This window comes from Oryzias latipes, chromosome 21 (assembly GCF_053564925.1).
Source record: "Oryzias latipes strain Hd-rR chromosome 21, Olatipes_Hd-rR_3.1".
Lineage (NCBI taxonomy): Eukaryota > Metazoa > Chordata > Actinopteri > Beloniformes > Adrianichthyidae > Oryzias > Oryzias latipes.
In genome coordinates this window covers 4,344,339-4,416,427 of record NC_136257.1, presented here as the reverse complement: position 1 = coordinate 4,416,427, position 72,089 = coordinate 4,344,339, and the positions used below count along the sequence as shown (strand labels likewise).

The window sequence follows — 72,089 nt, the reverse complement described above, 5'->3', positions numbered from 1 at the left end:
ATGTGCCTGACTCCACCTGCAGGTGGATCACAGACTTCCTGACGGACAGACAGCAGTATGTGAGGCTGGGGAAGCTCGTCTCAGATACTCAGACCACAAGCACCGGATCCCCCCAGGGCTGTGTCCTTTCACCCCTGTTACTCTCCCTGTACACAAACAGCTGCACAGCTGGTCACCTGTCTGTCAAACTCCTGAAGTTTGCTGACGACACCACACTCATCGGCCTCATCTCTGACGGAGATGAGTCGGCCTACAGGAGTGAAATAGCCAGGCTGGTGTCATAGTGCAGCGCTAACAACCTGGAGCTTAATGCTCTGAAGACAGTGGAGATGACAGTGGACTTCAGGAAGGCCCCAGCCCCCCTCCCCCCTGTCATCCTCTGTGACTCCCCGGTGACCTCTGTGGAGTCCTTCTGCTTCCTGGGAACCATCATCAGCCAGGACCTCAAGTGGGAGCAGAACATCAGCTCCATCACTAAGAAGGTCCAGCAGAGGATGTACTTCCTGAGGCAGCTGAAGAAGTTTCACCTCCCTGAAAAGATGCTGGTAGACTTTTACACCGCCATCATCGAATCCACCCTCACGTCCTCCATCACAGTCTGGTTCGCTGCGGCCACGGCCAGAGACAAGGCCAAGCTGCAACGCGTCATCCACTCAGCAGAGAAGGTGATCGGCTGCCACCTCCCGTCTCTCCAGGAGCTGCACATCTCCAGGACCTGGAGGCGGGCAGCCAGGATTGTAGCCAACCCCTCTCATCCAGGACATAATCTCTTTCGGCCCCTCCCTTCTGGCAAGAGGCTCCGGTCCATCAGGACCAGGACCTCGCGCCACAAGAACAGCTTCTTCCTCACTGCAGCCAGCCTGCTGAACAGAACCCCAACTCCCCCAGGTGACCCCCGTCCCCCCCCCCGCCCACCAAAGGACTGTCGGTGCCACTTACAGGCCCCACCATCCCAGCCCATCTGTGCTCCCACTTTAATTCACCTTACTCTACTGTATATAGTGTGTTGTTGTTGTTAGCTTAATTTTTAACTTATTCTTAATTGCACTATACACCAAGTCAAATTCCTCGTTTTGTAAAGTGCGCTCTACTGAACCTGGCAATAAAACTTTTTCTGATTCCTGATTCTGATTCTGATTCTATTAATCATTGTTTTTTATTCATTCAAAATGCAATTAAATCAATATTTTATTTTTTTTCTTTTCCTTTTTCTTTTTTTTTATCTCTTATATCCTTTTTTATAATCAATGTTTGAACTTCTTTTCCTTTCTATTGTCATGGTTTCAGTTTGTTGTCTTTTTTTTCGCTTTAGTTCTTGTTCTGCCTTGTTTGGTTCTGTTTCCTGTTTTATTTTGAAAGGTTTCCTGTCTTGTCATATTTCTTGAGTTTTACTTCCTTTGGTCCCCATCTGCCCTAATCGTGTTCACCTGTGTCTTGTCTGCCCTGTCTGTATATAAGTCTTGTCTCTGCCTTCCTCCTGTGCTGGTCCATTAACTTCTGCTCATGTTGATCACGTCTTCTTGTCTGGCGTCCATGTCCCTTGCCATGCCACAGTAAGTTTTTGTTTTTAGTTTTGTCATCCTGCTCTGCAGCGCTTTTTGTTAGTTAAATAAACCCACTTGCCCTGAACCCGTTTGCCTCCCGTCTCTGCGCCTGGGTCCTACCTGCTCTCGAGCCTCCCCCCCACACGACATCTATACATCCAATGAAATTAAACTACAAATCAACAAACACAACTGATAACAAATGTCTCTAAAAAATGATGTGTATATTTGCAGAACCTTAAAAACACCAAACAAATAACAAATGCTTCCCAATTAAAGCACAAAAAATGGAACACAAAATGTAAAACCCAAGTTAGAAATTGCAATTTGAAAAAGATACTTTTTTCAGCAGCTTTTCAAAATCAATCACCAATTCTACTCTTCTGTGGATGAAACAAAGAACTCCAGAACAATGAAGCCATTTCTCTAAGTCTCTCTCACCTTCAGTTTTAAACAAGGTTTGTGAAAATCCACCATACATTGGTCACATGAACTCAGAGACCTGCTAAAAGTGTACAATTGTAAAAGCTCTTTTATATAGACAACTGTTTGTTTGCTTAGAGCTCTAAATATAAAAAAAAATGCTTTTCTATCACCTAGACACAGATGGAGAACCATATCAACTGGATTAATAACAGGGTGGCATGTTTAGACAACATGAAGCTGTCCATCACATTTTTGACCTAAACATGTAAACACATCCTTGGCTCTGCGGTTAGGAAATGGTACTTGGGAATCTCTTCATACCAGGAGCCAGCCTGAACATTGGAACATCGCCACAGTGCCCATCCAGACTGGGACAGCAACGGGGTCCACTTCAGAGCCGTGAGCTGCTGTGTTTAACTCCAGCTGTCCCAGCAAGGGAGACAACTGCAGCAACATCCACTGACCAAGCTGACAAGCCCTGGCAGAAAAGATCCCCACAAGAAAAACACTGGCTCAGGCAGGCTGGTCAAAAAAAAATAGTTTTGCCATTGTCTTGCAGCTCGCAGATCAAGTGGTTTAGTTTTCCAGTAATGTCAGTCAAGAATGCAAGTTCAGATTCACAATGTTCATATTCACCATATTCAACAGACATCTCCTCCAATAGCACCTTAAAAATCCTGTGCTGTTTTGCTTTGCAGCTGAGGTTGTTTACGATTTTCAGAATAAGAGTCATTATATGTCCAGAGCCAATCACTTCTGCACATAAGGCCTGCTGGTGAATGACGCAGCAGTAATGCAGACATTTTGGAAAGTCTGGGTCAGCTTTACAGTGAGTGATGAAACCTGTTTGTCTATTGATCATAGCAGGAGCCCCATCTGCAGTCACTGCTACCAGCTTTTCTAATTGTACCTTTTTCTGCACAAAAACTCCTTCACCGTGTTATACATTTCAACCCCTCTTGTAGTTGTCTGTTAGTGCAGATGTGTCAGGAGTTCTTCTCTTGTGGAAACCAAAAGCTATGCTGTACTGTTGCCGTTCACAGACTCATCACACTGGACGTTAACCACCTGCACTTTGCAAGATCCCGGTCCAGCTAATTGGCCAAGTTATCAGACATAGCTGACACTCATCTAGACATTGTAGTGGAAATTGAATGAGTTCTATTGTTCTCATCCTTAGGGACAGTGATAGCAATTATCATCATTGCTTGAATTTTTTTCATGCTATATGCAAAAGTCTTTGTCCCTTAAGGCAACAGATTACAGCCCCCCCCCCCCCCCCCCCCCCCCCCCCAGGCTGCTGTCGTATTAACATTAGCTTGGAGCTCCAGAATGGACAAGAAAAAACGACGAGAATGGCTCGAGCAGGGCGTTGCTCACGGGGCGGTCGCTCGTGCCAGGCGGTCGTACGTGCTCGGGCCCGCTAAATGCTACTTGTAGCTTTAATTATTATTATTATTATTATTCTACCGGAAGAGTCGCCTTTTTGAGGCCTTTAACATACCCCAAAACTCACCAAATTTGGCACACACATCAGGAGTCGCGAAAAATTTCGTATTTTATAGGAGATTGGCATGGGCGCAGAAAAACGGCTCGATAGCGCCACCTACAGTGACTTTTGTCCCGACGCCCCGCATACGCTTTAACGTACAAGCTTGATTTTTACAGGGCATGTTCTTCAGATGGAGACCTACAAAAAAGTCTGAAAGGACCCACCTGTCACTCGCACAGGAAGTCTGATATATTGAGGTCAATATGTCATTTTTGCTTCATTTTGGACATTTGCAGGCCTCACTCTAGAGCGAACTCCTCCTAGAGATTTGTGAATAATGACTCCAAACTTTGGTTTTGTAAATTAAACACATGTCCGATGTTAAATTGTGAAGCTTTTAAGTTTTTACGGATGTTTGTGACCGTGGCGGCGCGTCGAAAATGGAGGTCATTTTGAAAACACGCCATGAAAAGAAAAATGGCCATTACTCAGCCATGCAAAATCCAATATGATCCAAAGTTGATATGCATGATTGTAGTCTGACTTTGAACACATCTGCAGTGGAAGAATATGGAACAAGTGTAGCGCCACCTGCTGGCAACAGGAAATGACATGTTTGAATTGGAGCATCACTGCTCCAAGTAGGATGAGCCGACACACCTCAAAATGATGTCCACCTGTTGAAAAGCCATTGATGTTTACTCTGATAAAAAGCCATAACTTTCAATGCGGGGGTGTGGTCGTGACAGAGCGGCGAATTTGGGCGTCTCGCCATGCACACAAAAGTTGCTCTCACGTGCACATTCCTTGTCCAATCTCACTGAAATTCAATAGAGGTGATGAGGCTTCCATTCTGAACCAATGGATATGACAATCTTGGACGAGCTCCATAGCGCCACCTAGATATTGACAAATACATTTTATGTCACATTCTGACCTATCTTTTCTCTGTGCTTTGTCCGACATTCATAAAATTACAACAGGAGATACTCATAAGGGTTTTCTCTCATCGTCTAAAGTTTCATGGGTGTACACCTGACGGTGCCTGCGCAAGCCACCACCAAACAGGAAGTGGTTGATTGCGTTGCAGTCAGATAATTAAAAATTCATAAAAAATCAGCCGTTTGTATCACAAGGCTGAGATTTCAGAATGAGAGGCCTCTTACATATCTCCAACTTAGATACACAGCACTTGCATGGGTGAACAAAAAACGGCTCAATAGCGCCACCTATCATGTTTGTTTTTGAGAGCCCCGCCATGTTCTTTAACATACAAGCTTGATATTTACAGTACATGTTCATCAGATGGAAACCTACAAAAAAGTCTCTTGGGACCAAGCTGTCAGTCGCACAGGAAGTCTGCTATATTGATGTCAATATGTCAGTTTTGCTCTATTTTGGTCCTTTGCAGGCCTCGTTCTAGAACGAACTCCTCCTAGAGATTTTTTAACAATGACTCCAAACTTTGGTTTTGTAAACTAAACACATGTCCGATCTTAAATTGCGAAGCTTTTAAGTTTTTACGGTTGTTTGTGACCGTGGCGGCGCGTCAAAATTTGAGGTCGTTTCGAAATCACGCCATGAAAAGAAAAATGGCCATTACTCAGCCATAAATAATCTAATCTGATCCAAATTTGTTGTACATGATTGTAGTCTGACTTTGAACACATCTGCAGTGGAAAAATCCGAAACAGGTGTAGCGCCACCTGTTGGCAACAGGAAATGACATGTTTTACTTGGAGCATCACTGCTCCAAGTAGGATGAGCAAACACACCTCAAAATGACGTCCACCTGTTGAAAAACCATTGAAGTTTACTCTGATGAAAAAAAAATCTTTCAACGCGGGGGTGTGGTCGTGACAGAGCGGCGTAGTTGGGTATCTCGCCATGCACAAATGTTGCTCTCACGTTCACATTCCTTGTCTGATCTCACTGAAATTAAATAGATTTGATGAAACTTCCATTCTGAACCCATGGATATGACAATTTTGGACGAGCTATATATGTTCATAAATGATCATGAAGCATGATCATATAATCAAGCTTCATAGGAAATCAGCCGTTTGTCTCAGGAAGCTGAGATTTCAGAATTAGATGCGTCTTACAAAGCTCCACGTTTGAAAAGCAGCACTATACGTACGAGAAACATTTAACCACCTTAATCACTCTATTGTGCTAAAAGCAAATTTTTGGACATTTTGACTCAAGCAAATATTTTTATCATAACATCTGTTTAGTTTATCAGCACCAAAATAAAAAATATTTACATTTATAAAATGAACTGGTCAACTGTAGGATTTTATTTATTCAATCTTACATCCTCAAGCTTTTCATCAGTCTCCCCTGCTGCAGGAGTGGAGTTAGCCCCCCCCCCCGGCTGTGTGCTCACATGTAAATTAGCCAGGAGTGGCAGACAGAAAGTAGAACAGTTAGAAAGCCTAGTTCAACACTAAAATACAGCAATTTCCTTTGTTTTGTTTGTCTTTTATACATCCTTAGCACTAATCATTGCTTTTTTATTCATCCAAAATACAATTAACTTTATATTTTATCTTTTTTTTTTTTTTTACAAACAAAATATATGAATGTGCTCCAAAACAAAACCCAGTCTCAGTACACTCCTACAGATGTAACATCAGACAGTAAATGTCTCTTTTATGCTTTTTTAATCAATGCTGCAACTTCTTTTCATTTCCTTTCAATACATCCAAAGAAATGAAACTACAACGACAACAAACACAACATATAGCAAATGTCTCTAAGAAGATTGTGTATATACATTATGTACCACCTTTAAACACCAAATAAATAACAAATCTTTCTAATACAATCACAAAAAATGGAACACAAAATGTAAAACCCAAATTAGAAATTGCAATTTTAAAAAGATATATTTTTCAGCAGCTTTTCAAAATCAATCACATATTTTACTCTTCTGTGGATGAAACAAAGAAGTCCAGAGCAATGTAGCCACTTCTCCAAAGTCTCTGTCACCTTCAGTTTTACACAAAGTCTGTGAAAATCCACCATACATTGGTCACATGTATTCAGAGACCTGCTAAAAGTCCACAATTGTAAAAGCTCTTATATAGACAACTGTTTGTTTGCTTGGAGCTCTAAATATAAAAAATGCTTTTCTATCACCTAGACACAGATGGAGAACCATATCAACTGGATTAGTAACAGGGAAACATGTTTAGGTTTAAACTTACATCAATAGACAACATGAAGCTGTTCATCACATTTTTGACCTAAACATGTAAACACATCCTTGGCTCTGCGGTTAGGAAATGGTACTTGGGAATCTCTTCATACCAGGAGCCAGCCTGAACATTGGAACATCACCACAGTGCCCATCCAGACTGGGACAGCAATGGGGTCCACTTCACAGCCGTGAGGCTGCTGTGTTTAACTCCAGCTGTCCCAGCAAGGGAGACAACTGCAGCAACATCCACTGACCAAGCTGGCAAGCCCTGGCAGAAAAGATCCCCACAAGAAAAACACTGGCTCAGGCAGGCTGGTCAATAAAAAAATATAGTTTTACCAATGTCTTGCAGCTCGCAGATCAAGTGGTTTAGTTTTCCAGTAATGTCAGTCAAGAATACAAGTTCAGATTCACCATATTCAGCAGATATCTCCACCAATAGCACCTTAAAAATCCTGTTCTGTTTTGCTTTGCAGCTGAGGTTTTTTATGATTTTCACAATAGGAGTCATTATATGTCCAGAGCCAATCACTTCTGCACATAAGGCCTACTGGTGAAAGAAGCAGCAGTAATGCAGACATTTTGGAAAGTCTGGGTCAGCTTTACAGTGAGTGATAAAACCTGTTTGTCGGTCAATCATACCAGGAGCCCCGTCTGCAGGTATGGCTACCAGCTTTTCTAATGGTACCTTTTTCTGCACAAAAACTCCTTCACCGTGTTATACATTTCAACTCCTCTTGTAGTTGTCTGTTAGGGCAGATGTGTCAGGAATTCTTCTCTTGTGGAAACCAAAAGCTACGCTGAACTGTTGCCGTCCACAGACTCATCACACTGGACGTTAAACCACCTGCACTTTGTAAGATCCCGGTCCAGCTAATTGGCCAAGTTATCAGACATAGCTGACACTCATCTAGACATTGTAGTGGAAATTGAATGAGTTCTATTGTTCTCATCCTTAGGGACAGTGATAGCAATTATCATCATTGCTTGTTTCTTAATATGATAAAAACCTTCTTCTACTTGATGAGAAAATGAGCAGGTCTAAACGAGGCTTAGATTTAAGAATTTTTTTCATGCTATATGCAAAAGTCTTTGTCCTTTAAGGCAACAGATTATAGTCCCCCCCGAGCAGGGCGTTGCTCACGGGGCGGTCGCTCGTGCCAGGCGGTGGCACGTGCTCGGGCCCGCTAAATGCTACTTGTAGCTTTAATTTTCATTTAGTTTTTGAAATAAAGAAAAAAAATTGTAATATCAGATATCACACAAGTCATTTTAAAGTCAGATCTGGTTCGGCTGCATAGAAGGTGACCTGAGTCCAGATTTTCACCTCTAACAAGACCGTCTTTCTGAAAAGACGTCCCCTTATTTGAAGCATCTATTTTATCAGTTGTTTTGCTTTTTTTAAAATTTCCAGTGTGATCTTTAATGTAATTTTGCTTTGAGTGATTAGTTGGTGTGATTTGCACTTCTAGACCACCGTATTCATGCTCTTTACAACAAAACTTAGAGTTTAGTCTGTTATCTTGTAACCACAAAAAAACGTGTGTGAAAGATAGACAACGAGCGCTCAAGAGAAATGATGCATTCAGGTGCAATCAGCCGTCTTCCAATGATTAGGGGTGTAAAGCTGCGGTTTTATTTTATTACATCTTTTCGCCTCCATTTTCACTCGTCACATTTATGTCATTTAGTTGAAGGAACAGCTGTTGAGACCACGTGTTTCTTTACTGTCGTGTGTGTCCATGTACACACACACGCGCGCGCATGCACACACACTGTCTTTGAAGTGTAATCAGCATAATCACCTGCAACACTTGTGTGTAATTAGATCTGGTTTGTTCCTGTTGTAGAATTCACATTTATTTAATCGTAATGCCATGAACAGATGTTTATTCACACACACACACACGCACACACAGGCGCTCAGACTCACAAAATGCACAACCCCCCCAGGAGATGTTGAATAGGTGAGCTCGTCTGAAAGCCTCTATGCACTAACACCCGCTGCTCATTTAGGATTAAACTCCTTCTTTTCCTGCCTTTGTTTTTGTTCATTTCCTCCCTTTTTTAACACTTTTATTTTTATCAGATATTCACAAGTCAAAGTACAACAGTCAACCCATTCTGTCCCCAGCTTTATATAAAAAGGAAAAAAACGCCAAAAAACAAACAAGAGAAAAAAATGTTCGCTGAATTTCTTGCAAAAATGTTCTATTGTCCAAGTAGTAAGAAGTGATCATCATTACTATAACATTGCCATCTTTATTCAGACTTTTTTTACATGGTCCAAAAAAGATTTCCAGGATTTGAAAAAGCTATGTGCTGAACCCTTTATAGCACATTGGAAATGTCCCTATTTAAGACAGGACTGCATGCCCTCCTCCTATTGGCTGTGTGAAGGGGGTCTGGATTTTTTCCATGATAGAAGGATGCCTTTCCTCCCTTTTTTAAAAATACTTTTGGTTTTCCTCTACGTTCTACTTTGACATTTTTGTCGGATTTAACCAACTTCTCTTCCATTTGCTGCATTTTCTTTACTTATAATTTAGATTTCTTTCAAAGGAGAATGTTTTACGTGTAACTGCAACACTCGGGTGGTTTTGGCAGAGATTTTTGACACCGGATGCCCTTCCTAACTCAACCCTGTTTTTTATCCGGGCTGGGGACCGGTACAGGGAGACCCAGACGTGGGCCCCCTTTGTGGCTGCATAGTTAGATAGTAGTGTGAAGTGTCTTGCCCAAGAGCCAACATTGGACGAAGCTCAAACCCTGATTTCCTGTGTGCCAGTCGTGCATTTTACCAACTGAGCCATTCAGCCACTAAAAGAATAATAACTATTAAACATAAATTACCATTAAGAATGGACATTTACCATGTTCCTTTTTTTTGTGTGTTTCTTATAGCACTTTTTTGCTAGCATTTTTGACATAAAAGTAACAAAAATGTGGCAAATGTGGGAAAAGTTGACTAAATTTAACTAAATAGGTTGTTAATCTTTAATTGCTCAATATTTTCCTTTGCTGTCTATACTCCTCTTCTCCCCTTAAATCCATATGAAGGTGTTTGTTTACCTGCACTGAGCTGCTCAGGAGCGCTCCCATAAGACACCACCTGCCCGGTGACTCCCTCAGATTATTTTTCCAATCCGTGTCAGACGGTTCAGGTCATTCATTTTTATAGAAACTCCATCTTTTTAAACTCGGTAAGGCCTTTGATGATGGCCACTCCTCTCCTCCCCTCAGCCTCATTCCTCCCCCTGGCTGCTTTGCTCAAAGTTTAGAGATGAAAAGCTGCAGAGACTTGAGGAAAACTCTGCCCCTTTGAAGCCTGCTGTTTGTGAAAACTCAAAATATGAAAAGAAATTGAATCCTCCAGGTGGAATGCTTTAATGCAACGTCCAAGTGTCCAGCACATAGATGCACCCGTTATTATCCTAAGGGAGAAGCTTGCATGCGTGCACGTGTGTGCCTGGCCGTGCATGCCCCGTGCCTACATGAATGTTTGCTTTTGTGGTTGGAAAGCTACACGCTAGAACATCCCTCCTATCTGAGCTTCAAACTCTGCTCTTCTGCTTTCAGCAGAGGAGAAAGTTTAGACCTGGATCATTCCAAACCGCTTCAAAGAGATCGGCTGTCTCTGCAGGACATGTTCGGGCAGAAGCACAGGATCGCTGCTCTCTGTTCTTCTTCCGGTTAGGATAACAAACTCCATCACTGAACAAAATTCTATACAGTGAAAGTTTCATGTTGGGCCGTTCTGTCAGACAACCCCCCCCAAAAAAGAAAAAAGTCCAAAACACCTACTTCTAAGAATTTAGTTTTGCTTCCTGGTGCCTAAAAAAAAACTTCCACAGATCTTCGTCTCTGTACCCTTTCTTCCTCTGAAGCCCGTAATTTAAAACTTGACTTTCTTGGATTCTGCTTTACTCAAGTATTCTCTTTTATAAGCCCCTTTTCAGAACTTCTCTTGACATTTTCTTCTTCAGCTCCCCGGCGCTGCACGAAATCTTGTTTTGCATGCGGTGACATTTTCCACTTGTAGCCACGTTGTACATTTGTAAGATGAAATTCCCACTGTGGTCGTGAGCTCACCTTCTGTCAGAATGCAGGTGCTTTTAATTTCTATCAGATATTTCCTGTCAGGAGCAGAATTAACAAAAGCAAGACAAGCGAAAATTAGAACTAAACTCATGGGCATGTGTTCATATTCAGCCTTTAGTCGTCCATTTATTGCCTTTTTTGGTTCAGTGTAATCTGTGATTGTTTGTAATTTACTGGGGATTAAACATAACTTGGATTTTTAATCTAAAAAATCCAATCTAACTAAATAACCAGAGACAAAGATGATTGGATCATCAAGGTTAAGGCCAGGAGACAGAGGCAGGATGGCAGAATGCAAACACACATAAAAAATACAACTGCATGCAGCATTGTATGGGCCACAGGTGCTACCCGCCCTCGTCGGCCCCTGTTTGGCCCCTTTTTACCTCCCTTCACTGGCTGAGAGGCTGCTTCATATTCTTCATTCTCCCCCCTTCTCTGCCTTTCTGGTCAAGGTTTCAAGTGACAAATTCATTAGAAAAAAAAAATCATTTTTTTTCCACAATGGCAGCTTTTCTTTTGGTTTTATCTCCATTGTAACCATTTTAATTTTTGGTCATCTGGGGGTGACAAACAGGTCTCCGTAATTTTTAGAGGAATTGTCAAAAGGAAACGTTTGGGTTTCCTTGGCAACAATGGTTTTTGTCAACCACATTCATAGTCATATTGTATAAATCGTTCTGTTCCGTTGAGTCGGGCATTCACGTTTTAAATTTTCACAATATTGAAAAAAAGTGTCAGCACCACTTTTGCGAGTTCACAACGCTGACGCCGTTTAAAATCTTCAACTTCTAATCCTAACATTTTTTCCCCAAGAAGCTTCCCAAAGATATTCGAGGTTGTGAAACAGTGGACCAGCTCTACACCCTCTTCAGGGTGCTGGAGGGTTCGTGGGAGTTCGCTCATCCAGTCCATATATGTTTTGTGGATTTGGAGAAGGCGTTCGAGAGTGTCCCCCGTGGAATCCTGTGGAGGGTGCTCTGGGAGTATGGGGTCCGGGGGTTGTCCGGTCTCTGTATGACCGGATTAAGAGTTTGGTTTGCATAACTGGCAGTAAGTCAGACTTGTATCTGGTGCGCGTTGGACTCCAGCAGGGCTGCCCTTTATCACCGGTTCTGTTCATAGTTTTAATAGACAGAATTTCTAGGGGGTCTGGTCACAGGCCACAGGATTTCCTCTCTGCTCTTTGCAGATGATGTTGTCCTGTTGGCTTCATCGAGCCAGGACCTCCAGCGTGCATTGGGGCGGTTTGCAGCAGAGTGTAAAGCGGCTGGGATGAGGGTCAGCACCGCTAAATCTGAGGCCATGGTTCTCGACCGGAGAAAGGTAGTTTGCCATCTCTTTGTGTAGTGTCCCCACCCCAGGTGGAGGAGTTTAAATATGTTGTCGTCCTGTTCATGAGTGAGGGATGAATGGAGTGTGAGTTTAATAGGCGGATCGGAGAGGCGTCTGTTGTTATGCATTCGCTGTATCGGTCCGTTGTGGTTAAGAGAGCTGAATTTACCGGTCGATCTTCGTTCCAATACTCACCTATGGTCATGACCGAAAGAACGAGGTACTGAATACAAGCGGCTGAAATGAGCTTCCTCCGTAGGGTGGCTGGGCGCTCCCTTAGAGATAGGGTGAGAAGCTCGGTCAGCTGCGGAAAGCTCGGAGTAGAACCACTTCTCCTCCACATCGAAAGGAGCCAGTTGAGGTGGTTCGGGCATCTAGTCCGGATGCCACCTAGACGCCTCCCTGGAGAGGTGTTCCGGGCATGTCCCACTGGGAGGAGGCCCCGGGGAAGACCCAGGACACGCTACGTCTCTCGGCTGGCCTGGGAACGCCTCGGTGTCCCTCCAGAGGAGCTGGAGGAAGTGGCCTGGGGTGGGGGAAGTCTGGGCATCTTTGCTTAGACTGCTGCCCCCATGACCCGGTCCTGGATAAGCGGTTGAAGATGGGTGGATGGACAGGTTTGCCTGCCGTGATGTCATCATTTTTCAGTTTGTGGAAGGGAGACGTTTTTCACTCAGAGAGGTAGTAAAAAAAGAAGAATTGCATAAACAATCTGGTCCTTGCAGTCCAGGACGACTGTGGGACACGATATAATAGAAAGAAATGCAAATAAAAGTTAACACAAAAAAAACAATAGACACTAGATCAGTAGCCAATCGGAACAACTGGCAGATCAAAGGATTACAAATCAATCCAGGTGTAAAAAGACAAGGACCAGAGCAGGAACAGCTTCCATGAAACAGAAGCAGTTAGCATAAAATATGAGGAAAAAAACTAGCTGAGCAGAATTGAAGCTGCAGATCATCCAAGGGGCTGTAAAAATAAACTGTGGAGGAGTTTTCCGGGTTTGTGATTCCTGCGTAAAAATTGACCTTAAAGGTTTTTATTACCTTTCTCTCACCCCTCTCAAGCTGTCAAAGTTCTGAGTCTTAGCCTGAGGAGATGGCTTTCCTGTGTTGAGCCACTCTCGACTGTGCAGAGAAAAAACTTAATGCATTGTGGAGTAACTCTTAATGTGTGTTTGGGAACTTTTTTTGTCAAGTTATTCTAAAAATTGTCCTCTGTTTCAGCAGTTTTTTTTTTTTATCAATGTATCTATACCAGTGTTTTGGTTCTGTTTCCTTTATGAGAATTATGTGATTTTCTGCATTCATGAATTGTACTCTGAGATGATTCAATGTACATTCATACTAAATCTAAATGCAAAATGCATGTAAAGAAAAAATAGATTTTAACTGTTCTGTGTGTCCTCCTTGTGATGTTGGAAGTTTTGGATGTGTGGCCTGCTCCATGCATTTCCTTGGATTGTAGAATTTCTTTGGCAGGCTCTGGAGTTTATCTGTACTCTGACCTGGCCACACAAGTATATCTTGGTCTGTGACATTTCTAGGTAATTTGGTCTAGTAAAGGTGAAAACATACCCAGTTTTGACATTTTTGTCCATTAGGAAAAAGATTGTAGGAGTGCCGTAGTGTCAAGACACCTGATTGGAGCAGAAGTGGATTCTGTGGAAAAATCTAAAGTTGGGAGTTGTTTGCTGGCTCAAAATACATCATCTAGTGTGTTGGTGTTTGAAAAGTGAGAGGAAGTCCGATCAAAAAAGGATTTCTTTTTGTGAATCCGTCTTACATACTTTACAATCTTTACCACGCGCACGACAGTGGTATGTTCCATTTATATGAAGTGTGGGTTAAGTGACAACAAATATTTGTATAAAATATGTTCATTTATTCATCGTTCATTTATTCGTTCGTTAATGTAAATGGCCATTCCTCTCAGTGCACTCGAGTCAACTATGGAGTCCCACAGGGCTCAGTCTTGGGACCGATCCTGTTTACGCTTTATATGTTACCCCTAGGAAACATAATCAGGAAACACAGCATTAATTTTCATTGTTATGCCGACGATACGCAGTTGTATTTATCCATGAAGCCTGACCAGAATGACCAGATAGAGAAACTGAACGCCTGCATCAGTGACATCAAGACCTGGATGACAATTAATTACCTCCTCTTGAACCCAGAAAAAACTGAGGTCATTATACTTGGTCCTAAAAACCTCAGAGATGCTCTGTCTGCTCAGATAGTCCCCCTAGATGGCATAAGTATAGCCCCCAATTCCACAGTTAGAAACCTTGGGGTTTTATTTGACCAGGATTTATCATTTAAGGCTCATATATCTCAGGCGTGTAGAACTGCCTTTTTTCACCTGCGGAATATTGCTAAGATCAGAAATATACTTTCTAAGAGTGATGCTGAAAAACTCATCCATGCATTTGTTACGTCGAGGCTGGATTACTGTAACTCCTTGTTAGCAGCGTGTCCTAAGAGTTCCTTTAGAAGTCTCCAGCTTGTTCAGAACGCAGCAGCTAGATTGTTAGCTGGAACCAGCAGAAGAGATCACATCACTCCTGTGTTAGTTTCGCTCCATTGGCTCCCAGTTGATTCTAGAATTAAGTTCAAGATCCTCCTGTTAACCTATAAGGCCTTACATGGAATGGCCCCGTCCTATATTAAGGACCTCATAGTCCCTTACCAACCAATCAGAACACTTCGCTCGCAAAATGCAGGACTGCTTGTGGTTCCTAGAATTGGTAAAAGTACGGTTGGAGGTAGAGCGTTTAGCCACCAAGCCCCTGTCTTATGGAATAAACTCCCAGCTCATGTAAGAGAGGCCGACTCAGTTTCTACATTCAAAGCTAGACTGAAAACATTCTTCTTTGGACAGGCTTATTGTCAGACTAGTTAGTATTCAGAGATTATTTAACTTAATGTTAGTTTGTTTAAATTAAACTTAATAATAACTATTTCTTTTAAAAGGCTGCTAGAAGTTGAAGCTGGGGTAACTATGGTGCACTGGGGTTCTGTCCTCTTTCCTGTTTTTACTTCTACCCTTCCTCTCCTCTATTCTTGATCATCATTTATCATTTAGTTCTCCATGCCTCTGTTTGGTGCAGTGCGATTCATGTATTGTCCCTCTTTTCCTCTCCCCTCCTGGGGAGTGGGAGTGCTTCCAGACCCCAGTTGGCTCATCCGTGCTCCAGTTCCTGACCGTTTACCTCGCCTTTGCTCCCGCTCCTACACCTGGCTGTGGATCCTGCCTCCGGCTCATCTCTGGCTCGTCTCTGCTCTGTACCTGACCGAGTACCTCGTCTCTGCTCCTGCTCCTACACCTGGCTGTGGATCCTGCCTCCGGCTCATCTCTGGCTCGTCTCTGCTCTGTACCTGACCGAGTACCTCGTCTCTGCTCCTGCTCCTACACCTGGCTGTGGTTCCTGTCTCCGGCTCGACTCGCGCCTTTGACTGTCCCCACAACCACGGCTGGATGAAGCTCGTCTGCTGGACTTTTATATATGTAGTTGTAGATTTAGATAAGTTAATTATTCTCTAAGATTTCTGGTAAATCGCCTGTCCGTCCTGGGGGAGGATCCCTCCTTCATGTGGGCACCCCTGAGGTTTCTTCGTTTTTTCCGGAATCTGGTTTTTTTGGGAGTTTTTCCTTACCGCGAAGGGGGGTCTAAGGGCAGGGATGCCAGTATAGCTTAGTCAGTTTGTTAGTTCATTTTAGTATTTTTCTATTGAACTCTTTGTATTCGTGATCCTTTTGAGTTCATGTTTTACTTCGAAGCCCATCGAGACGACTGTTGTTGTGATTTTGGGCTATACAAATAAAATTGAATTGAATTGAAAATTGAATTCATTCAAACTAAGAGGATTTGAGTTCTGAAATGACTGATCTGCATTTTGAATTCCACCAGTTTCACATCAGGTTAAACAACACATGTTTACAGATTCTTTCCAACCTTTTTTTTCTTTTTAGATCCTCAGCTGTTGGGACGAAAGTCTTGTTCAGCTGACAGCTTCTCTACACCCGATCGCTGATGTTCCTCAGCGGCTCCCTTTTCTGCTCCCAGTGTAAATTGTTGCATCCTCAGAGAGCAGAGGGAGCTTCTCTTCTTGACACATTGGCTTTGCTGAGCCTGCCGATATGCAAACACAAACTGAAGATGCATGAAAAGTTTCCATTGCTGCTGTTGTGTTTTTTAGAACTGAACCCAAGTGCTTAAATTGTGGAAAAGAAATAAAAAGTCACACATTTTTGAAGCAAACTTGGAACGGATGTGTTATTTTTTTTCTATTCTTTTGCATTTTTAAACAAGGTTGCAGCTTTTGACAAAAATTAAAAACACATTGGAGCAAAAACGATTTTAAGAAACATTTGAAAAAATGTAGAGAACCATAAAACACAGACTTCTGCATCAAAAATGCCAATTTTTTTAGAGAATTTTATGATATAGTTTACCCCTAAACCTCTTTTCTTTGTGAAATCCGGAGTTATCTGGAGTTCAAATATGCCTAACAAGTCACAGCAGGGGGAGGCCTGATGTTTTTGTTAACACAAGTGCAATCTATGGAGTGCCCTGTTTTATTTAGCGTTTGGTTCTCCAGTACTTCGCCCCCTGCCAACCGCATCTTTTATTCATGAAGTCACATTTTCATATTCATTACAAGTAAATGTCAGCAATCTTTTAGAAAGGAGTGGCTTTTTTTTCCCTTCTATAACTTTGATCACACAAGATCTTGCTTTTTAAGTCTAAAAAAAAGTTTTTTCCTGATAAAAACAACAACAAAAATACATGTATATGCATTTTTTTTGCTCCTTTTCGTCTCTTCTCTCTGACTGTGATGCAGACCCTGAACCGGATTTTAAAAAAAAGCTTAATAAATCAAAAGTGTCAAAAAAGAGTTAACGTATTCCTTAATCTATTTTCTAAACTGTGTGTATTGGGGAAGCACTGCTGCTGACATTGATTGTTTCAGACACAAATAAAATATATTTTTTAGTATAAATTATTTTTTCAGCAGACTCATGGCCACTTGAAGCCCTAATATGAAGGCTTGTTGTTTACAGAGCTGTTTTTTATGAGGTACAGACAAAACCCTTATAGCTGTGTTCTCTCTTACAAACATAAAAAACAAACTGCATCCACTGCTGCCGGACACAGAAACTTTGTAGAAACTACTCTGCTGTCAGACTATTTACAAGAAAGTCAAGAAAATATGCTGTTACTTCCTTCAAACAGTACAGCTGAAGTCACCAGGTCGGTATCAAATACTCACTGTAACCTGTTTGGCATTTGCTGAAAGAGGTGATTGAGTAAATTATCATCTTTATTGAAAAAGCGATTTAACACAAGTTAAAATGTGAACAAAATGCTGTAAATTAGGTGCTTAACATAATAAAAACAGTTAAAAACAATAAGTGAAAAAAAACATAAAAACAATTTTAAAAAAAACTTGTGGCTCCGCTTCCTGGACGCCTCCCTGAGGAGGTGTTCCGGGCATGTCCCACTGGGCGGAGGCCCCGGGGAAGACCCAAGACACGCTGGAGAGACTACATCTCTTGGCTGGCCTGGGAACGCCTCGGGGTCCCCCCAGAGGAGCTGGAGGAAGTGGCTGGCACGAGGGAAGTCTGGGTATATTTGCTTAGACTGCTGTCCCCATGACCCGGTACCGGATGAGAGTAGGAAGATGGATGGATGGATAAAAAAACTTGAATGTACAGTAAAAGTAAAGTAATTTCTCATGTTGGGCCAAATTCTTGGTTAAAAATTGAATTTTGAGTCATGTCACACAGTCAACACATAGATTTTGCGCATGGATACATGAATGAAAATTGGTCATACGTGAATATATGTGTAAAATGTGAAAAAAATTGTGTTATTTATGTGAAATTTTCACAGATGTATCAGGAATGAACCACGTTAAAGCAGCGGAAAAAGTAACAAAAGTAACAAACATATAAATCTACACAGAACGTGAACCGCGTGTGATTATTGTGCTGTTTTTGTTCAATTCATCCCTCTGATTTGTGCGTCAATTACGTAATTTTAATGTGATATGTGCGCCGTATACGTGATGTGAAAGTTGTACATCAGTGGTACATGTGTGAAAAGTCCATCAGATATCCCTGGAAACCACAAATTTGCACATGTATCTTGCAAAAACCACGCAAAAATGCGTAAGATTTACATAATAATAATAGTAATAAAGAAACACAACTGCTGCTCCAATAATAATGATAAGGAACTAGCTAAAACATGTATAAACAGCACATTGTCAACCGAACACCCTTAAAACGGAATTCACGTAAAGACCCGTCAGCCAAAACCCTCGAAGGGCACCTGCGCACATCGACGATTGACGAATTCAAAAAAAAAACTTTTAAATTCCATATGTCCCGATAGACCAAAATCTCATCCGTGGAACATCCGCAAAATGTACATAGTTTGGAGAAAAAGGTTTTTTGCGATGTGGTCCCTTTTAAATTGAAAAAACTGAAGAAAAGTCCTTTGGGGGTTGGAATATGTAGAAAGTCATACTATAAGGATGGGAAAGTCTAATAAATGTAATCCTTAAAACAACATTTTTATTTAGAAAAGAAACAAAGGATGTGTCACTCTGTGGAATATTTTTTAATTATCCTGAAAGCATGAACGAACATTTCAAAAGTAGCTATTATATGTACGTATTGTAACGTAATCATTAAATGAAAAGGAACTTAGATTTTACTCATTTTGTCTGACTCACAGGGGCTCAAGATCAGCAATGTGTTTCTACATTGTTCTGAAGGGTGAGACTTTTTTTTGGGAGTTTGTCACGGATTATATCGTACAGCGTGTCGGCTCTCGTCAGTGTTTGCTGCAAATCAAACCGAGCAAATTCTACATGGAGATGTACTTAAAGATGAAAGAGCTTCTGCTAGAAAAAAAGGAAATTTGCTCGTGTGCAGATCCATCTATTTATCTTAGGACAAAGATTCTCTAACACTCATCCAAAGTCTTTAGCCGTGCTAAAAGGATGCTTGTAACTCAAGAGAGGAGAGATTGGCTGTCTCAACTCGGCGTGCACAGTGAGTGTGTGTCAAAACGGCGGCAAACAAACACGCAAGCGCGGCGAGATTTAAAGTTACAATGAGCTTCCCGAGGAGTCCGGAATTTATTCATGTAATTTTCATTCAACAAGATTAATACTGGCTTCAGTCATGTGTGTACTTCATTAGCATGTAATACGGTCTCATCAGTCTCAATGATCAATAAACAGGGAGACTCTTAAAAGGCACCGAAACAGCTATTTATCATTCCCTACTGTAACCCCCGGCGCCATTAGCCGATGATTATCCATTACCGCCGGCCAGCCACTGAAGATCATATAGGTAAATGGAGCACGTTGGACCGCGAGGAAAGCAGAAGAATCACAAATTAGAGTGAATGATTATCAGGATGAATGAGCATTAGAACAGTTGATGAGAGCGTGTCGGATGACTGTGTGGAAGGAATTTGATGGAAAAGGCTGCGAACCATTTCAGCTGCTGCATGATGATGACTTCCTGAGATGACGCGTGTGAGACATCTGTGATCAGTGATACTTGTAGCTGTGTTTAGAGAAATTTGATCAAGAATTGTACTTATTTGCACCCAATTTCGGTTGAATTTTATTTTTATTTTCGTCCACTTTAGGTGTCAAATTATTAATGACAAGTCACTTGAGTTGACCCAGTTAGACAACAGTTAGATTAAGAAAATTTAAAGTTTGTGTTTTTTTTTTAGGTGAAAACACATTGGATATACAGGTGAAAACTGGGATCTTTTCGTTTTTTAATGGGATGGCCACAATCGTTCTAATCAGAAACACATCAATGTTCTTCCTTAGCGTCATTAGACACTACAGACCAGAATGGACTGAATACAATGTCCCCTTCTAATCGGCACAGTGTACCTCTGCATTTTTGATCAGGTCCGCTCCTCAGGCGGCGATGCCAAATCCTCAAGTGACACGATCTTTGATGTGGCAGCTGACATCCTGAACAAGCTGACTGTCGATGCAGCGATGAGGAGCTTTCTCCATCAGACATGACTGAACATGACAACAGGCTGCAGACGATGAGTCGCTTCAACAGTCTGATGAGAACGATCTCAGGCTCCAGTTTCAGCCTTCAAGAGGCTGAACGGGAACAAGGATCAGGAGGGTGGAAAGAGTGCTGGTGTACTTATTAGTAAAAAAACACTTAATTCTTACACATTTTGGTCAAAAAGTCAATGTTTTTATGGACTTCATGTTGAGACGTGCCTTTTAAAGTAAGTGTGCCAAGAAAGAGAATGGAGACTGATGGAGAAGTTCAGAAAAGACTGGAAGGAGCTGCAAGTGGGGTTTTAGGTTTGGACACAGTGTAGGTAAGAAAGGTGCAGTAGTTTTGTATGAATGTTATTAAAATTGTTTAGGACATGCATGAAAGCTGTAAGACAGGGGTGAGGTGTGGCTACAGACATCACTGGTGTCTCTTTAAAGATCCAGGATGGGGAAAATGAAGCCTGAAATGGGATTTTTCTTCTTCTTCCAAGGTCTAATATGTACCAAAACTTAGTGTTTGGGAGCGGTAAAACAAGTAGAGTATTGCTGATTTTGTCTACACGTCCACCCACCTGCCAGTCATAAATATAAAATAAAATCGATTAATTCGACTAAGACATCTTACCCCAACAGTTTAATAAAAAAATAATTCTATATACTTTAAAATGTTCTATTCAGAATGAAAAATACATTTGTTTCTGGATTGGATATAACCCCCCACCTTCTTAACTATTGGTACTTTCTGTTTGCATCAGATTCTGAAGGTAGGAGCTCATGTATGAGAATTCACTGTACCAAAGAACTGGACCGAGTGAGTATGATGTCACCCATAGAAAATAACAATGAAATTAAGTCAATTGGGTTGCCATTTTTTTTCACCATATGGACTCCACTATGTTGGAGCCAGACGACATCATGAAGCACTGATTGGTTCTGTTAGCAGCTTAGCCTGTTCTCCCCCTTTTTGTTGTGTTTATTTGGTGTGACTGCGGTTGTCATGGAAGCAACGCAGCGACAAAAGGAGGCGTTGCCTTGTGCGCCTGGTGATGATGCAGGCTCAGGAGAGGAGATGCGCGGGAGAGGAAAAAAGGGCTGTTCTGTTGTCTGTTTAAGAGCAGTGGTGTCCCGTCTGATTCTGTGGGGTCCAGTAGTGTCCTGACCAGGACCGGACAGGAAATAACAGCGGTTTTCGACTACGGTCTGAAGCCTGAGGCTGACAGGTAACAGTTCGTATCGGTCTGAGTCGCTGTTTCTATGGCAACCGCTCTCTCCAATTTGTAGTGTTGTAAGGCCACATCTCTAAAATTTGAATACAGGTTCAAGAGAATCTATCAATGAACCATTTCGATTTTTGGATGAAGAGCCCAGAACCAAATACTGTTATTGAGGCATCTGATTGGTGAGTATAAAACTTGAGGAACTTACGCTACAGAAAAAAATGTCACGGAAAAAATTAGGATTTGCACGAACATGGTAAAAAGAATTGGTATCAGATCAAGAATAGTTATTCTGACCAATAGAATGACAGCTGTTTATTTCTCTTTTGAAGTAGAAGAGATTTTGGCTTCTTGAAGCAGCAGGTACTTCCTGTTTGGAATGCAATGGGGGCGGGGCCACTCAGTCCACTTCTCATGTACAGTCAATGTGTATGACGGAGGTGTTTAAGGTGGAGATCATCAAAGATCCTATCTGATCTTCTTGCTTGCTTTGCAGATGGACAAATGCAGCTTCAACAGAATCCGTCTGCCACCAACAAATTCTTCTGCTTTTCACAAGCAAATCCTTTCATGTAGTTTGGTATTTTGTTTCAGAAACATCATTCAGTCTCAAGAAAACGACACCATTGCTTCTTTGTGATTTGTAATAAAGTAATCTTACAAGAAAGACAAATGATCTCAGATTTAAATTGGTTCAGTATGTAAATGCTTGTGGATAAGCTAATGTTGGAAAATAACTTTTTGAAATGTGGCCTGTCTTTCTTCTTCCCACTATAGTAAAAGAAGCCCATTATTTTTTGCATATGTTCTCATTTGTTTATTTACTAGTTGGTGAGATATTCAGAGAAAGTCAAATCCAAACATGACCAATTTCTTAATGTCATGAATTAAATAGTCATTTCTGGAAGGTAAGTTTTGACATTTCCCTTACAGACCTTAATCAAAGTCATAAAAACGTGATGAAATGGTTATTGTGTGAATATGTGCAACCAGGTGCTTGTAATTACACTCTATTCAGAGTGAAGGAGCATGAGTGAGCACGTACAAAAAAGGAAAACATTTCCTCTCTTTCTGATAAAAGAAAAGAATCCTGGAGAGATTGAACTGACTCGAGCATGACAGGATCAGGCAGAGAATTGGGCGCATTCATGTCGCCCGGATGACATCAAAGCCCCCCCCACTGAGCAGCAGGAGTTCCCGTTATTAGGCTGTCAACAAATGTTCAAAAAGAACATTATTTAACAACAAGCCAACTGCATTTCTCACCAGAAGAGACCAGAACCCCGTTCATTCTGTTCCTGAATGTGTCGTCTCAACAGCTGGAGAGACTAAATAAGATTTATTACTTTCACTTTAAACTGCTTCAGTGCTTACAAACGACCAAATGCTCTGATTTCCTGTCAAATGTTAGACCGACATGCAAAGCGAATCACCTGGCAGTTCAGAATTGCCAAAAAATTAATAAGTAAAAGGGGAAACATGAAACTTGAAAACGTGTCTTGGTAGACCCTAAACTGGACGGAACTTGCCTTAGGATGTTTCACATGTGGATTATACAAGTGTGCTGCATTGCCCGTGGCTTATTAACTCACTTGGGGGTGGTGGTGGGGCATAAGGATGAGTTTTCTACCCCTTGGGTCAGGATAGTAAGTTGGGATTGGAAGTTCATGCCAGCGCCTGACCCATCATGTGAGTCTACTGCGTGAGCTGCTCCATCAGACAGCTCCGACGGCTTCCGGCACACAAACATTCCTGCCTCATCCGTGTTCATCCGGGTGAAAAGAATGAACTTTCTGTGTGACTGAAATCCCTGCCCTTTCCGCTTCCCACAGGCCGAGTCACGAGTTTGCTGGAGAACAAAAGCAGAACCACATTTTAGTAAGACTTTTGTCATAAAAAGAATTCTAAAAAATGGGATACTTTGACTAATAATGCAAAAGTATTACAGTATGAGTACATTACCCTTGAAAGTGGTGATTACCTCACTGTGTATAACGCTCTCTGTGTGGCGAGCAGCAAATGTTTTCCAAAAGTTCCTGTCATGAAAATTTTCGCCAATTATTTACTTTACAACAGTATAAATTTGAATTATTTAAAAAAGATAATAATAATAATTTCCCTTCTATTTAATATAATAATGATAATAATAATAATAAAGTTTTTTTATATAGCACTTTTTGAAATCCAGATTACAAAGTGCTGAACAATTAATATAAGTTTACAGTACGTAGAAATAAAACCCAGCACACACACGAAGCAGTGCTAGCGGTTAAAATCAATAAAATCAGTACAATCAATAAAATCAATGAAATCAATAAAATCATATGTTTAGATTTAAGAACCAGTAAAATCATTAAAAGCATGCCTTTAGAGGTAGTTTTTTAAAAGAGATTTAAATACTGCTAGGGACTCAGCGATCTCTTCAGGGAGTCCGTTCCAGAGTGTTGGGGCTCTTCTAGCAAAGGCTCTGTCTCCCCTGGTCTTCAATCTAAATTGTTGGATTGTTAAAAGGCCTTTTGCTGAAGATCTAAGATTGCGACCAGGTACATAAGGAACAAGGAGATCAGCTATATGTTTAGAGGCCAGACCTCAGAGTGCTTTAAAAGCAATCATTAAAATCTTAAAATCTATTCCAAAACGGACTGGGAGCCAGTGCAGAGACGCTAAAACTGGAGTGATGTAGTCTCTCATTCTGGTTTTGGTTAGGAGTCTGCCAGCAGCATTTTGGACTAACTGGAGGTGATACACACTCTGCTGTGAAAGGCATGTGTAGAGTGCGTTGAATCAAGCATGAATCACCACCTCAAGACATTTTTTTTTTGATAGGAGAGGCGTTATCCTATGGGGGTTGACTGGGTGCTCCCCCTCTTTTGTTCTATCCTCTACATTCTATTCCATCGTCTACCGCACTGGAACCAAGACAGGAGCTGTTGGCTCACCTTTGCGGGATACTTTTACCTGTGCAGGAATGACACATGCTCAGCATGTGTTTGCATGTATGCATGCATGAATGTGCCTGTGAGCTGATCTGGATCTGTACTGAGGATCGTACTCTCTGCAACACGCAGATTATGAGGTCTATTTTTGACCTTATTTCATACATAAAGTGCACTGAAAACTGAACACCGAAGGTGCGAGACAAAAGAGTCAGTCAGTCAGACGTTATGAACCCTCGTGCTATTCTGTGGGGTCCAGATGACCCCACCCTAACTTTGACGTGTCATCCCGGGGCAGGATTTCTTATCTGCCACGGATGGCAGGGAAAAAAAGGTCAGTGCGCTGTGTTGTGGGTTCCAGATGACTCTACTCCCAACGTCTTGGATAGCAAACTGTGTTCACAGTCTAAAACTTGTTTGAAAAAGAAAGAGAGGGATAGTGTGCGTTAATTCTGAAGGCCATTAACCCGCTTATACCTTGGTCATTTACAAAAGAAATAAATATTCAAACAGTTTTTAGTACTTTATTCTTGTTTTTTTGCCGGTTTAGATCGCTCTTTTCACAAAAGGCACACTATCTGTTAGGTGGTGCGGCGCATTGTCACGGTAACATGACAATGCGCTGAGCCAGCACCGAAGGAAAGCCATATCTATGCTAACTAAAGCATCAGTTCAGAGAGAAAGTTCCCCTCTTACCGCTTGTTTTTGTCCAGATGATGAAGCTAAAGTTTGTTTTATCATTTTTTTTAAGGCACACCCAGCAGCCAATCAAAATGGAGTATTCACCTGGACCATGGTATAAGCTACATGTTAACTACGTTTTCTGCTTTAGCGTGTTCACAATACCCGTGACTCCCAACCTTGTGAGTAACACGTCAAAAAAAAACAGTCTGACACCGTTACACGTTAGCCTACTTATGATAACACCCAACCATATGTTTATGTTCAATAAGGGCATTCTATTCTATTCTATTCTATTCTATTCTATTCTATTCTATTCTATTCTATTCTATTCTATGTAGTAATACATGTGTGAGGCTCTCTGGATTATAAAGCTCAATGTATTTTTTTCTTTTTTTAAATCAAGGTTTTAAATGTGCCTTATAGAGCAGAAATTATGGTATAACAGAATATTCAGGCCTTCATCACAGAAGTGTGCCTGGCCGTAAACCCTCCTATTGACCTGTTTGGCAAAAGAAACTGACCCCTGAAGGACAGCAGGATGGGAGGGGAGGACATGTAAAGAGAAACTGTGGTCGTTTACCAGTACAAAGCAAGGTTTATCTTATTTATTAAAGGTGGAAGAATCCACAGCAGATTCTTCAGAAGTGAGTTTTTAAACTTGTGTGAGACGGTTGAAGCCGAAGGATGAAATGTGGCATTAGGTTAGATTCCGACAGGAGAGGGCGACGCGCCAGGCGATAAAGGAAGTTAAAGAAAAGCCTCCCTTCCTCTGATCTAAATGCAGGCCTGCATCAGCCCCTTGCTGCGCCTGCAGCTCTGCTGTGAGATTCGCAGTCAAATCTCACATAAAGCCTCACCCTCAATCAGTCCCCAGCTGGGGCTCCATCATGCAAACTCAGCTGATACAGCCAAGTTCCTAATCCCACAGTGTGTTTGTGCATTTCGGTGTGATGCTAACAGGGCGGCAGCAGCGAGACGCCTGTGCATTCCCTTCTTTGAACCTCCACAGCTAAATGAAAGGCTCAAATTATAGTTACATTTAAGAAAGCTCCGGCACAGAGGAGGTTTTTGTTCTTTCAATAGATGACATTTGCAGATTGCATCTAGTTTCTGAGGCGCAGCGTTAGGCTTCACCTGCAGATGTTAGCGGACAAGTGAACGTGAGGATTAAAGTTTTGCTGTCTCTGGTGTAGAAAATCCCCCTCTGGAGGTCAGCAGCTATTTCTCTCCAAGTTTGCATGCATGCTCTTATGGGCGTGACTGCAAGACCAGATGATTGTTTCAGTTTGCAATAAAAAAACAGCTTTTCACAGTGAGAAAATAAAGAAGTTTTTAAGCAAACCTGGAGAAATATTGATGCATTTCTAACAGGAAGATCTTAGTTATGAGCTGAGCTCCCAGTCAGCTGTGTGGAGCTAAAGGGCTGACTGCTGCAGATTTCCAGAGATCTAGAAGAGATTTGATCGTGCTCAAAGAGAAAATCTCTGGTTGACTGTTTGGCAGTGTCCACTCTGCAGACATGCTGCATCCTTTTAAACTGACTGCAGCTAAGGAGGGTTGGAAATTGGCGCTTCTTTTATATTCCCTTTCTAGGTTTCCTTGATTTGGGACACTTGTTTCCCTGTTAAAATGTTTTTTTTTCTTTTATTTTCACTCACAGTTTTGACTTGTTGGAAACATTGTGAGTTCACCTATGGAGGTTGAACTCCTCAGGATTCTTTTGCCTTAAGGCCTGTATGAATTTTACAAATACAGGAAGAAAAAAAAAAGTTTTTTCCAAAGTGGCAAACAAAAAAACAAAGTTATTTCAGACCAGAACATTTTATATCTCCCACAAAGTGCAGCAGCTTCCCAATGGACCCTACATATAGGAATCATGGGAGAATCGGATGTTTTACTTACAAGACATGTCAGTTTGTTTGCGTTAAAAAACCCTTTTTGGTGGTGTTTTTAACATGTTCTTGTGGCCTTTTTCTGATGATGATAAAGGAAATTGATCTAAAAAATTGCATTTCTGAGTATGTCTTTATTCAAATTGTTGTGAATCTGGAGCAGACGGAAAATGCTCTTTGGAAATGATTGTATTTGTGACGTAGAAAGTATGCGTTGTGGGTCACAAGCTCCGTGCTTTGCTCCATTCTGATGCATCCGCTCGTAGACGAATCATGTACGGTTTCCTCATCCGAGATGGCAATGTTAGGTTGGGGGAATGAGGGGCTGTAGTTATGAGTGATGGGAAGTGGGGTGGGATGTCTCCATGCCAGCTGTCCTGCCCATTACTCACAGGTATCCCATGAGTGCCGCTCTGCGGAAACACAGGTTTCTTTGAGACCACTGGGAAAATCAAAAGATGATCAGACTTTAACTACATCTGTTCAGCATTAATGACCAAATCAGGGAAAAAACTTTCTTTAAAAAAATCGTGCACAGATAAGGAGGAAAACTATTTGTTGGTGGGGAGACAAATGTCTGTTTCTTGTGTGTGTTCAGAGATTTACAACAAACCTTCCAGTCCTTTGGTCCAAAATTCTCCTGGAAGTTCTATGAAGATCCCTGTTGACCGCTCACTCGATCCTTTCTCATCTATCACTGCTTGACTTTCAGGAAACTGAACGGAGAATGATTTGAGATGAGCTCGAGACGCCTCCAAAGCACCTGTGACTATTGTTTAAGTTATTTTTCAGTGGATAGATAAACTTTAAACTAAGACTGAGAAAACTGTGAGGAGTCTTTGATCCCATGAAACTAAACTGAGACTGACTGGAGACTAATAGCCAATTTCTCGTTTTGTGCAGCTTGTAATGGGACTCTGACATTTGCGGTGCAATTTTAGGTTAAAGTCCCATCTTTAGATCCATTTTCAAAGCGTCCACAGTGGTGTTTTTATTACGATAATTATGATTATTGCATTGTTAGCTACCATCAAGAAACCTCTCATTTTCTGCAGAGCAGCAGTAGATTTTCACCACTGAGCTGTGGGCGGGATGTATTTGTCTGCGCGTGGATGCATCAGAATGGAGCAGAGCAGACAGCTTTACAGGCTTTTTCCAAAAGTATTTTTCATCTGCTCCTGATTCACAACAATTAGAATTAAAATATACCCATTAATGCAATTATGAACTGAATTTTCTTTCTCCATCATGAGAGAAACGCCACAGGAGCATGGTAAAAATGATCAGTGACCAATGAACCTTTTGTTTTTGTTATGTCTGTCACTGTCGTGCTCCAAACCAGACCTGTCTGAGCTCAGCCCGTGTTTTTTGGGAGCAAAAACCTCCTGCAGGCAGCCGTGTCGGGTGTCATTCTCCATTTTCTCAGACGGAGCTTCAGGGAAGAGCCAGGAAAGAGGGCGATGCTCCGTTCTCCATGATGGATGATGAAAACAAAGCAGAAACTGAAGCTTTGTTTGTAGCTATTAAAACAGGGCTGGGGATCACGAGGAAGACACGAGGCTCTGCAGCTCCATGTGGCTCAGCGGAGTTTTTACATTTCCCCCTGCAGGACGCCCGCCTCCTTCCATTGCCATTGTGTTATTAATTAAAGCGGCTGGATCTGCTATATGAGAGCAGACCAACTGAGAGACGGAAGGGAGAGGCTGAGAGCTACGACTGTTGGAGGTTTTCTTCTTCTTCAGCCTCCTTCTTTCCGCCGTTCATTCAGTGGCGATAAATTATGCACAAGACCGACTTCTTAAATATTCAGACATTTCGGGGCAACTTATTGAAGGAATCAACTCTCAACAAGAGCAGAATTTAATTAAAATTGTGTTTATTATTTGTGGTGGAAGGCACAAAAAAAAGCAGAACACAACAGAGGCTTGCTTTGAAATGTAAATGTGCACCAAAGCTCTGGCATTGCAACCAAATGAGAACTTCTTAGGCTGCAACTCAACAAACTCTTTTTGTTATTTGCGTTAAAGATGTTATTTTTTTTGAGTGGCCCAGTTTATCTCTTTTGCACAACCCCAACTCCTTTATAGCCCATGGGGGTGCTTTCTTGTTAATCTCATTGTTCGACGCTCGTGTCCCTGCAGTTCTAATTTGTAAACGAATATTTGAAAAGCAAAGAAACCCAGTTTCCTCTGTTTCCTTCAACAGCTCAACTGTTGCAGCGTCGTGTGTTAAACTTTGCAGAAATGGCACATTTTCCAACTGCTTTCTTTTTATTTTTGAGGGTCCTCTGGGCTTCCCCGTGATGGAGAAGGCCCTGGTTCAAATCCCGTGTGGGACCTTTCCGTTTGGACTTTGCGTGTTCTCCTCGTGCATGTGCGGGTTTTACGTCTGAGCACTCCGGCTTCGTCCCAGTCTGAAAACAGGCCGCATCGGTTCATTCATGACTCTAAATTGGACTTAGGTGTGTGCATGTGAGCGTGCGGGACACCCAGCAGTAGCGGGGATAGGCTCCAGCAACTCCATGACCCCAAAAGGGATTCAGTGGGTTTGGAAAATGGATGGATGGATGGCGTTTTTTCCCTTCAACTCTGAATGTGCTTGATGTCCATCAACCTTTAAACTTAAAAAAAGACACATGAATGGCTCCAGGCTCCAAGGATGGGGCAGGATGCACCTTCTAGCCTCTCTGTGCCAAACAACAGAATTTATCACTTTTGCACAGAAAGTCACCGGATTCTATTAGTTTTATTTAGCAGGATAAATATAAACCTACAGCAATGTTTTCCAACCTTTTTTGAGCTAAGGTCAACTTTTTAATTGACAAAAACAACAAAGCCCACCAGCGTCTGGAACAGGAATCAGATATTCATATTTCCATCTACTGTCTACCATCTAATGTAAGCTTCTTGGCTAAAACGAATCGAGTGAACAAAAATTAAAGAACTTCAGTTAAACTCTGCAATAATGTCTGAAGAGCAGACGTCATAAAGAATCAGCAGACGACGGATCGCTCAATCTTTTCTGTTTATTTTCCTTCTGCGATGAAAAGAATGCACAGACAAGCAAAACAGCCAGAATGTCACACTTTACATTTAACAAACGACAAAAAACAAAACAAAAAAAACAGATTGTTGGCTTTTCTGTGATAAATAAGCAGCAGGAAGCTTTGTCTTTGGGGTATAGTGTCCAATCCTTCAGACAAAAACCATTTTTGATAAAGAGAACGGCTAACGTTTAGCGTTGTTCAAATGGGGGCGGAGAAGACGCCACCGAGGCTTCTTTTGGCGCCAACAGATGACATAATGATGACAAAAATACCAAACACACTATACCCCAGGTCATTTCCCTTCATCATCACAATACGGCTTAAAAGAAACGCTTTCCACGTCACGACTCTGAAGAGCAAAACAACACAAAGGCCGCGCCGTTTCACTCGAGCGAGCGAGCGAGGACACGGACGTCACATAGTGACAGGTTAATGAAGTGGCACGCACACATACGTGTGCTCCAGCTGGACGCGTGTGCTGCCGAGCAGCCAATGGAATGCATGTGTGTGTGGGGGGAGGGAGTGGGGGGGGGGTAAAGCCTCGCAGCAGAGGAATGCTGGGAAACGGTCGAGCGGATTCAGCTGCTGATCACAAAAAATGATTGTCAGGAAGGGACTGCGGTACCTTTTCGTCACTTATTACAGCAGACGTGAAAACTGAACCTCCCAACGACGAATCAACGGAAAGTTTGAACACTTTGGAGACGAAGCTCTAGTTTGTGGATTCACAGTTTCACACTTTTGGTTCCTACTAAATAAAATTATTATCATATTAACTAGGAGGTTTTTTATTTTGTGGCTACAAACGTTTGTACTTCGTAGGCAAAAAAACAAACAATACTGATGGCTGTAAATGCCAGTTTCTAAAGGCTTTGGCAGCTGTGCAGGTACAAGACCGACGGACTGCGAAACGGAGGGCGGGAGCGTTCTGAAACCCGCGCGGCGGCGTGTGATGGATGACGGCTGAAGAACATGCGATGAACACATGGATGATGGGACAGGCGAAGGGAGTCCCTCTTCCGCCTGCAGGACGCCCAACAGCTCATTTTTTCTGAGAGCGATCTGTTGGCCTCCATCCTGTTCTACGCCGGACACACAGGAAGTGACAGCAGACGGGTGTAGAGGGTGGGGGTAACACGATCAGTCATGGGATGTAAAAAAAACCCACAGCAGCATGTTTGAAACACAGACGAGAGGCACGCCGCATGCAGGACAGAGCCGTCGGAGGAACTAAAGCACGTTAAGGATGTCCAGACCGCTCTGCCGCTTCAAAAGCCAAAGTCAAAAACGATGCGGTCCTCGAAAATGGCGATCAGCAGCATGAGGCTGAACCCCGTCAGCAAGCCCAGGTTCTGCAGCAGGAAGTGTCCCAGGTGGGAGCGCTTGTGCTCCTCGCTGTCCCCGTGGAGCATTTCCGGCAGCTGTCGGAGACAAAAAAACAGCTTGATGACACTGTCCGGAGGTCAAAGGTCAAGGGGGGGGGGGGGGGGGGGTCATCCAGAGGCTGACGTACCATATCCACCAGCGCCACGTACAGGAACATGCCTGCCGTGACGGCGAAGATCCAGTTGGTGACGTTGTGCGTGTACTGGCCCACGGCGGCGCCGATGATCATCCCCACGTAGGCCATGAGGGCCGACAGCAGATTATAGACGATGGCCTGCTTCACCGACATCCCAGCTTTCAGCAGCACGGCAAAATCACCTGCCGGAGAGACGAGACGCTCATTACTGCCATTCCCCAGCATGCAACGCTCCCCTCCCCCCCAGCACAGATGTCAGACGTCACGCTCGGAGAAGCCTCCTTCCGTCTGACAGCAGGTGAACACCAGCTCAGATAAGGAGACACCAATTGGTGCATTCTTCTGCTGCGCTTAGGATCACACGTGCACGCCGGAGCCTCGCCACTCTCAATCTTCGCCGGGCCAAATGCGGAGAGCGGCCAGTCTCAGCGGAATCGCCCTGGATTTGGAGAAAGATGAATAGAGAGAAGCTAGGTGGCCTACATTTCCTGCGCCGTGTAACAAGAGGCCTTTTTCCCTCCTTAATTACCAAAATGAATATATTAGCGCTCTGCTCTCATCCGTCAATCAGCACAGGAGGCCGCGCACGCCTCTCTTCAACAGCACCCTCTTCAACTTTCTTCTGTCTCCGCAGCGCCGATCCATCAGGCACTCAGACACGCCTGCCGCCGCCTCATCTACCGCAATTAACACACCCATCACTGCCGATTAGCTTCACTCTGGGTGGTTAAAGAACCCTCGTAATTATCGTCTTTTTCCATCCAGATGCCGGTCGGGGGACGGCTTTTGTGTTCACGAGGAGCTGAGAGGCGCACACGTCAGACTAATGGGTTGACGGGAGCAGGCGAGCGCCGCCGCCGCTGGAGGAGACCGACAGGAATAAAGGAGATGCAGCCCTCAGCACTTCCAAACCAGAGTGCGGTGCTGCGGGACGCCATCTGGAAGCGCCAGTGAGAAGGGCAAACTTGATCAAAAAAGACCAAAAAGGTTGGAGACCAATCAAAGCTTCTTGTTTTGGGTTCAAGATCCTGCAGGCGCCGCCGGATTTGAGGCTTTTTCAACATCATCGTGAGAGAGAAAACCGGCAAACAGCAACAGTAGCTTAAATAAAACACGATTCATCTGTTTTCAGAGTTTTGGATGAAAACATTTGTATTTACTGTGCAGAGTAACACTAGAGGGAGCAGCTGCACAAACCCTCCCATTTTAGCAGGAATTCATTAGCAAACCTGTCAAACAACGTCCCGCACAGAGTCATGTTCTCAAAGAGACGGAATACTAATGGAATTCTGACAGATCCACCGGATCCACTGAACCAAAAATACGTCATCTTTGCAATTTATGTAAGGGTCAATGGCCAACGAAGTGTGCGTTATTACTTTTTAACGCACGCCGTGGAAGCCTGAACCGTCCGACGCAAAGTGGAGGACGGTTGATTCCGCGAAGTGCGTTAAAAAGTAATAACGCTCACTTCATCGGCCATTAACCCGCTTATACTATGGTCACTTACAAAAGCAATACATATTAACCAGTTTTTAGTCCTTGTTGTTCTTGTTTTTTTCCGATTTGGATCGCTTTTCTCACAAAAAGCGGACCATTTGATGTGGCGCGATAAATAATCCGAGTAGCGCAGCACCACCGCTGCAGTCAAGATTCAGCGATATATTTATGCTGATCGTCCGGATGGGTTGAATAAAGCATCATTTCAGAGAAAAAGTTCACCTCTTACCACTTGTTTTTCTCCAGATGATGAAGCAAAAGGTTGTTTTAAAGAAGCCGGTGCAGTGATACAAAACATTTAAGTTAGGTGACCGGAACTTCTTTTTTCACCGTGCGGTTATCAGGTTTTAATGCACACCCAGCAGCCAATAAGAATCGAGTATTTACCTGGACCATGGTATAAGTAAACATCCCTCCTGTTTTAATGAGGTTAATGCAGAATCGCTGTGTGAAAATGGTGATTTGACCGTGATGACGACAGCGCTTTTGAAAGAAAAAAAGAAAAGAAAAAAGAAAGCCGGCCGTCTGCAGCCTGTTTTCAGGGAACGACCTCCTTCCTGTGTACAGACCCCGGCGTCTCCTGTCTGACTTACCGAGCTCGTGAGGCAACTCGTGGCAGAAGACAGCCACAGATGTGCTGATGCCGCCCGTGATGTTGGCACTGAATGCAGCACCTGCAGAGTGGGAGCGGAGAAGAAACCACACATTAGCTGAGGACGCGCACATGCTTCCCTTAAACAATAAACGTCAACAAAACGTAACTTTTAAGAGCCACTCCAATCCAAATGGTGTGTTTGGCATGACGACATATATCAAGAAAACTAGAAGCAGCTTCATTTCCAGAAGAAAATGCAGGGTTGAAGGCTGTATTGCTGAATGAAAATAAACTTTGAAGGGTAATAAATAAAAAAAAGAGAAAGAAATGATCAAAGTTGGCCATAAATAAAGTGAAAACAGCAAAATGATAAAAAAAAAAGATATTTTTGTGAAAACCGCCAGAGCCGGGTGTCGAACCAGCAAAGTATCACGCCATGACACCACCAACCAGGTACAGTGGGCGGGACTAATAACAGGTGTTCTCATCATTTAGTGTTACAGCGACTCTCTGGCATCTAGGATGATTAAAAAGAAAAGTAAAACTAACTTCTTGACACAAAATACGTTTTGGAAACGCCAACAAAAATGCCAACGTTTTTAAATATTTTTTTTATCGGGATTGATTTGACATTCTAGACGGGAGCGAGCTTTGCTCGTAAAAGTTGAAGACTTTTTTCCCCCCGTCGACTGGCACAGCGTATGACGTCACGCCAGAGCGGAGGAGATTGTTGAAAGGTGATCAAAGTTTGGAGTCAATTTATGATAAAACTATAAATTGCATCACACAAGACTAAAAGTCCAAAGCCATGTGAGCATTTTAGCGTTTTAATGGTGTCTCTAGCTGAAAGAATGCCGAAATATGAAGCTCGGAAACATGGAGAACTTTGGTGAAAACGTCGGAAGCATCTCCCATTGAAACCCATTATAAACTGAAATTACCACAAAGTTTAAAGGTTTATATTTCAGAAACTAAAACATATTTTAAAAATCTGAAAGAATTGGAATCAGTTTAAAGTCCTGTGGTTTGAATGGTGTCTCTACGTTGAAGCTATAATGGTAGAAAGAAGCTATGTTTTTTTTAAGGATTCCCCATGTATTTCAATGGAGGCAAAAATCCTGGAAAATCATGAAAAGTTCAGGGACCAAAAGTCACAGCTGGAAAAAGCTGAAAGAGCTGAACGTTTTCATATTGAATGGTTAAAATAGCGGAAAAACTGTAAGTGGTAAGCGGCAAAAAATGGTGGAAGATACTAGAATAAAGAAAGAGAAACAGGTTGAAGTGGTTTATAGTATTCAACCTATTAAGACCAAGTCTTTGTTCAAACTGAGGCCTTTGAAAAAAACAGTGTAGTTGTGACGTAGAAAATACGCTCTGTAGGCCACAAGCTCCCTGCTCCACTCTGAAAAGAGTTTTAATGAACTCCTGCCGCTCTGCAGAAACGCCGTCCAAAGAAACAACTCAGGTTTTTTGATTTGGGCTCAAGCAGCAGATTCATCCTAAGACCACTGGGAACGCTTTGAAAACTGATCTTAAGGTGATGGGAGTGGGACGTTTGCAGTGGTCACCTATGGCGAGGCCGTCGCTGAAGTTGTGCATGCCGTCTCCCATGATGACCATCCAGGCAATGCTGGCGATCCCCGCGTCCTTCATCTCCTGGTCTGAGTGGCAGTTCCCCCCGTGGGAGTGGCCGTGGCCGTGTCTGTGCTGCTTGGACTTCCGGACTTCCTTCTTGCTGGGCGACTGCGGATCCTGTGGGGGGTTGGGGGATGCCAGTGGCGTTTTGTGGGTGGGGGAGTCGGGCGTGCGGAGCTCAGAGAGCTGCGTGTCGTTGTGGCCGTTGTCACAGGAGACGGCGGTCCCGTCGGGGTCTTGATGAGAGAGAGAGAGAGAGAGAGAGCATGTGGTAGAAGCTGTCTGGCGCACTAAGCCGCTCTGAAACCCCTCTTACCTTCAGTGAGGGGCTTCAGGTGCACCCACTCTGCATCTGAGCGCCGGTTTAGCTTGTGGTCCGACAGCTTCCTGCCAATGTGGCCCTCTTCACTCGTCTTCCCCAAACTCTGCAGCCAGAAACAGCCTTTTTAGAAACTAAAAACACGGAAGGTCAACCATGAGTGTGCTTGTTTCTGACCTTCTGGTCTTTGTGGTGCTTGAACATGGCAATGCAGTGCTCGATGATGAAGAGGAGGTAGATGCCGGCCAGTGCTGTGAGGCCTTTCCACACGCCGTCAAAGTCTGTAACGAGGTCGGTGGCTTCCTTGGCTCCGTGCTGACTGTGGTCGTGCTGGCCTTGAGACTGCAGACAGGAGGAGGAGGAGAGGAAGGCTGAGAGGAAGATCACGGACTCTGGACCGGGACCCTGTGGCTGAGGCTGCAGTCCAGACACTACTGAAGGATTTCAGTCCCAAAGATCCTTTCAGGAGGTGGAGGGTCAAGGTTCACTGCAGGTCAGCCGGGTCAACAGTAAAATGGACCCAGAAGCAGTACTGGGAAGGATTCTTTGAAAATGTATTCCAGTTACTTTAGCCATTCTGAGTATTTTTAAATTGAAAATAATAACAAATTTGGAACAAATTTTAACCCAATGTTAAAATTGAATAACAAATTGTGAGTATTTAACAAGTTCTGGGATTTTATTTTTCAGTCAAGCTTTATTTTGTAATCTTCCTTTAATTCTAATGCTGTTTGGGTTTTTAATGAGGTAATGTCTATAGTGTACTTTGACATGATGGTGTGAAAAACAAAAAAAGAACTATAATTTTGGGGGTTTTAACAGCACTGCAAAGAAATGAGGAAACCGTTTTAAATCCAAAATTTCCTCTTAGAACATGTCAGTTTATAGCAGCTCAGATACTTGAAATGACCTCAAAGCTGAAGTCCGGGTTTTGTTTCTACTTCCCCTCATCGTGCATCCCACATAAATGAAGCGGACGTGCGGCACTCACGTGAGGCAGCAGATGCAGGAGAGCGTCGCCGCTGAGCGTGCCCACTGCCAGAGCCACCAGGAAGGTGAGCAGGAACTTGAAACAGGATTGGTTCAGGATGGGGACCAGCACCACCCCGAGCAGAGACAGCAGGCTGATGACGGTGATGGAGACGAAGCCACAGACCCACACCCACACTGAGGAAGAGGAGGAGGAGGAGAAACATCATGCTTCAACTCTGGGGTACCTTTCAGAACCAAAGCAGCGTTCAGGTAGACACAAACAAAAGGCAAAGTATGAAATATTCTCAGAAGATGAAGCACTTTTTTAAGGTGTTATCAGTTAAAAGACAGTATTTTACTGGAGATCATGAGACAAAAAACCCACCTTCTCTTACAAATTTGATTGAAACGTTAAAAGTTCCACCAAAATCTACTGGAGGCAGGTTGCAATAGGAGGAATTTCCCATTAGTTGAAGTTGAAGCTGGGGTAACTATGGTGCACTGGGGTTCTGTCCTCTTTCCTTTTTTACTTCTACCCTTCCTCTCCTCTATTCTTGATCATAATTTATCATTTAGTTCTCCATGCCTCTGTTTGGTACAGTGCGATTCATGTATTGTCCCTCTTTTCCTCTCCCCTCCTGGGGAGTGGGAGTGCTTCCAGACCCCAGTTGGCTCATCCGTGCTCCAGTTCCTGACCGTTTACCTCGCCTTTGCTCCTGCTCCTACACCTGGCTGTGGATCCTGCCTCTGGCTCATCTCTGGCTCGTCTCTGCTCTGTGCCTGACCGAGTACCTCGTCTCTGCTCCTGCTCCTACACCTGGCTGTGGATCCTGTCTCCGGCTCGACTCGCGCCTTTGACTGTCCCCACAACCACGGCTGGATGAAGCTCGTCTGCTGGACTTTTATATTTGTAGTTGTAGATTTAGATAAGTTAATTCTTCTCTAATAGTTCTGGTAAATCGCCTGTCCGTCCTGGGGGAGGATCCCTCCTTCATGTGGGCACCCCTGAGGTTTCTTCGTTTTTTCCGGAATCCGGTTTTTTTGGGAGTTTTTCCTTACCGCGAAGGGGGGTCTAAGGGCAGGGATGCCAGTATAGCATAGTCGGTTTGTTAGTTCATTTTAGTATTTTTCTATTGAACTCTTTGTATTCGTGATCCTTTTGATTTCATGTTTTACTTCGAAGCCCATCGAGACAACTGTTGTTGTGATTTTGGGCTATACAAATAAAATTGAATTGAATTGAATTAAAACTTTAATTTATCACCAACCATAAATTAGACATGACACATTTGTACAGCCTGACTTTTGGGGATTTTTGCGATGAATAAAGACTTAATTCCTTTTCATGATGTTTGTGTGTGAGTGGGAGGTTATTTCTAAACATTTAACACAAGTAAAGATCGAGCATCTCTACATTTGTGGATGTTTTTCTCCGAAACGCGTTTTTTTTTTCTTTTTCCTGCAAGTTCTTCAGATTCTCGCTTTGTGAGAGTAAAATAAAAACACACCTGTGTGTCCGTGACTGACGTAAGATCACAAGTGTGCGAGTTTGGAGACTTTACTTGTGACTTTGAAATTTGGCCTTTTTGTACATGAATAAAAAATTAAGAAAGAAAAAAAGAAAGAGATTTTTTCATCATTTGTTAATTTTTTTTATTAACCTTTATCTAACAAGGTAAAAAAACCAGGACGTAAGCAGCACATGTTACAAAACACGATAACAAAATAAAAGAAAACAATAAGATTGGAAATGTTACTATTTCAAAATGAAGCAAAGTAACTTTGTGTTATAAAATGCAATAGAAAATTTTTATGTGTTATTCTAAAACTAGATTGATATATTAGACCCATCATCCAATATAGTTCAGCATCTAAATATCTGGGTTTTTTTTTTAAATACAACTTTTATTAGATTACAACAAGAAAAGGTCTTACATGAAAGACTTATTACTATCAAAAAGGGGCAAAAAATAAATAAAAACATTTAAAAGGTTTAGCAGCACCAACATCTTGGAACTATGGAGGTTTTTCTCCAAGTATTTCAGCAAAAACATTGAATATTTCTCCTATTTTACCAATAAACCAAAGATCCTTACTATAAAGCAATATTTCATTTAAATAGAAACATTATTATTACTATCATTGAGTATATATTTATACTTTATACTAAAGTTGATCAATTCATTCCGGCTTGATTTTATCTCATGAGCTGGTTGTGTGGATTCAAAGAGAACCGAGATTCTTTGAAAGAGTAAAACGAATCGGCGTGAAAACCAGACGAACGGCAGATTCTGGTTTATTGTAAGGAAAAAGGTCAGGCTGCCCTTTTCAAGTGATTCCCAGCTGCATTACAGCAAAGTATAAGGTTACAATTTCTTTTCGAGCCAAACCAGGTCAGAGGGAAAAGATTTTGGGAAGCTTAGGAAAGAGAATTTTCAAAAACATCAATAAGAATCTGCGTCAATGTCTGCAAACATCTGTTTCTCAAATGGAAAATTAAAGACTACATCCTCAACTGTTCTGAATCACACAGAGACCAGAACTGATAAAAGTGACTTTAACTAAACACAGGAGGATCTTGTGTTTATTTACCAAAGACGAGCGAAGTAAAAATCAATTACAAAAGCACACAACTGTGCATCTGGGTCGGGTGATGAGAGCCGGCACACACCTGATTGGAGGGAAGTCCCAAGAGAATCTGACCTTCTGGAAACTGCTCCAAAAACCTGGATGGAAACCCGTTGATGACCTTTAACCCCTTCATAATGTAGCATGTGCTGGTGTACCGCATCAAAATGTAAGGTACACAGGCTCTTTATAGGGTCACCAGAAGAACAACCGTCCCTCGTCCTCTCTGGAGGACATCTCCACCTTCTTTTGCTCACTAAAGGTCAGGAACCCCATCACGGACAGTTTTCATCCTGGTAATGAACTGTTTGCCCTCTTAACCCCTGGAATGCAGCACAGCGGCATAAAATGCGGAACAAATTGACTGAAAACAAAAGGTTCTTCCCTCCGGCTGTTAAAAGTGTGAAAACTGCTGATGGAAGATGTGTAAAAATAGCGGTTCTGTGAGTCTAGGAGAAATAATGGCAGCAACTGCACTAATAGCCTGAGGTTTATTTACTTATTTTTTTTATTGATAATGAACAGTTTGTCTTGGAGACATCTTTTTTTAGTTTTACACCAACTCCATTTGACTTTTTTAATCTCTCCATCTATTATATTGTAAGAAAATGAAAAAAACAAATGAGCTTCACAGAGGCGTTTCCATGTAAATCTTCAGGAAGTGGTTCATAAAATAAAACACAACTACAAAAAGCCTGTTTACAGATAACATGGAGAAATTAAATCTTTGCAAATGAATTGAAATCCTGTTTATCAGAAAAATCAACATCAATAAGCTGATGTCTTTCATAAAATTTTTAAGTACTTCAGCAGGCCGGGTCACACAACCACTCTGAATTTTGTGGAATTTCCATGTATGGAATTTTGGTCTTTTGTGATACATGTGTGATAAACGTAATTCATAAGTGTTTGTCGCCATAGTCATTCATCAACGTGCGCACATGTTCATAGAGGGTTTCAGGCCGACGGGCCTTTTTACAAATTTGGTTTTGAGCTGTTTTTGGTCGGTTAAGAACTATGCGGTTTACGTGTATGTTATGTAGTTTATACACAATTATTACGGAAATCGTAGGCAAATGTGCGTGATTTTTGCAAGACCCATACGCAAATTTGTGGCATCCCACGACCATTCCACATACGTCCATCTATGTCTAACGGACTTTTCACACATGTGTCACAGTTGTTTATCTGCACTGATAGAAATCTAAACTGATTAGTATGATTTTTCATTACCGGATACCTGCTGTGATCTAATAAAGAACACTGTATTATATGCCAAAAACTGTTAAGCCATTGCCTTAATAAGTTAAAAGGTTTTCAACTCCTGTACAAGACACTAATCATAATTGTTTTAAGTCAACTATAGGGAAACGGTATTTACTTACACAGTGCTTTTCTGCCTCCCTTAAGGACCAAAGTCCTGTAAGTTGCAGAGAAGAAGATGAAGATGATGTACCCTTTGGGAGTGCCGAAGACGAATAGGCTCAAGAATGGATACGTCAGAGGAATAGTACATGTTGGATGTTTTGGAGATAAAGCCAGAGAAACCAGATTGAGATGGCATGTTGAGAAAAGGAACATTGATAACATCGGTAAAGGACCCTGAGGTTGGAGCTACCAGGAAAGAGGCTTAGAAGAAGACCAAAGAGGACTTTCATTGATGTGGTCAAGGAGGACATGGGGTGGATGCTGTGAGGGAGGAGGAGGAGGCGGAGGAAAGATAGATGAAGGCGAATGGTTCACTGTGATGACCCCTAAAGGGAGCAGCTGAAAGGCAAAGAAGAAAAAGACGCAGTCTTGCCCACAGGCACTGCAGAAACCTGCAGTCAGAGGTCTACCGCTCAATGCTAGTGGGTGGTAGTGTGTTTTTGAGGAGACAGGTAAGTATTTTAACAACTAAATGACTTCAAACAATACTTTTGCGCATTTAAATACATTTGCTTTATAAAAAGTGGGAAAGAGACTCAAAAATCCATCATTTTCAGGTGAAGGGAAGCCTGATTATCTAAATTCATTTCATTGTACCTCAGGTACACGATAACCTTCACTTTCACGCTTCTGTCCTTACCTTTCCAGTTCCAATGTGCTCTACAAAGTAAAGTTTCACAGATGGCCGATTCCTTATTTTGTCATTATCGAGGCCTACGTCCCAGAGAGACAACTCTATAGGAGTCGGTCCATCACCGCAGGAACTTCACAATCGCACGGCACATCTACTGTGTTTCATTACCTTTATACAGAGGTGGCTTTGTGTGTATGCAGATGGGGAGGTGGGCTGGCGGTCGAATGCGGTGATAAAAGAACAGAAGAGGGAGAAATAAAAAAAAATAAAAAAAGAGACCAACTGGTCTGTGGCTTCTCTCCAATTAGGCATCTCCTGTGAGCCGTGGCTCAGAAAAATGGCCCTGCGGTGACGCTTAGGCTCCCCTAATTGGCACCGTGCAAAAAGACAGGGAGTGGAAATCAGCAAGAAACAACGGCACATTTTCGGAGCTCCCCGTGAAGTCCGGCAGGAGGTAGATGAGAAGCAGCTCGGCAGACTGCGCTGATGTCCGTGGTTGAATTTTGCTGAAGCAGTTTTGAGAATCTAATGCCTCATGTTTTTCCACTAATAAGGAGCCGCTGCTGCCCTTTTGACTTGTTGGTGCCGTCTCCCTCCTCATCATTATCTTTTTCAGGACCATTCTGAATTGTGCCACGCTGTAGCTTGAGGCTCATTAGATACAGATTTCTACAGATGGGACTGTGTGTTTAATAATTAAAGGCTCAGAGAATAGTACCCAAGTGTCTGCTGCTTCGTCCAACTGCAGAACTGTAAAGTGCCCATTTTCTCGGTGGTCAAGAGTTTCCTTTGGTAGAAAGACATTTTCTTAGAGCCTTATTTAAACAGTCAGGTGGTGCAGAGGGTATTATGACCAAAACACCAACATTAGCTTCAATATTTTTCTGTCAAACTCCATTTAAAACTGAAAAAAATGCAGTAAAAGTAAAAGAAAATTACCATAAATAAGATGATCTGATAAAAAGGTATCATTTCATAGCCCCGCTATTAATTCTTATGAGCTCTGATTGATCTATTTTAAGACCTTTTTGTCTTTCGTCTCTTTAGATAAAGACAAAATAATTATACAGTACTGTGGGGAGAAAAGTACAAACTTGTTTGACTCCAAATTAGATTTAGATGCATGTATACATGTTTTTTAGGTGTTTATTTTTGCAGGTTGCATTCATCTATGTACATCCTTGCAGAACTCCTTCAATGTTTCATATTTGTCGCATTAAGACAACTGTAGGATTCTTTTTTAAATGATTTAACTTTTGCACACATTGTCCTTTTACCCACCCTGGTATGGTACATTTATTGCTTTATGAGTTTGATTTCCCAACAAGTGTTTGGCCGCCTTTAAGGAACTGTGATATTATAAATCACAGACTAGTTACTTCCCGCCTGGACAATTGTAACTCTCTTCTACTTGGTCTCCCACAAAAAACCCTCCATAAACTTCAACTGGTTCAAAATTCAGCAGCTCGTATCATCACACACACTCCCTGCATCAACCATATCACACCTATCCTTCAGCGGCTTCACTGGCTCCCCATCCCATACCGCATTCAATACAAAATCTTGCTCTACGCATTCAAAGCCTTTCACAACCTTGCACCTCCATATCTCTCTGACCTCCTTCATATCGCCATACCTGCTCGCTCCCTCCGCTCCTCTTCCTCTATCCAGTTTTCTGTCCCTTCTGTCCGTCTTGTCACCATGGGGAGCCGGGCATGCTCCCCGGCTTTGGAACTCACTCCCCCCTGACCTCCGCAACACTGACACACTCCCACATTTCTAAGCAAATGGCCAATTCACGTTAACAGTGACCTTTTCATGTTTTTATATACATTTTATTTAATTGTGTATGTTTTTAAATTGTTGTTGTTGTTTTAACTGTTTATTGTATTTTTTATACTGTATACATGCTGTGCGGCGACCTTGAGTGCCAAGAAAGGCGCCTTATAAATAAAATGTATTATTATATTATTATTATAATACAGGCAGAAAGCCGGTCAGTCAGTTTCATCAGATGAACAACTTCAACTTTTAGACAAGGTAGCAAAGCGTCAATAAAGATTCTCATTAATCAAGATGACGTCTTAAGAATGAGGATTTATTGTCTTCTGTTTGTGAAACATTTCACCACTCCAAGTACTTTTAGACAAATCCACTTTCACTTCAAGACAAGGTGACAAGACGTTGATGTAGGTTCTGTAGTTTCCATGTTTTATGAAAGTTGTTATGACATCTGAACTTATTGTCTTTTCTTCTTGAAGACGAAACTCATCCAAGTAGCTTCATCAGACAAGGGAACTTAAACGTCAAAATAAGGTGACAAGATCTCACTCAGGCATGAAGAAAAAGTCAATTGTTTGCTATTTATCTAGCATAAATGACGACTATAAGCCTGGCAAACCCAAACCCTTTTTGACATTGGCCGCCCATGCACATTTGGAGGTTGCACAGTGGCAGTCCAGTGACAGGCGGGCTCCAAGGTCCCCAAAATCATCTGATGGTCGGGCGATTTCAGACTGCCAGCCAACCCCTGCCTCCGACCGATTGTTAGAAATCGCCCGGTAGGAGTGCGGGCAATGGACGAGTCCCTAGCATAAAACAACTCAAGTTTATTCAGAAAAACCTGCTGCCTCTTCAATCCTGCAACTGCAGATACAAAATGGATGTTTGCTTTCAAAGCTTTTCACACCATCTGATGGTACGGTTAAGTTACTACCACCATGACAACATATGAACCAAAATATGATTGACAAATTAAATTCATGAATTATGCCATACAACAGATTTGTATTCTCTCAATAACTGCCAGTGAATTCCAAAAATAGATAACCGTAAAAAAGCTCCAATATTTCCAACAAAAATGACAGACTCCCCAAAAAACCAACAGGGATGACGCAACTGTGACCGCGGTAAACTTCTTCCGTGGCTACGGACCAGAGTTCTCCACATCAGGGGTAACAGAGTTAACAGCTGAGAGTAAACTAAGCCCTGGTTATGACTCTTCTTCTCACAGTTTGTGTAATTGCAAACCTCAGAGGCCTAATTTTTTTTAATTTCCTCACAACTACAATCTTAAAACGCTGGTAAATTAGAGATTTTCTTTTCTCCTCCATGTGTAAATACAACATGATTAAGTATTGCTGTTCTAGCTGTACAAGACACTTGAGACTGGTTCAGTCTCTTGGGATGAGCTGTGAAAATACTTGAAGCTTGCACAGACTTTCAGTATCCTGATTTTCAGCTAATTTACTACCATTGTTTGATTTACTCTCTTTTATAAGTTCCATCTAAGTCTTAGGATGGAAAAAATAGGAAGAGGCGTGAACCTCATACACAGAGGGACCACCAAGTGTGGTAAATAACATAAAGCAGGAAAAAATAAATGAAATGAATATGGATAAAATAAGAAGTAAAGCCTTGTTTGTATGCGGCATACTTAGGAACTGTGACTCAGTCTCCCAAAAAAAGGATGTCACTGATCTCCATGCTCTAAAGCACAGACACAGTCTAATACTCCTGTCTGTGTTTTCTTCCTTACATCTTATTCTGCTGAGACATAAGTTGAAAGTGATGCAAGCAGCAGGTGCAACAAAGCAATAAGACGGTTGACAGGCCTGCATCCCCAGACTGTCATGTGTTTTCAAATAAATGCAGCATTTTATGGTCATATTGCTTTCAGAATATGATGACATCCACACCTTTTTTGCCTTTCCTCCAGCTGTGCACTGCTTTTTTTAATTATTTTCTTCAGAGTTGAGTGCAAAGGGTTATAGTTAGTAAAAAAAAAATGGCTTACTTGGGTATGAACCACACAGACATGTAAACAACAAAAACATCCTTGTGTAAATAATGGAACCCTTTCAAATGAGATGACTGACATGGATCTGATTCGAACAATGGCCTAAAAACCGTCATTTGATCTCCATCATTTAAGGGGGGGGGGGGTGAATGGGGTTAGAGGTTCTGTGTGGGTCGGGGGATTTATTTTTATTTTGTTTGCTTGTTTTTATATTAATTGTTTGCTCTGGTGTAAAGCACTTTGTGTTACGTTCTATATGAAAAGTGCTAAATAAATAAAGATTGACCTGATGGTGTACATCATGACATCAGTTGTTGCTTTTCTAAATTTAGTTCAACTTTTAAAAAATTTAAATGGACTTAAATCAAACAATAAACCATGAAGTCCACCAACATATCTATGAAGACTCATTCATCCAGGTTGGTTCCATTGTAGTAGTTTTAGGGGTTGTCATCTGGACTTTAAAACCAAGTCCAGATGACAACCCCTAAACCTACTACAATCCACCAACATAGTTTAAAAGAGATAAATCACTGACACCATGTGAAAAACGGACTAAATCCCTGATGTTTGCCTAGATTACATGCAGTGTTCCGGTGTTTTAATCTGGGGAGTCAATGCTGGAAACACACCGACAATGACGACTTCATCATCGGCCCATTAGCTTTAAACCACTGAACAATGATCTATTGATCAGAGAAGCAGTTGTGACAGAGATCAAGCTGGGGTGGTCAGAGGTTAAAAGGCAATGCTTTGTGGGAGCTATCTTTTTCAGATGACAAGCTGACACCAAACACTTTTGAGCTTTACAGATTATTTCAGCACTTTAGGCAAAGCCCATAGTTTTACAGAAAACAGCGAGTACCAACAAATACAAACGGTTGGTTTTGAAGCTAAATCTTTACTAGAGTTACGTTTTTACTCTTTTGTCCTTGCAGCTTAAACAGAGCAGATCCAAAATTGGCACTGACCTGAGTTCACAGGCTTCTGTTCCACCTCCATCTGATGGTAGTGTTGGATGCAGACACGGCTGTCGATCTGGTAAAGCAAGGCCGGGCACAGGTAGGTGAACTGGCTCGGGGAGATGAGCGAGTGGGGATTCAAGCCGTAGTAGGAGAGGAGTTGAGTGAGGTTTAAACACTAGAAAGAAAAGGACAAAGTGAGAACGCAAACCTGTAAGATGCAGACAAAACAAAAATGTGGGACTGTCATCACATTTCAAGTGACTCCTGTTGGATTCAAGCCTTACCTCCTCGTGCTGATGCAACGGTCCACCAGGATGTCCACTGAGCATTTGCATATTGGGAGTGGCGAGGCCTCCTGGAGCTTCTCTCTTGTCTTTATGAGAACCACTGTGGTCACGTTCCTCATCATGATCATGGATATGATGATGAGATGGAGATGTTGGAGAAGAGTTTTTGTTTTTCCTTCTTTGTCCTCTGGCCCTGTCTTGCCTACTGGTCCGTTTGGGTGCAGGAGAGGGCTCTGCATCTGGGGATGGGCCCGGGGGGATAGGGTGCGGCTGCTCGAGGGTTTTTAGAGTCAGATTTGTCTGTACAGAGTGAACGTGATGATGATCATCACTATGATTACTGTGAGGATGAGGAGGAGGCAGGTCTTTGTGGTCGACCGATGTCTGTTCCTGCTCTGAGTCATGTGTGTGATCGTGGTTGTGGTCATGATCGTCTTGATCCAGCACGTGTTCCTCAGGATGTTCATGGTTGCTATGCCTTTCTTTAGCGTGCTCATGGTTATGTCCGTGATTATGACCGTGGTCATGGTAATGTTTTGTGTCGGCAGCCGAACTGGCAGCTGTAGTCTTGCTGCAGGGTGTGGGATTATGATCGACATGTGGCTGCTGGGAATGTGGCTTGTGTGGATGGTCGTGATTAGGCTTGTGCCCATGAGCAGGACCTTCGTTGGAGGCTGAATGTGAATGCAGCCCTTTCTGCAAGTCCAGCAAGTCAAGGTGAGCTACATGATCATGACCAAGATCCCCGTGATCCACACTTACAACCTTGACCTCCCCTAAACCCAGGCTAAACAGAAGACTCTGAAATCCCTGGAAATCTAAGCGATCCTTCTGACCATAACGCCGAAAAAGCTGCTGAATGTAGAAGCGCTGCTCTTCCACTAGCGAATCCTCCTCAGAAGGCTTCGATACTGAAGACAATGTGGTAGCTTCCACATAAGGAGCCTCAGAAATCTGTAGATCCCTGTCGGCACTGTGGTGGTCTTCACCGTGATGATGGCTGCCCCCTTCTCCATGGCAACGGTTGCAGTGGTGGAAAAGGAAGGTGAGCACACATAGGAAACAGAACTTGGTGTGCACGTGGACTCGCATTGCCCCCACACTTCTGGTCCCCTGGAAAAACAGAGTTAGACTCTTAATATAAAAGAATCTATAAGAAAACTGACAGCACACCCTGAATTTCCTGCACTATAAGGTGCAATTAAAATCCTTAATTATTAAAAAAAAATCCTTTGAGGGAATTTGGTTGTCAATGAAATGTCCAGGTAAATTAAAGCAAATGAATGAAACGTTTAGGAAGTCACCAATTTAGTTTCATAATCTTGCTGTGTGTTCTGGTATTCCAAGCAAACTGATGACGCACTGATGAACAGAAAATCAAAAAAAAAGGTGACTGGGAGTCTCTGTCATGTGGAGAAAACTGACTTATTGGAATGTAGTAGCTGCCTCCAATCCAAACATTCCAGAGAAGCTGCACCTTTACCTTAAAAAATAAATAAGACTCAGATCAGATCAGGAAGTATTCTTGAGCTCCAGAAACTCTACTGAGGATTGAGTAACAAATTGCTTGTTTTCTTCCACTTTTAAAAGCCCGAAGCAGCAATATCATTCCAGTCAAATGATCCTCATAAGGTCTCTTGTGAAGCCTGTGGGTGGTTGAAGCGTGAAGGGTGGGGGCGGAGAGACAAAGGGAGGTCAGATGAGGGATGTTGCTGGTTAATGGGAACACAGCAGACAGCGCAGACCAGACAACATGCACGGACATTTTAGCCACCAGCTTGTAGGAAAAGTTGAAACTGGAAGTATATCTCACAGCACCGCTAGGGAGGTAAAGTGTGTTGAGAAGAACAAAAACTATGATAAAACGAAAAGGAGTACAGACCAGCTTCAACAACTAAAAACATCAAAATATATCCATGTTTCCTTCTAGGAATATACAAGATGGGAAGAGAACACACACTCAAAAAAAATCGCAAGTAAAAAAGAGGCACAAAAATATTTTTCATCACAAGAATCTGCAGCATCTACAACTATTTCCAATAAATATTTCAATCTGACGGAGGTTTGAGACATCCCAGTTGGTTGGCTTATGGCCTTCACACACTGATGCATGAAGCTTACGGTTCTGACTAGATTTATACCAGTAAGTCGGACAAATGTGGCTATATTTGTTGGGCAATGTGTGTGGCTGTGAACTGCCAACTGCTCTTCAGAGGTGCCAAAGAAGTGGACAAGAGGTTTCCAATCTGATCCAAGCTTGAGTTGGGTCAAACGAGTCAAACTGCCACCCAACACAAATGCCAGCACCCACACGAACAAACCATCTTAATGGCATTGACGCTACCTCAATGTTTGCTTCTTGGTGGTTTTATTGTTGCAACGGATAGATGTTCAGTACTAAAGACATTCAGAGGAAAGTATGTCCTATGTACAAGCTTAGCTTACAAAACTTCTGTGACTGGCAGTTCAAACAATCAAACAATGCCTGCATTAATTTAAAGCCTTGATCGCTGCCAAAATTACTGGAGCTTACAGTCGTGTGATAAGCAGCTCATAGGAGTTTTCTTTCTGACCACTCTAATTGTGGTCAGACATTTCTGTAAACTGAACAAAACTGTTCCAACACCAAAGCACATGCAACTTTTTCAACCAAAGATTTTCCATCCCGCACTGCAAAAGGCCGAAAACTAAACAAGAAATGAGAAAACCACACAAAGATATTGCCTACAAAGTGCTGCCTGTATCAGCATCTACTGAGGCTCTGAGCAAAGTCACTTACCTTTGATGGCTGCTTTTTCTCTCTCTGAAATAATTAGTGTGTGAAAGTCTGACCAAAACCAGAATGATGGAACTCAACCTAACAGAGCTTCTAAGACTGCTTCCCCGCCGCAGACAAGACTGTGTTTATAAACATGAGGCGGCAGTGACCTTTGAACTGAGCAGCAGATAGGTTGAGGCAGAAGGAAGACTTATTTTTAAGAGCACACCCTCGGAGCTACAAGACAGCCTCCAGACTTTTCTACTAAGAGTTGCTGTTGTATTTGACATTTTATGGGGGGAAAAAGCTTTCTTAGCTTCATTTTCCCAATGTTTCACCAACCAAGTTCATGCACAGAAAGACAACACTTGTTTGCAAAAGTCTGCTGTCTTTTTCTTAATTAAGGTTACACATTAACCCATATTACTCTACACAATTTTACAACTTAATGTGCCAATGTTTTTTAGTGTTCTGGGATGCAATCAACACCAATGCATTCGTTACAGGACTACTCAAGCCACTCATCTCGTTGTGTAAATGTAATCACTCTGCTTTTCTTTACATTTTAGTGTAACTGACAGTCCTGGGGCAGTATCAACTCCCCCTTCTGTGCACTGTGAAAGTCCTACATCAGATTGATGAATGAATTAGGAGCAAAAAGATCTATTATTTTTTATGAAACAAATGGGTTGTCATGGAGTCTATTTGATCTAAAGAAATGACCAAGAAATAATTAAATCGTACATATCTTCAGAAGAGATTGTAGCAACAAATTTCCATCATTTTCCTCCATTGGATCCAACCAGTACACAATTTTTCATGCTTGTTTTGTTTTACAAGTGTGTTTTGCATCCTGATTAGCCATAGACAGAGGCGCATAAAAAATGCAGTTGACTACTTTGCAAATTTCACCTATCGCAGCTTAATTTTAAAATGCAACTCCCGCCACAGACAAACAGCTACTGTTGATTTACACTCAAGATAAGTCTAGTTTTAGACAAAACGTGTTCCTAGTTATAGAAGGAGTAAAAACTGCCATTGCTCAACAATTTTCTCTGAAAAGATACAAAACTGCTTCTATTTTTTGCTCACCTTCCAATCAGGCAACGCATACCCCATCCCACAAGGAATTTGGAGATATAAATGGCCTAGTAATGCATATAGATCATTTTTGGTGTGCTGTGGTCAGCTATCAGTTTCACCAATAACAAGATTGTCTGATGGACAGTGAAATTACCTTGTTTTTTTGCGACAACAGCTGTACGTCAGAGTTACTGGCTTACAATTTAAATTCACTGCACTAACAAAAAGGGGTTAAAAACAGATTACAAATGAGGTATGCAATGAAAGAACTGTTCATTCTTTGAGAAAGAATGAGAAAAAAAAGACACTGGACCCCGTAAGCTGTTTCATATGATTCTCACACGACCATGAAAAAAACCCTTTCGTCTCTGTAACAAGCCAGTGTCTGTGCAGGGTAGGATGAAATTTTAAACAAATATTTTGGTTTTAAAAGAATGCAACCCAGGGAGTTACTTGTTTTCCCCTAGTAACAATTAAATATAAAGAAGTTGTGTTTTTCAAAAGCTGATTGCCTTTATATAAAACTTTTGTTTTGGCTCAAATAAATATGTTTTCTAGATACTAGAATAAAGTTAAAACCAACAAAACATTTTTATTGGTAAGTGTTGACTTCATGGGAAAATCATTGAAGGAACATTTCCAGTGAGGAGATGGTTACATCAGAACGGATAATGTTCCCAATGTATGATCACGCTGCTAAACCAGGACGATAGATGTCCTAAGGTTTACCCTAAGAAGAGTGAAAGAACAGTAAATAAGGTGAAAACTGAAATTAAAAAATATGAAAAGTTTGTTTTTTTATCTTAGTAAGGCCAGAGGCGTGTGAAAAAGGGCAGATGTCAGCTGCCACATGGAGCCAACTATCAGCAGATGGTCCATGGGAATGTTGAGGGTAAAAAAATAGAAAAGAGGGGAAAAAAATCCAATGCATGTATATATTTTCACTAAATGTAACTGGTTTATCTAACAGGGCTGCAAATATGTTTACAGACAGACAATCAGACGTCTGTATAGCGTGACATAACTGTGCAGAAGACTCCCATGGAGGCACACAACCTATGTTTACAGGCATTACCTCAGCAAAGTTCAAGGGAAAACAATGATGGGGTTTGTCATCTCATCAGGTCAAAACAGCAATTGTCTGATAGTCCTGCTATTCTGTGGAGTCTAGCAGTTTGATAAGTCTTCTGAAAATGTACTGACTTGTCATTTTTCAAAGTTTAGACGGCGTTCTTTTTATTTCACAGCAGTGTTTCCATGGATAATCCGGTGAGAATTAAAAACTGAATTCCATCAAGCAGTTTCTTGTAAGAAAACAGGTGATGAATGCAGTTCTGTTGAGTCAAATGCTGAATTTGTCCCTTAAAGCCATTCATCTTAAACGAGGAACCCACGAGCTACAACAACAAATGACGCAGGGCGTCTGTGGCCAAGACGCAGGTGCAAGGATGATGCTCTGTGGCCTGGAAACCCGCTCATCGCAGCGCATGTGCGTTTCAGACCACAACACTTTACCAGATACACACAACAAACAACAAGAAAAACACATTGCAAATGTCAAAGAAATATCAGTCGCAGAAGGACAAAAAATCCTGCTTACCTGCTCCAAAAAAATGCTAAAAAGAGACCCCAGATAGAAACAAAGCAGGATTAAAAACCTGGAAGCTTAACAAACTAACGCTCCAATGGGTTGTATGTTTTAAGGCTTTTGAGTCCAGTCACTTGAGTAATTCGTACAGAGAGGTGGGGAGGCATGAGGGAGTCAGAAAGCTGTGCAAAACTTGCACAACCTGACCAGCCAATCAGTTTCATGCAAAATATAAAACATCAATGCTTCAATTTAGTGCTTTTTTGTTTTGTTTTTAACAAGAAACGCATGTATTTAAGCCACTTTTCATCAACATATTGTTCATTTCCAGCTTTTAGTAGCTGTTTAGTGGGACCAAAAAGATGAGTGTGCATCCACTGCAGCAACAGTTCTGTTATTGATCAGTTTTCACAAGTGATTTTTAAGACTAATAATTTAGGGAATAAAACAAAAAGGGAAAAAAAACTTAGATCTGGTCTATATTTGTTCTTTTGAACAACAACAACAAAAAAAATACAAAAAGAATTTATTATACCTAGCTGGATTAAAATAATGCAAATTCTTATTACATTTTGTTGTGAAGTCACTGACGTTTAAACACTTTCACGAAAAAAATGACCTGTTTCAGGGGCCAACGTCATTATAGAGTCACACCAGAAAAAATTGGAAGCAAAAGTTCACCAAGAAATCATTAAGAAGGTGACTATTAGCATGTAACTTTCTAAGGCCAGTGTTGAACTCTCATTTTTTTGGTTGTACAATCCAGGAAAAAAGGTTAGGACTGTTAATACATGTGACCAACAACAATATTTAGCTTTGGACATGCTTAAAATACATGCGGCCAATGCAGCAAAGTGCACCTGGCTCCATTGATTACGTGTGGCCAACATGAATGTCAGTCGGTTTTTGTGCTTGGTCACGCATAAATATGTGCCAATAACATCTGCCAATCATTAAATCAAACATGGAAATGTCTCAAGACATAAAACATAGAATTTAACTGCATAAATATTACATTTGTCCCCTTCTCTTTTCTTTAAACCAAGACAATCAAGTTGTTAAAATAAAAATATATCCAAAATTCTGTTTTTTAAATATTTACTTCAATAAAAAATGAAGCTGTCTTTTTTAGTGTTCCAGTGCAAACTCAATTAAACATGGGTTAGGATTTTGGCTAATTCAAATCTTTAATTTTGTTTTTTGGGCTATTTGGAAATATGTTTGCTCATCTGTTTAGGGTTATGCGCACTGCTGCAAAGATAACTATATTACAGATTTTATCCTCATAATATTTTTGGTCAACTAAGGCACATTTACTCTATTCTTTTCTTTTAAAGAACAACAGTAATACAATGAGCATAGAAAAAAAGACGTCATCATAACATGCAAACCAGGGTAAAAATAACCTCACAATAAATCCTTAATTGAAATGACAAAGCTTTTATAAGGTTTAGTATTTTTAATGGTTTCCCTATTACTTGACATCAAATTTGTTCCTAAATCTGTCACTTTCCCACTTGGTTTTTTTTTTTTTTAGTTTGTGTCAAACGGTAAATTTAAAGTATAAGAGCTCATAGGGCATCTGTTATAAATTACCTTCCTGTTGCGATAATTGCTTTAATATAAGAAAATCAAGAAAGGATTTAAATTTAACACAGATGGAGGCCATGGCCAGTTATAAGAATTGTTCGATTGTCATTTCAAAGTTCATTAAACTGCTAATGTAATCATGCTGACACATGCAGCTTCTTCGTCTGAAGAATAATGCTTTTATTTAGGAGGAAAAAAAAAAGTAGTATTCAGGATTTGTTTGGTCGATTACTGTTAGAAAGACTGACATCAAACAGATCAAAACCCTGACAATTAGTAAAAAGCTGTAATTCAACAAAGCACAACATAAGCAAAATCTTGGCAGAAATATCCATAATGTGTAGGACTGGCACATGAGAAATCAGGGTTTGATTCCCAAGGGGGCGCAAGGAGCTTCATCCAGTGTGAGCCTTTGGCCAATACCCTTCCCGCTACAGCCTAGCTGTGTAGCCACAAGGAGAACCAAGTCTTCCTGTGTCAGTGACAGGAAGGCCATCAGGCGCCAAACTCTGCCAAAGTCACCTGTGATTCATTCCAAGTTTGTTTGCATATTTAAGACGCCAGCAACAAAACATATAGAGGGACCAACTGGTCCATCTGGTTAGGGTTTTGTTTTAATGAACAGGACAGATGACTGCATTCTGATAGAAAGTACGACTACCAGCACTGGTTTACTATGACTAATGTTTCCAGTTCCAGTTCAACTATTTAAGAAAGAACAGTCACTTTACAGGTTAACAAAATACAGCCCATCATCCAACATAAAACTGTTCCATTTAACTTTTGGAAAAAAATGACACAGGAGCTTCTTAAACATGTGATGTTTTCAGCTGGCTGGATTCCTCAAAGTGGTAACCATGAATCACCTTCATGGGAGGGTATGCTGATGCACCGTGGGCTGGGTTTGAACAGGGAGAGAAACACTGAATCAGAAGTGAGCAAACTTCTCAATGCCTCACTTTAAATCCAGGTCAAACTTTCAACAAATGTAAAAAGCTTTAAGAGTTCGTAACCCAACCAGATTACGCATATAAACGTAGTTTCAAGTTGACACGTTTTAGTTCCTACATGCAGCTTTCTTCGCGTGCTTAAGCCTGTAGAGACACTGATTTAGGCTAATCAGATAGGAACTGTTCACCATGACGAAACGCATTTTCAACTGTGTAACAGATGGGGACAGAAAAGCCGCGTGCAGCACAACGAAAAGCTAAGGTATATGAAGCGCCGCGCTCCACACACTCTACACCGCAGCGGAATACTCTACACGTTGGTCAAAGTCCATCTCGACCACGAAACTGGCGAGCCTCCGCGGTGAAGAAGCGGCGACACTGCCCATCTGTTGACCGGCAGACGCTACACGTGGTGCGCCTCCAAGACACACACTAAAGCTGACCGCGGCTCTTCTTCCGCGTCACTGGAACCAGACTTTCACAAAACGAACTACCAAACGCGCGCCAGCGTTTTCTCCCGAGCAAAGGCAATGCCCCGTTTTGGCTAATACGCTGCTTAAATATCCCACTCGATTTTTAGCCTCGCGCCCCATTCGTAAACGCGCGGATTTAAAGCAGCAACTGTTAGCTAGCAGACCACACAGGAAATTAGCCTCGTGTCTCCAAAGAGCCTCGCGCTGCTTTGATGCGTCTAACTCTGCTCTGGATGTGAACAACTAGAATATTAGAATTGTACACCGTAGCTAACGCTACCACGGTCCATGTTGTGGGAGTGAATGAAAACAAGTGGAGGTTTTTTTATACAGTTACCTCACTCGAGTGCCGTGTGCATCTCCTCTCCGCTCGGTACTAAAAAAAAAAGGAAAAGTCCGCATGAATTTACGTCACTGGACGGATGGTTGGCGAATTCAGGAAGCTGCTCTACGTCATTTCCCTCCATAACTGCAATAGGACTGCCGTAGGCTTACGCAAATGGCGCAGAGAGTCAAAGAAAGAGCCTTCTCAGGCGAAATGCAGGTGCTTATGTGCTTTGTGTCTCAAAGGTTTCATGTTAATTCAGTGCAGAAACACTTTCTACTTAACCTGCTATGTAAAATTCATGATAAAAAAACAACTTTAACAAACAGAAAATAGGAATTTAAGAGTTACATTTTTGAATTATTTGCCTTTTTTCCAGATTTTACTTTAATCTCTTTAAGAAATCTTTATTTTCTTAAGGAATATAATGTAAAATTACATTTAGTTATTTTAAATGTTAATTTTGTAGCCGGCCAGATTGTGTTTAAATATAAAAAAAAAAAATCGGTATTCCATTGTGTCCTTTTTATCCCTTAATTTGATACAAACTGGGATGTACCAAATGTTACAGTTTCTTAGAAAAACAATGGATTTTTATGTCAAAAGGAGCAATTTTTTGTGGACAAGTCTGATATTACACTAAAAATAAACACATATTTGGCATTTCCTAATTGAAGTATTTTAAAAGCTTAAGAGGGCTCTGTCTAATTATTTAAACCATAGTTAACAATTTACCTTTTGTTTTGTTTTATAAAGATAATAGTTGTAAGCTGCAGTCCATGTGCCTCTAACACTTAAGCCTTAATTTTCAACTTTTAATGGGTGAGAAATTCTGCATTCAGTGTTAATGTGGCCTACCAAAAAGCAGGCATTACAGTTAGACATGGTAGTTGAAAGCTAAATGTATTATCTCATGAAATACATATAAAAAAAAATGTCCTTAAAGAGTAACCTGCTTTTAACCGAATACTGCTGTCATTAACCTTGGAGAGCAGCAGAATTCCTTCCTTCAGTCATTCACATTGACAGGCATGTAGATAGATAATGAGAACAACCAGACTCTCATCTTGACTATAAAAAATGAATTTGGTTCGCAATTTGATTTTTGGGACTACTCAATCTGTTAACGTTCTTTGAAGTTATTATAAATCAGTTCAAACCACCTTTGTCTTTTTGCAATAATGTTATTCCTTTTTGTTAATGCATTATTATTCACTTCCAGATCCGACCTGTTAACATCTTGGTATTCAAATCAAAGGTCAAAGGAGCTTTCAGGTGGGCACATTTAAAAAATAAAACTGTTTTGTTGAGTAAAGGCAATGGTAAATGGCGTAAACTTATGTAGTGCTTTTCTACCTTCCTTGAAGGTACAGACAGTCTCATTCACCGCACAGCACCAACCCACAACAACCAGGAGCAATGTGGAGGTCAGTGTCTTGTCCATAACGCTTCGATACATGGTGGGAACCAAACCTGCGATCTTCTGATCAAAGGTTGACCGCTCTTACTCTGCGCCACATAGACTCAGCACTGTGCTCCATTGTCCAAGAACCAGCCCTCTGTTTGTTGACACCTATATATATTCAACAAAAGAGTCGTAATTATCAATAATCACAATGGTAAAATGCTAACTACTGGTTAAGCCTACACATAATAAACAAAGGAAGAGAAAAAGTACAAGAAATGTTGTTAGAAGAAAGCACGTTTGTTTTAAACCAAAATTTTTAAAACTAAAAAACTATTTAAAACCTTCACTGAATATTTCAAATGGAAACTATACTCATGGCAGGTTGGCATCATCCCAACGAAATTGAAAGCAGCTGATTTGATTGACTAATGCACTGGTGTGTGTGGAGACTACTCCACCTGCATGTAATCACCAAAATGTCCTTTTAACATTGCTGTTTGTTATAGTGCTCATAGTTGAGCACGGGTACATCTGACCTTCATCTTCCTGTGTGAAGCAGGTGTGTGAAGAACCACAGGAAAACTGAAGGACCACAGCTCATTACCGTCTGTCTCGCACCAGCTGGGTCTCGTCCCAGCTCCTCTCCTCCTCCTGGGTTTCACATTACAGCTTGGCTATCTTTGATGATCACTTGGAGATTAATATCCAGTGATTGGCAGCCATGTTCTTGCTTAGCACTCCAGTTATGGTGCCTCAGGGTCTCTGTTGGTCATAAAGCAACAACTGAAGTGCCAGTGTGGTTTTCACTGTCATTCTGCCAGTACTCATGACCACGGAGAATACACGGAGCCAGCAGAATTATGGGCGAGACTAAGACACAGTCGTATATATAAAAGCCAGTACTGAGAGCCGTTTCCTGCTGAAATGCCTCCTGCTGCAGATTACAGAGGTAATATTTCCTGCACTGAAACTAGAGTATTTACGAACCACAGACAATCCATCAGATGTGGCTCATGCCCTGAGAGCTATGCCTAGGACCAAAGAGGTGTCATTGACTTGCAGTAATTGCTCTTTTGATCAAATAGCAGTTACAAAGCTGATATGGTTTTGCAAGGACAGTCCTTCTCGTTTCCTGCGGGGGTAATTGGCTGGAAAGCACCTGTGACACATTGTACGGTCAAAACCACCAATGTTTTAGTCAAAGTTAGGCTTGTACTCTTTTAGAAATTCATTCTGTCGGAGTGAACTCAGGTCAGCTGTCTAAAATAGATTCTCCCATTTGATGGAGAGAGCCGTTGGGGATCCTCAGTCAGTGTGCATGTGTAATGTTCATGTTCCTGGCTTACAGCGTGCTGATGCAGAGCAATTCTGGCGCCCCTGCAGACCCACAGGAGCTATCTGTCCTACAGGGCAGCCAAAGACAAAAAAAAAGGGAAAACAAAGAGTGGGGCGACATTCATCAAGTGGCAAGCTTTAAATATCACATAATTAGCCATCTGTAAACCCGTTTAATAAGTGCTCATGGATTCTTTGGGCGTTTAATCAGGTAGAGGTTGAAGAAAGACAAGTGTGCCTGCTTGTTTTGCCCTCAGGTTTATTACTTCTCCCAAAGCTATGGTGCACCAACATAGTACTATGACTCCTTTCACTGTAGAAGAGAAAACAGCTGGCTCAAGAGTCATCCAAATTCCCATGTTGCAATGCAAAGAAAGTCACAGTGACAGTGTATTTTCAGATATGCACAGCAGTGGTCTTACACCTTTAAAAATGCTTTGATGGCTCCAGCAAGTCAATGCAAATCTTACAAAATGTGTTAAAAGGAATAGAAAAGACAAACTTGTAGGAATCTAAAGGATACAGTTATGTTTTGAAAAATCGACCTAGTTATGAGAGTAAAGCTTAGTACATTTTGGCATTTGACTTGCGTTCAAGAACGAGCTAATTGCGGGTTCATGAACATGCATAAAGTTTATGGTGTTCACACTGGACAGTCAAGAAAGGGCTTCTTCTTTTTCTACCGTTTACTACTCCATGTTTAACCGGTCGCTTTCTGCGTTGAGCTGGTTATTCATTTGTCGTGACACAGTGTTAACTCCTGGAGAGAAGCCTCCCTTTATTTCTGGTAACAAACAAACTGAAAACAATACACTGTATGATCCTGCCCACTCCAGTTCCTCTCTGACAGGAGATCATACAAAAGGGCAAGATTTGGCGCACGCAGCATGCTAGACTTACGCTTTATAATGGCTTTGTAATGCATTGTACATTCACATTTATCCATACAAACCCGGTAACAAACAAACAGAAAAAAATACATTGTATGGTCCTGCCCACTCCAGTTCCTATAGAAACAAAACAAACCAAAATTTAAGTTTTAACAGTGAATCCCCAAAATATCTCTCCTAAAACATAAATACAAGTTTGAAACAAATATTGTTGTAATAATACAAATAAAAATTAACACCAAAAAGGTCAATAAACGATAGGATGAATTATTTTAGGATGATGGCACCCACCTCACTGACAGGAGATCATACAAAAGAGGCGGGGAACAGTGGCCTTTGGAATAAATAGGGGGGTCAAAAGAAGAAGATGAAGAAGGAAGCAATACACTCCAAGATGGCTTGGAGTGGAGTGTATTTGCAGCAGTTTGTTAGAGATCTCTCAGGTATGGTAACACTTGAAAAGATTTTGTGCTATTATAAAATAGGATAAAGGCTATCTCGGTTACACATGTCCGCCACCTACAGTTGGCTTGGTGCAAAATGTCAAAGCGGTAAAAATCTCACAAATCATCCTCCAGGATTTTTCGTTCACAGATCTGTGAAAAGAACTTGGTGTTGTATAATTCCAGCTGGGCACAAACCACAACTATTGATTTCTCCTCCATGACCAATTTCAAACATTTGGCACTTCCATCCGTGACAATCAAATCCCGTTCACCCCAATGTTTAACCCGAGTTTAACTTGCAACGCATGATCAATGGCTGCGTGTTTTGTATTGTGTGAAAATTGTTGTAAAAAATTGTGTATCCATTCATGAATGTGAGAGTTTTGAACGCAGAAGCACAAAACGCACGTTCATGCAAGTTTACATAGACTTTTCATTCGAAATGACCGCTTGATGTGCATTGCAGGGGACAGTGTGAATTTAGCTTAATAGCACTATTGGTTGTAAACCACAGATACAAACTACATTATGTTAGTATCAAGGTTTCATATTGGACTATGTACTTACCCCAAAGTTTGGTACCTTGGAAAGTCTACAGTGTTTAAGAAATGGGAAAATTAATCTGAAATCTAGTGTGGTCCAAATAAACAAACCAACAAACAAACTATAGTCCACCTGAAAACAAGTCAAAGCTGGTGCAATTCAGCAACAGTGTGAATGCAAATGGACTTACTACCAGACAAGTGTTTATTTTAGGTTAGACTTTTATTCATTTAAACCTCTCAACTAACAATTTAAAACAGAAAGGAGGAGAGGAACAAGCAAGGATACAAAATAGTAAAAGATCAGAAATAAAGTCTTAAGGCCCGTACACACCGGGACGAATATTTGCCAGGCGTTATTCGCCAGCGTTTTTCGCCACGTTTTTTGTGTTCACACCCAGGCGATTTTCGCTGACTATGAGCCGAGCGAACATGCAATTTCATTCCCTGACATTAGATGGCGCTTAATGTAAAACAGAAATACTCCTGTACACAAGGTGGCGCTGCGCAACTTTACGCTTCTTAAAGTCGCTTTTCACTCAGAAGAAGAGAGCAAGTATTTACGTGCTTGTCAGAATCATACAAAGAAAACATCAATATTTCAAGCACCGGTAGGTCCAACTGGTGCTTGGTTCGGGGATATTTTAGAATGTCCGTCATTATTTCTTCGAGGCAGTGTAGACGCTACTCGGCGTCTGGTATCTACTCGGCGTCTGGTATGTGTGCTCAGCAAGGCAGTTTTGTGTTTTAGCGCCCCCAAGTTGTGTTTTACTGTAACTTCAGAGGCTCCAGACACGTGTGCAAAAGCGCCATTCTCATTGGTCGAATCGATTTCGACGCGACGTGTCAAACCAAAAAAACAAACCCTAGGCGTTTTTTAAAAAGTGACGCTTTGACACGTGGCGTTTCTTTCGCGTCGGTGTGCACACTCACATTGGTGCCCTTTGTTTAGTCACGAGGCGTTTAACGTCGGTGAAAATCCCGTTGTGATCAGGCCTTTACTCAACATTCCCACTTGACCACTCTGCATGTAATGAGTATTTGACAGTTCTATTATATATTTTCACCTCTTTAATACTTTTCACTTCTTCTGTTCTATCTATCTATCTATCTATCTATCTATCTATCTATCTATCTATCTATCTATCTATCTATCTATCTATCTATCTATCTATCTATCTATCTATCTATCTATCTATCTATCTATCTATCTATCTATCTATCTATCTATCTATCTATCTATCTATCTAAGTCCCTAAATATAGTTCTTGTTCTAAGTTCCAGTTCTCAGTGAGACCATGTTTCGTGCCAATAACCCAGATGTAGCAGTTTGTAAAAGTATGCAAGCACTTTCAACTGCAGGTTCATTTGCATATTTATTGTCTTACAGATAGTGTTTTCTACAAAGGTTCACTGCTGCATTTAGCAAACATTTAAATATATAATATTGATACAGAAATTAGTTATTTTGCCCAAGGATATTTCTAACTCAATTACCATCTCATCTCCACAGACAGGAAGTGTGTTGGGCTCTCCTTCTCTTAGCAAGGTTTTATTTCAGCATGGTCTTTATCATGCATTTTTGGCTGTTTGGTGCTTTTGTTTTTCTTGAAACCTGCTTCTAATGTGTCCTTTCTCCTACCCGTTCACACCAGAGCTTTAGCTCTAGTGTTGACATTCTTTCAACTATTGTCACTCAACTCTTCAACAGTTAACATAATGCCAGCAGATTCTGAAGTGAAGAAAAATCAGCCTTGTGCTGATATGCCACCAAAAACTGTTTTTACATTCTATGTATGCAACATTTTATAGGTTGATAAAATCCATTAATAGGTCTGAATCGATCCAAGCTTAATAAGTCAATGATTGATCCATAGAAGTAGAGATCTATCTTTTATGCCTTTCCTTTTCCGGTGACCTTTACAGACCTTTACAATGTTAATGATCTGCACATTTTTGTTTGAGCTTCTCCATTTGAGAAACCATGAAACATTGTATGGTGTTAACAATCTCATTGGTTTATTATTTAACTAATACATTTTACAGTATGTGAACTGTATCCGATAAATATGAATATTTTTTAAAACATATATAGATTAATATTGTATGTCTATACAAAAGTCAACATTTGTGAACCATGTAAATTCAAAATTGACTTGAATCGAATCAAGTGGATCAAAAGAAATGAAAAAACGTCAAATCAAATTGATCCAGATGCTGGTGAATCAAATCAATTCTGGAAATTATTGGTGATACCCAGCCCTACTTCCCAGTAGTGAAGTGTTTACACAATCAGTGTAAATAATAGATAGATTCTGTTATAAAGATTAGCGGCTTTGCGCCATATGCAACACTTTATGTAACGTGTTGCAGATCGGTGCACAGCAGATATAAAAAAGTGTCTTTTTTCTGCACAGAACAGAACAGAATCATCTAAACTAACATTGATTGCTTTACTGTATGAGAGCATGTGTTTTTTAGGTGTCAACGGCAACATCTCTGGTGTTAAAGCACTAAACAACACACAATATAGATGCCTTTGTGAGGGGCAGGACTACATATGGGTCTTCAAAAGGATTTTGTTTCAGAAATGCACATTTTATTTATTGTTCAACCATTTTTCTTCATCAGATAGAGAGGGATCTTTTGAAAATGTGCCAGAGCATAGTTTATTTGAAATTGTTTAAAATAGTATTTTCTAGAAATATAATAAAAATCTTCTACAAGCAGTGACAGACTTTACCGTAAACCTAGGTCATAGCATGGCATGGCAAGGTAGAAAAACAGCTCCATCCATCCATCCATCCATCTGTCCATCCATGATCAACTGGAGCATATCACAATGCATCTAGAACAAGTTGAAAGACAAAAATCTCCAAAGCCTAAAACTGAGTATAGTTCACAACATTTATGATGATTGGAGAGATTTTTATTTCTCTTATGGTTTTAAATATAATCTACTTCAGGAAGATAAATAAAAATAAAAAGTACAAAAGAAGAAGGATAAGTGCAAAATTGATTGACAGGAAAATGCATGTTCTATGGTGTTTCTTTTTTCTGTTTTTACTCCAAAGCTTTTTAGATTCATTAAAGGATATGATCCCTTAATGATAACAGCTTGTTGATTGTCTCCCTTGGCATATGACAAAGTTATGAAAAAAATTTGCAAAGAGCACAGAAAGGAATTCATGTGACACCATTAAAGTATTACTCACCCATAAATTTGTGAGTTATGTAGCCTCCGATTCTTCACCAAGTGGTTTGTTACATTTAGGGGATAAGGGGGAACAGTTTTTTTATAAATCCATCAACTTATTTCCACTTATTACAGACTTAACATGGAATGTTAATATTGTAACATGCAGTTATATAAATGCTTTTTTTTTTTTTACAATGACCAGTCAAACTAAGTTTGATGTTTAACTTAGGTTGATCAAATAAAAAAGAAAGGCTGCTGTTGTTATAGAAAAAAAAAAAGTTTAAGGATTGTGTTTTTCAGTCTTCAGGTGTATTTCCCTATCGGTGTTTCTTGAGGTTCCATGACATTTAGAAGCGAGACCTTAGGCTTCCAGAGTCCAGGCGGCCCTTTACTTGAGTCAAAAATACAAAGAGAAGGCAGATAACATGGAGTTTAACACTCTAAAGGTCAAGAGAATTGTTCCTTTGCTCAGTGAATAGAATCATATGAAACACTTCAGTTTTAATTGAAACAGGAAACTGTTTGCTTCTCAGTTGTGCAACAGAATCAGAAGAGGTGTCTACCTTTCAACCCTGGAGAACCAAGGAACAATGTTTTTTGGGATTTTAATGTTAATTTGACATTTATTTATTTTGGTTAGCAGCAATAAACAGCTGATCCTTTAGATATTAGACATACTCGGTTAGAAGTAGAAATGTTTTCTACTGCTTGGAATGTGGAATTTTGTGATAAGTTGACTGTGAACATAACGTCTGCACGGTGGCGTAGTGGTTAGCTCTTTCGCCATACAGCAAGCAGACTCTTGTTTAAAACCTGGCAGGGTCCTTTCTGTGTGCAGTTTGCATGTTTTCTTCGTACATGTGTGGGGTTTCTTCCTTCCGCAGTCCAAAAACATGTTTCATGAGTTAAAGGGCCTTTATCAGTGTTTTTTGTAAGCCTTTTAGAGTAAACTATATCTATATATATGTGTGATAAAATATTACCTTTAGCACAATAAAGAACAATTTATTATTGAAATATGAGTTATTTTCACAGTCCTTTTTCCAACCAGGAAGTAAGATGACTCAATCTCTGAGGCTCCACCTTTCTCTCGTTGTGGGTGCCGCCCATTTTATGACGTCAACCTAGAGCCGGCCTTGGCAGTGTGTCTGCGTTTCGCCCACAAAAACATACAAAAAAAAATATCAGAACTTTTGTAAAGATAGACGTGCATTCAGTAGAGCCTTAACAAATGATTGTGTGTCAGCCTGGGGGCGGTGCTGGTAGCGGAGACCTTTCTAGGAAGAGGCTGCTCTTCCTGGTCTACGTCAGCTCGTGAGAACCTGCTCGTTTTTGTGGATTGGGTGGGACTGGTGCTCAGACCGCAGGGTTTTAGAGAAATACTCAGAAATGTGTGAGCGGATAAAAATATCGCTTGGTATGAACATTATAACATACTTAAAAGCTTAAAAAGTTGATTTTGCAGGATACAGGCCCTGTAAATTGCCCCTAGGTGTGATTGTGCTTTTTGGCCCTTTTACAAACTGGTAACTTGATCAGAGTGTACCCCACCTTGCCCAACAGTAGCTGGGTTGAAACCAACAAACTTGTGACCCCAAAAAGGATTCAGTGGGTTCTGAAGATGAATAGATTGATGTAAAATTGCAGTATTTATTTATTTTTTAAAGAGAAGGGACTTTAAAAGGGCTCAAATGGACATTTAAAAGTTTTCAAAGATTAGATGTCAACAGGTAGTAGACCTCTACATGCAGATATCTTTTAGAACACTATTGGTAGACATGTAATAGATTACCAAAATGGAGTTGTAGACAATAGATGTATATTTGTTGTCTATTATATCCAGTGGGTAAATGATTGTATAGTTTGAGACTATCCAGTGCCTGGATTTTAATACAATTCGGACACATACTTTCACATTTACATTTCAAATATCGACCTGGGAAATCATGACGGTGACTTCGGGTTAAGATCTGCTCTCAATTTATTCTACTTTTCTCATACAAACGATGTTTGGCATCGAATATTTCCCGTGGATCCCTGGTGGGAGAGATAACCCCCGGCACTGAATGTTTTAAACCTTTGGGAGGTCTTCCTCTCTGGTATGGCATTTTTAGGCCAGAATGAATAAGTAATGAGACACCAAGCAACAGCGAAGCAAGCTGGCTGAAAAGTTGATCCTTTCCTCCCAACACTGAGATGTTTTCCAACAACGGCTGAAAAATAAAAATCGCTTTTCTTTTAATTCTTGCCTCTCAATTGGTTTAAGGGAAGACAGCTAATGCACTCAGCATGAATATTCCATTCAGTTTGACTTTTGAATTTCAAGCACAAAAATAAATCTGTTTTCTGAGGTCTCCTAGGAAAGAGTGTTGCAGAGTGTTGCCTCTGTATTTACCTTTAATGTGCCATCATAGTCTTTTTTGTTGCCTCATAGTGAGAGCCTTTTATTTTGATACTTTTAAAGCCGCTATTTGACACCACAGACATGAATAACCTCTGCAGCAGCAGCGCTTCCACAGCACACGGAATCAGAAAAAACATCTCTTTAGGGATGTTAACTTTTTAAAGAAATAACATATGTACGACATTAGTTTTTATTTTACATCTGATTTATTCTTGTTTTGCTAAAGCAGAGCCTTCCGCTCCTACAAATCAAGTGAACAACCGTTTGAAGCCATCCGTCAGCAAGTCCAAAACACATCACTGATCTGAACATTAAAGCCAAACTTTTTAATCTTTTTATTTGTTTGATGTGAAAAAGTAGTGCAACATTTCTAAAATCTGTTTAGTTTAGGGGAGCAAAATGTGGTTAAACTGCTCATAAAGATTGCACATTATCCCTTTGCTGTCAAAGTTTCTAAAAGTGGCTGAAGTCCTCTGGTATCATTGTGGCATGAGACAGAAAAAAAAAAACAGGTAAAACCAGAGGTGGGCACTGAGGGCCGCATTCCTGCATGTTTTCCAGCATACCCTGCTCTGTTATGTTCTAATCGGCTGGACACACCTGAACCAGGTAATCAGCCATAAGTAGGGCAAGATTATTGGCTGGACACACCTGAACCAGGTAATCAGCCATGAGTAGGGCAAGACTATCTGGAAATCATGCAGACACACCGGCCCTCGAGGCCTGGAATTGCCCACCCCTGGGTAAAACAGTCGCATCTCGAAAGCTCCTTAGAGTTTTAGGGTTGCATTCATTTTTTGTGGTAGTTTTGAAACGGAAAATATTGTAAAACAGAGAGTGGGGGAGCTAAACGCTCCCATCTGTTTGACCAAAAGCTTTCCTCTACATCACAGAAAATATCAGCTCCGTCGATGCACTGCGGAAAGTTTCTTCTTGATTGCCAAATCCACCCTCTGCAGACTCTACTGTGATGTCATCACAAGCTACATCCATGGCTCCTAGCAGAGTCATTTGGGTATGCAGATGATGGTCATATTCCCTCCACTGCTGTTCTAATCTACTATATACATTTTCAGATTCTCATCAGGCTCATCTCTTTCATTCTCAGGGATCGTGTCCCTATAAAGAGCATCCAAAAAAGTCAAAAGGGGTAATGTATTGTATGGACCAAGACGGGCAATATGGGTGTGCACATTGTCTTCTGAATGCTGCAAACATTCTAATATTCACTCCTTGTTGACCTAGGACATCAGTGAGGTGGAAGACATGCATTTCTTCCATGGTGTCTGTCTTTTTCCATCTTAAAATATTTTTTATAAAGAATGTGTAAAATGTTTGACAACATGTTCAACAATTTTGTGTGACGCAAGCAATGAAATGAAGAATAGTAGTTGTATAAACAATGACTATTCAGCTTGTACAAGCAGAGACAACAAAAGCAAGCTAATAACGATCAGTGGTAGGGCGGTCGACCTCCGTTCGGAATATTCCGGGTTTGATTCCCGCCTTGCCCAACCATGTGTCGAAGTGCTCTTGGGCAAGACACGGAACCCACCTTGCCTCTGGTGGAAGGTTGGCGCCAGTGTTCAGCAGTGGAGCCGCCATCAGTGTGTGCGTTATGTCCAAAAGCATTTGCCAATGAATGAAATGAACATGAAACTGCCACTAAGTTTCGCCCAAAGGACTAAATGTTGTGGCTTGCGCACTAACTGTTGTGTAAAGTTTCATTCAGTTGTGAGACATGCACCAAAGCCACTGAGGAGAACTTTAAATACACAATTGTTATTGGGGTTTTTTTTGTTGGTACAATTGTATTTTTGCAAAATCACTTTGTGACAACCACAACACCACAGTCTTCCTCAACGGCCAGACTGTGGTGTTGTGGTTGGAGTCAGAATGTATATTTCATGGAAGTCCCTACATGTCAGGTTCCTGTCCTGCCTCTACCTAAAGCTAAGCCTGTAATGGTGATATTGGTTTCACCTGTGCTCAGCTGTATTTAAGTCATGCCTCTCCCCAGTTTCTCAGGCATAAAGCTGTCAGCTTTGTGCAACGATCCAGCCTATGTCCTGACACAGTCGCATGTTCTTCTTGTCCTCTCCAGCAGTTACACCCACCCCCACGCACTCTCAACACTGCACACCACCCCCATCCACAGCCATACCATCTCTGCCCCCCACCTCCATCCCCCTCTGCCACTTCTGATCAGGTGAGGAGAGAACTGAGGCGACTTAAGACCAGGAAAGCTGCAGGTCCAGACGGTATCAGACCTGGACTGCTCAGGGACTGTGCTGACCAGCTCTGTGAGGTCAGCACACAGAGTGCGCAGGCCTCTCTTAAGGACTTTTTATGACTCTGTGGTAGCCTCTGCTATCCACCACCACGCCGTGGCCTGTTGGGGAGCAGGCAGCACAGACCGGGACAGAAAGAGGCTCAACAAGCTGGTCAGGAGGCCCAGTTCTGTCCTGGGCTGTCCACTGGACTTTGTGGAGGAAGTGGGTGAAAGGAGGATGTTGGCCAAGCTAAAATCCATCATGGACAACACCTCTCACCCACTACATCAGACAGTGGAGGCGCTGAGCAGCTCCTTCAGAGGCAGACTTTTACACCCTCCATGTAGGAAGGAACAGTTCCGCAGGTCATTCATTCAAACAGCTGTTAGATTGTACAATGCCACAGTTTAAATATTTATGTACAAAACCGGTTATCATGCATCTGTAGCCCGTATGCATATACTGTCTTTTACCTTATTTGGTTTTATTATTACATATAACATATGTTAAGTCGTAATGGTGGTGTAGATTCTTCTTTTTGTTAAATGTTATTACTTTTTGTATTTTTGCACATTTTAAATACCCTTTCGTTCTTTTTGTTTGTAGCTGTTATGTCCCTATCATTTTGGTTTTGTTGCCTAACTAAAAGGTGTAAAAAAAGTTTCTGTTAAAAGGCAAATGAATAATAAATGTATTGCATCAATTTAGACAAAAGAATTGGACTGTGCTGTATCAACACAAAGTGAGCTGAATCTTATGTTTGGATCTGTGGACCATATATTCAGATACGCATCGAATCATGTGAAAGGGAAAGATTCAGAACCCCAGCTAAAATGTATTGAATGAGGAAGCAAGCACAAATGACTTGTTTTATTGTTGTTATGTAAAACTCCTGATTTAGGTTTGCTTTTTTTAGTCAATACAGCTCACTATTCAGTGTTGCAATGACAGGCCTTTTTGAGCAACAATTACTGTTCATCACAAACCAGGAAAGCATTAGATAAGTTGACCCCCAGACAGGGTTTTAACACTGTCATTGTTTGAAAGAAAGGAACAAAGTAGTAGCCATAGAAAGCTTTTCATCATCAGACCAGCTTCATTAGACAGGTAGAATGTCTTACTTTTATATACACTAAGCCATTTGACTTTTTTATAGAAAAGATTTTGTTGACATGATGGAATAAAAGATGGTTATCCATTTACTTGTTGTTCCTGAAGCTTTAAAGCACAGTAGATTGTGCAAGTGTGTTTTTTAACCAAATGTTTTTATTGTTATTCATTCATTGGTTCCATCAATTTTATGCACCGTTATTGATAGTCAATGAAGAAGAAGAAGAGTATCACAAAACATTAAAGTTTACCAGTACCTATGGACCTCTGCATTCAGACATGGGTTTGTAAATACCACAAAGCTGCAGCCCGTTTACAGATGTACTAAGGTTTCCAGAAAAACCATTCACTCCACCGCTTTGACTTGAATGCCAGACGACTGTTGCAGGTAACGCCACTGACACGAAGACACCACCATGAACGTTTGCTGTGGACACAAGAACTTGTGACCTGGACAATGCAGCCATAGGCCACTGTACTGTTCACTGATGAGTGTGGGGTCACCTTGCACAGAAATAATGGTTGTTAGCATTGATGTAGAAGGTGAGGTGAGCAAATACAACAAGGTCAACATCCCTGTCAGAGTTCGCTTTGGTAAAGGAGGTGCAAAGGAGACTAGTGAGGAGCATGAGACGTTGCTGTCATGCTGTCATTCCAGCAACTGATGGAAACAATCTCTAATGACTTGGTTAACTTTTATTATTTGGGGTATCTTTATTATAGTCCTAATTATTGGGATGATAAATATCAAATTAATAAAAATGGTGTTTCTTCTCATTCATCATTGGTAATATCAATGGGAACTTTTATGTATTTCGTAAATTCTGCCCAAATAGGAGAAGAACTCATGCAAATAATAATATCCCTAACTTATTATGAGTCATATTTATGCACCTAGCAGTCAAACAGGGATTTACAAGCCATAGAGAAAACCATTTTCAAAACCCAAACTCCATTCCTGTTGGATAAATGACCAAACCATGTAAGAAATATCAGTAACAAAATATAAAACCATAGTTAAACCTTCACTACTAGCTGTAAACGTGTTAGGTACAAGCTGCGGATTCACCACAATGTTTCTGCTGAAGGGCTGTGGTGCCCGGGTCACATCTGATTGGCAACTATGAGATGCCTCAGATTTGGGCAGTGCAAAGGGTAAGGCAGCCCTCATTAATATTCCAAAGTGGCGGCGCCATCTAATTATGAAGCTCATCCATCAGCACTAACTAGGGCCGTCATCGATATTTAGCTGAGCATAAAAGTGAGTGTGCTCTGCTTTATATGCTAAGCGAGGTGCCACAAAGAATTTGCAAGTTTCCAAACTTGGCACTAATGGCTTTCCATAATTTAATGAATGATGTATTACCCCGAGTCGGGAACCTTGGGGGGACCGTTTGGGAGATGCAAACAAGAGTCAGCCTGTTATTTAGTGGAAAAAAAACCTCTTGACCTATGCCTGAGAGGCAGTGCACCGTCATATCACTGCAGCACAAAGAGCAAACCTGGGCGGCGATGTTTTTATTCATTTTTATTTTTGATGATATCCAGCACTCAAGGCTGTTAAAACATCTTAATTACAGCGAGCCAAACTGGTGGCCCGTGCATTTTAGACGCTTGAAAAAAGCTGCTGTTATTGGAGTCACAAAATGAGCTGCATACTTGAACCAGTGATGCACCTTTTAAGCTAATACCTGATCCAATTCTCTCAAAAGATGAAGGAGATTGCATGGGGTAATAACACCCCAAGATAATGGTTATGACTTAGCAACAAACTGATGCATCATTTTAAATGAATCATTGAACAAAATATGGATCTTCATTTGAAACAGCTGCTCCTCCATAACGTTCCCAGCTCCATGTTGGCGCATGTTTAGCAGAAAGTCAGATTTGTGTGTGTTTGTGTGAGTGCTGCTCACACTGGTGGTGGTGATGGTGGTGGGGGGGATCATTTGCACAACCGGCACACGCGCCTTGAAATTTCGTTGCGGAGCTCCATTTTTTCCCTCTAATGAAGCCATTACTTTGCTTGTATTAAATTTGGTAGTGTGAGGTTAATGGCTTCATTAGTCAACAAATCGCCACCCAGGGCTTATGGAACGCACTTTGCCTTTCTTTCTTGGCTATAGATCATCGTTTGCCATCTATAAAAGTATTAAATTACCAGGAAAACAGATTAGCCAGGCTAACAATGTGCTGTGCTTTTATTGCAGAATGGGATTCAGAAACATCATTTACAGTGCAATAATAACTCTGCCTTTTCCAACAATTTAGTCACCTCAAGGCAGGGCATTGGTGAATATGTTTTTTTGTTTTTTTTTAAGCAATACAAATGGGCACTGAAAGAAAGAAACACAACAGGAGAAAACTTCCAAGCATAATATTTTTAGGGATGCATGTTGCATATTAAAATAAAGGTTGGAAAAAATATTTTGTTCTAAACACAGACAAACGGAGTGTTTCCAGACCTTATCAAAAATCTGCAGCAGTTAAATAGGCAAATTTAACAATAAACTAGAATGAAAAACAAGCCAGAAACTTTAATAAAAATATCTAAAGTTTGGATTCTTTAATAAAATACCATTACATTGCAGCTACTCTTTTTGTTCAAGCAAAACAGTAAGTTTAAACCTCTAATGCAGGAGATTTATCTTTAATATATTGACAGTTGGACGGAATCGCCGCAAAATAACTTTTTTTACACATCGCAATCCGTTGGAATGAATGCATAAACGGGCAAGGAGTAACAGTAGTTCAATGCCCTCCCCACGCGCATCTGGAGCTTCGAGTTAATGCACGCATTTCTGGATCAGGGTCGAGCAGCAAGTGGGGAGCGTCCAAAGAGAGACGGCCGATAGCAATTTGATGCGTAAAACGCCTTTGGTGTGAACGCAGCATAAGGCGTCTTTCTGCTAAACCTCTTTTAGCCCAAGCTGCACTCTGTGAAAAGTGGAAGGGTTTGGAATCTGCTCCCCATCAAACTTAAGTCTGAGACCAGCTTTAGTATTTTTAATAAAGCAAACAAAGTCCTGGTTGTGCCAGCAGCAACAGCCTTACACACAAGTGGTCTTAATCCCTTGTTCTTTTCCTGTTTCTGTGTTTCTGCAAACTTTTGAAATCACTTGAATCCTTCAGGGTCTATTTTATTCATTAATACTTTTTTCTGTATCAAAAACCCATCAAAGGACAAAAGCTGCAAAATAGCTGTTGCTATTGTGGTGTGAGCATGGAATAGCTTTTTTACATTTTGTGTTTTTAAATCTGTCCCTAAGAAATTAATCTAATAAAGCAAATTAATAAAAAAGCTTGGGAGGCTCAGATTGCAGTTTTAAGAAACAAACGTCTCAGGAGAAGCGATTTTATCTTAATACAAAGACTATAAAGCTGCAGGAGAAAACAACCTCTTGGAGATTGCTCTAAAAAAAAACCCAGAGCTTTTTAATGACCATTTAAAAAGTTGAGCCAATAAATTCGGCTTAAACTTGTT

The 72,089-nt window shown here is 41.2% G+C and overlaps 1 protein-coding gene and 2 long non-coding RNA genes across 6 annotated transcripts; 2 read left to right on the top strand and 1 right to left on the bottom strand.

Moving 5' to 3' along the window:
* Positions 1-18,992: 18,992 nt before the first annotated feature.
* LOC144988608 (uncharacterized) lies at positions 18,993-23,439 on the top strand. Its single transcript, XR_013652549.1, has 3 exons — positions 18,993-21,392; positions 21,489-21,571; positions 21,886-23,439. It is a non-coding gene; the product is annotated as an uncharacterized LOC144988608 (long non-coding RNA).
* A 6,467-nt stretch (positions 23,440-29,906) lies between these two features.
* slc39a10 (solute carrier family 39 member 10) lies at positions 29,907-55,131 on the bottom strand. 3 transcript variants are annotated; one of them, XM_011489215.4, is made up of 10 exons: positions 55,011-55,131; positions 46,229-47,344; positions 45,951-46,119; positions 36,510-36,685; positions 35,696-35,860; positions 35,516-35,624; positions 35,133-35,435; positions 33,563-33,643; positions 31,461-31,651; positions 29,907-31,368 (listed from the first exon to the last, which is right to left on the bottom strand). In XM_011489215.4, the coding sequence occupies exons 2-10, from the start codon at positions 47,321-47,323 to the stop codon at positions 31,216-31,218; spliced, it is 2,442 nt and encodes an 813-aa protein (XP_011487517.1). In that variant the 5' UTR covers positions 47,324-47,344; positions 55,011-55,131; the 3' UTR covers positions 29,907-31,215. The 3 variants fall into 3 exon arrangements, with proteins under 3 accessions (XP_011487517.1, XP_020568500.1, XP_011487519.1); XM_020712841.3 differs by lacking the exon at positions 55,011-55,131 and adding an exon at positions 54,117-54,966; XM_011489217.4 differs by lacking the exon at positions 55,011-55,131 and adding an exon at positions 49,011-51,970.
* Positions 55,076-69,022, top strand: LOC111946804 (uncharacterized). Of its 2 annotated transcripts, XR_013652547.1 has the most exons (5): positions 55,076-55,217; positions 56,221-56,273; positions 56,366-56,425; positions 66,116-66,237; positions 66,331-69,021. It is a non-coding gene; the product is annotated as an uncharacterized LOC111946804 (long non-coding RNA). The 2 variants fall into 2 exon arrangements; XR_002872566.2 differs by having other exon boundaries at positions 66,116-69,022.
* Positions 69,023-72,089: the final 3,067 nt, after the last annotated feature.

Coding starts and splice junctions, on each gene's coding strand:
- slc39a10 (XM_020712841.3), bottom strand. Junction 35,625..35,695: donor AGCACCACAAAGACCAGAAG/GTCAGAAACAAG, acceptor TTCTGGCTGCAG/AGTTTGGGGAAGACGAGTGA. Junction 31,369..31,460: donor ACGTGGCGCTGGTGGATATG/GTACGTCAGCCT, acceptor TGTCTCCGACAG/CTGCCGGAAATGCTCCACGG.